This window comes from Zerene cesonia, chromosome Z (assembly GCF_012273895.1).
Source record: "Zerene cesonia ecotype Mississippi chromosome Z, Zerene_cesonia_1.1, whole genome shotgun sequence".
NCBI lineage: Eukaryota > Metazoa > Arthropoda > Insecta > Lepidoptera > Pieridae > Zerene > Zerene cesonia.
This window is the reverse complement of record NC_052122.1, coordinates 3,881,618-3,934,746: the sequence shown is the minus strand read 5'-3', so window position 1 is coordinate 3,934,746 and position 53,129 is coordinate 3,881,618. Positions and strand designations below refer to the sequence as shown.

At 33.4% G+C, this 53,129-nt stretch overlaps 4 protein-coding genes across 4 annotated transcripts; 2 read left to right on the top strand and 2 right to left on the bottom strand.

The window, feature by feature from the left end:
* Positions 1-23,292: 23,292 nt before the first annotated feature.
* On the bottom strand, positions 23,293-24,669 carry LOC119835742 (mitochondrial-processing peptidase subunit beta-like). The gene has a single exon (XM_038360723.1). The coding sequence runs from the start codon at positions 24,667-24,669 to the stop codon at positions 23,293-23,295; it is 1,377 nt and encodes a 458-aa protein (XP_038216651.1).
* Positions 24,670-25,461: 792 nt separating this feature from the next.
* On the top strand, positions 25,462-26,871 carry LOC119835740 (cytochrome b-c1 complex subunit 1, mitochondrial-like). The gene has a single exon (XM_038360722.1). The coding sequence runs from the start codon at positions 25,462-25,464 to the stop codon at positions 26,869-26,871; it is 1,410 nt and encodes a 469-aa protein (XP_038216650.1).
* Positions 26,872-28,290: 1,419 nt separating this feature from the next.
* Positions 28,291-46,865, bottom strand: LOC119835395 (protein abrupt-like). Its single transcript, XM_038360152.1, has 9 exons — positions 46,667-46,865; positions 46,372-46,560; positions 44,257-44,430; positions 43,286-43,467; positions 40,789-40,920; positions 40,413-40,486; positions 39,827-40,064; positions 38,642-38,707; positions 28,291-34,985 (listed from the first exon to the last, which is right to left on the bottom strand). The coding sequence occupies exons 2-9, from the start codon at positions 46,555-46,557 to the stop codon at positions 34,883-34,885; spliced, it is 1,155 nt and encodes a 384-aa protein (XP_038216080.1). The 5' UTR covers positions 46,558-46,560; positions 46,667-46,865; the 3' UTR covers positions 28,291-34,882.
* Positions 46,866-47,181: 316 nt separating this feature from the next.
* On the top strand, positions 47,182-52,623 carry LOC119835717 (UDP-sugar transporter UST74c). The gene has a single exon (XM_038360697.1). It carries the CDS (start codon positions 47,388-47,390, stop codon positions 48,378-48,380), a length of 993 nt encoding a protein of 330 aa, XP_038216625.1. The 5' UTR covers positions 47,182-47,387; the 3' UTR covers positions 48,381-52,623.
* The last annotated feature ends 506 nt before the right edge of the window (positions 52,624-53,129 follow it).

The following is a 53,129-nucleotide window of genomic DNA, read 5'->3' as shown; positions in this document are numbered from 1 at the left end:
AACACATAGGCACTTTTTATACCAATATTCCTACGGGATACGGACTTACGCGGTTTCAACCGCGGGTCACAGCTAGTATGTATAATATGTACCATGGGACAGACATGATTACGTGAATCCATTTTACTATCAGCCTGTCCGTCCGCCTTCGAAGTAATCTCATCTAAGACTTTTTGAGAAATTTGATATATTGCATGCATTCCGGTATATAGTCGAATACGTTTATTACTAGACAAATGAAGCAAGTCTTAGACTTGTAGTAAAACCGTCCAAAACAATTATATTGTAACATTCATTTATATTTAAAATTTCTATTCATTTCCACTAATTAAGACCATCAGCACCGAATCGCGAAACTCGCTCAGATGGAAAAATAATTTAACATTATTTGTTCTACGCCACTCTTTGCCGACTCTGTGGAAATAAAATTGAAAATTGTAGCAAGCATAATAATTGTTGGAAGCTTTGTGCAATCTCATTTTACATTGCATATTTCGCGGCTCAATGCTAACATAAAACTGTTAGTTTACAAACTAGACTATAAAGACAAACTGTGAGTGCGTTAATTTCTATAATTGCTTGAAGATGTTTAGATTTTAATGAGCTAATCATACTTTAATTTTTCCGTGCATTTGAGATTTGGCAAAGGATCTGGTACGTCGCCTGATGTTAATCGACCAGCACCGAAAACAGATAACTTACGCTTCCACAAATGGATTGCCAACTTTAGTGGATAAGGGATAAGAAGAGGATAGATAGAAGAGATGAAAGGTATGTGAATAAAATTATGATTACATTAAAATTGGCATTAATAGACTTATAATAGCTTTGGCTGTATTATGCGGAACATAAAATGAACTCCTAAGATTTCTTACGTTTCATGGTTTTGAATAGAAATAACAGTGTTTAATTAAAATGTATTCCCAAGCAAAAGTAGTAATTCCCAATTTTTCCTGTCAATTAACATCTGGAGTTCTATCCATCTGGAGTTTTATCAATGATCATAGATGAGGATGAAGTAAAAATCTCAAAAAGCTTTGAAAATATATCTGTATTGGCGTCTGTCAAAGGCGTAATTTTCTATACTTACATTCAGCTACTTCTTATTTGTAGCGTCACTGATAAAACGAGGTCGCTCGTTTTATATCACGATCTTATAGACGGGCCGACTATATTACGGTAATGGTGTGAAATGTAACAATTCTCAAAGTTCTCACGAGCCCCCTGGGGCCCTCGTACGGATCCACCCAGAAAATAATGCCTTTTACATGTAAATTCATTACGTCCGCGATTTTATTACGTGACTACTTGTACATATATTATGTATATCTTGCTTTATTATATGAATAATATTTCAGGTGATATTTGGGCAGGTTCATAAGATGTTTTTGAAATCCAATTTAATTTTTACGCACGCATGTTATACAAAATATCATATACCAAATCAAAGATCAAATGTTTTATTTCATTTAACCTATTGAATAGAAAGATTATCTAAGATTCTCCTTTAATTCATCGTGGCCTGCATGTCTGTAGGTTTTCTTATAGACTTCGGTGAATGTCTGCTTGGTAGAGGTTAATAAAAATTTTGATCCAAGACAAGACAATTGGTATAACATTGAAATTATAACTAGATACTAAACTTACTTAGGCTTTTAGGTATTAGAATAATGTATTTTTTATACATCTCATACACCTAAAATAACGCTTACATCTATCTACTTGGCGTTTACAATGTCTTTCCAAACCGAACCAAGCTAAACTTTTCAACACATGAAATAGATTCGATGTCGTTCCAGTGAACGCTGTCCTCAAAACTGCCAGTGGAACCGATAGTCCGATAACGTGAAACGGAATGTAATGTCCACCGCCCGAGTGGAGTGACGGAACGATATACGTCGCTTTATCTCCCGTCGCTTGCAGCTAATTTAGTTAGATACAAGAGCAATGAATTTCACTATTAATACTGCTTCATTTCGGTCATTCAATTTGGCTATTTTCAAGTAGCCGTTTGCGTTTAGTAGTTTCCTATCGATTTTGTAATTATGTGATTATTCTCTCTGTCTATCGGTGTGTCTTCAATCAATCACTCTTGTTGATTTTCAATATTGTTCTCTAGTTGAGCGCTTGACGTAATTCTTCTGTTATTACGAAATTCCTATTCAGATTTGCTAATAATATGTTCACATACCATGAGTTCCACGTGCTCCTTTTCAAGTTAATAAAATAAATAATGTAAATCATATTTAATAGAATAACTATATACCTGATGACATTAAAAAACATACTGTTTATATGGATAACTTATCTATTCTAAAAATACGAAAAATATATTGTTATGTTTACAGCTGTATAAACGTCCAATAACGCCCCATACGAGACAATCTGCTACTGAAGGAATCGTGTCGTAATTACATCGAAGTATTTTTTTAATTTCATAGAAAAGAATCTTCGAGATGACGAAGCCTAATCCCGGCCGTCAGAAGTATGATTAATGGAGGGATTAAAGCCTGGTATAGACCGGGCGTGTCTCGCGCGTGTAAACGCGAAGAGGTGACTTTATATAAATCTACACAGACAATGTAGACGTAATAGTTTAATTATTAAATATATTATACAAATATAGTAGCTAAGTTTATAGGTAGGTACCTATTTCAATGTATATGTATATATACATTATATAACATAATTGAACGTGTTGTGTTATCCATTAATTATCTGTCACATTCATTATTATTTGTAGAAGCTGTGTATCCTACGTATAACCATAATAAATAAGATAATAACATAATTGTACTCGTTAGCACATTAAAATGCAACAGACGTACCTGCCACTTCAAAGTAGCAGGAACTAAGTAAAATAATAAATTATCTGATTTCTATTACATATATAAACTATTTAATTTTTCATGGCAAAAAATAAACATAAATTGTTTCGCTTCTGAAAATAAACCAATCTATCGCGAGAAGCTCGTTAATATTAAAAAAAAAGTTACATTAAAAACAGAGAGCTATTTATTTACACATATTATGATGACATGTCGCCACTAGTGCAGATATAAATAAAACATTATTAAGATAAAGTTCTTCACTAAGTAATATTCGACTTGGCACCTAATGCATTTGCCACTTGTACACCCCTAAAACTAAATGCGCGGCCAATTCAATTTTTTCTGCTAAATTCACCCTCCATTTTTAAAACGTGATCCGTAAATGTCAAATTATATGATTCATATATTCATTTCATTATATCTCAAATTCGTTTAAAAAATGTATAAACACAATTTTCCTTACCATTTCTCATAAGAAGGCTTTTTATGATTGAAGCTACCCCTGAACAAATCATTTTACGGTTACGTTTTGAAAAGAACTGGGTTGAAAACTGGTTATGCCTGTTTTAAATATGCTGTATTTTTACGTGTGAATTTAATTACGAATAATATGTATTGTATTATAATTTCGTGACGATGTTTGCACTGAATTTGTGGGCCTCAATAGCGTAAAACTATAAAATTTAAATTGGGATATATATGAACGAATTTATTTGTTAAGAGTTTTGCTTTTAAAGTAAAAGGCCTGAATTTAGGTTTGAATTTTAAAAGCAGGTTGTTTTAAAAACAAAACTCTTAACAAATAAAATGAATTGAATTTGCTTACATAAAATTAAAAAAAAACAGACGTTTTCTACTTCAAAGTATTTCTCATATTTGCTATATTGAACAGGGATTTGCAGAAATTTTAATCCAGTCCCAATACATATGTATACTAAATACATTGCAACCTTAGCTATAGATATACAAAGGAATACCATATAGACACATCACTCAAGCTTTGCGTATATAGATAGATGCCGAAATTAATTTCCTATTACCCATGTGTGTTACAAGTGACGCTTGATCAATTAGTTAGCAAGGTATGGATTCGGTTTCACCGCTTGCTGATAATGTCCTTGATAGCCTAACTGACACATTTCGACGTAAATATTGAATTTGTTGCTAATTTTATCTGTTAGATAGGATAATCTGAAGATAATAGGAAGATACGAAAATGACTGATAATGGCTTTAATTTCAAATATAGTCAGGAGCGGATGAAACGCTTCCTCTGAGCGAAACCTGCGCCATTCCTTCTTTAATAATTTCACACCAGACTGTCTATTGGTATTAATTTTAATGCTTGTTTAAACAGAGTTTCAAGTGACGGGGATTTAAACTATGGCAATTAAAAAAGTTTATATTCACAGACCATAAGCTGTAAGCTTAGTATGGGCCTTGTATAAGACGAATACAACCATTACAAAGATGTGTTTTTATTATCCGGCATGACATCTTGAAATATTATAATGTAATATTATATGGGTATGTTTTACCCAAGATTGAAATATCAGCCTCCAGGTTACTAGAATTTGATAGTAATCTGTATTACTCGTACATGAAAGTAAATTTTCCGTAAATATTTTCTTCCTTTAGTATACAGTTGTTTGGAGATTTCATTCACTACAACATACTAACATATTAATAATTCCATTAAATACCTTTTACATTTCGAGGCTCGTTGGTTATAACGATTTTAAATATCCGCCATTAAAATCTGCGGCCAAAAATTTTATGAAGCCGAAATTCTCACAAATTAAATGACATTTATGAGACTCAACAGCACTGCAACGGATTTAAAATACGTTTATCACACGTTAAATACATAATTGGCAATTCTCGTGAAACTAAATTAAGCAGAACACGGCGACGAAACCGCTGTATAAATATTAATACTGGTAGACACGCAAATGGTACGCTGCTAACGGTGTCAATGTAGGACAATGTTTCCACATACTTAGCAAGAAATTTGGGAAATTTTCCACCTTCAAACGGATTTTAAAGACGATTTATTTATATCATAGCCTCCTCATGACCAAACACGATATTGGAAACTCAGGCGCTAATTATATGTTTAATGAATCGCGTTTTAAAACTGTTAAAAGTCTCTAATTTCTCAATGTCGCTTACGTAGATTTAAACACAAGAAAAAACTTAATTTTTTTTCTTCATTCTAATATTTAAAAATATATAATTCTGACCCTTAACTCCGATATCGATATATGTGTGGCAACATTTAAGGTTTTCCTACGTGTATTTAAAAAAATTATGACCGTTATTCAAATTTTAAAATACCCAGGTTTTTATTTCTTATTTATCATAATTTAAAGCTTTTACGTGGAAAGTGTATTTTATACAAGAAATCACATAATATTGCACATAAAATTGCTGCAATTATTTGCATGAAACAGCGGTGAGCAGCAACAACAGTAATTATTTGATATAATATATATTTAATATAAATATGGATCTTAATATACCATTGTTATATTACATTAAAGGTATTGCGTTATAAATTAATCAGGTATTCAATCTTAACTATTGCGCCTATTGTAAATTAAACAAAAAATTCCAATCCCCATTAACGGAATGCCACGCGTCTTTTTTTTTATGTTTCCGTCGTACACTAAAGAATCATCAAATCTATACTAATGTTATAAAGCTGAAACGGTTGTTTGTTTGAACGCGCTAATTTCAGGAACTGCTGGTCTGATTTGAAAAATTCTTTCAGTGTTACATAGCCCACTTATAGAGGAAGTCTTTAGACTACTATGTGGGTAAAACCGCGGGGCACAACTAGTATGCTATACACGGACAAAGGGCAATTACATCGTCGATACGAGATATTGTTATTACTAATCTGTATTTTATATTTATTGAACAATTTATTTTTTATAGCATTTAAAGGCTTTATATATGAGATATTTTGAAAGAAGTAATGTAAATAAGATAATAAAGTAAATGTATATAAGGTAAAAGGTAATAGATTGCTGAGGTGGAATCACGGGTGGCCGAGAGGCTAGGCGTTGCTACGGTTTGGCAAAATATGATGGTTCGGTCCCGCCTCGTGATCAATTTTTTTCTATTATTTCTAAATTTCTCATTTATTGAACCATATTTATTTTAACTTACAATTCATACAATCACAAGAATTAAGTATTTATAGACGACCGAAAAATTTTGTGAATTCCTATGACTGGAACTCCTCTATCCGTCTGTCTGTATGGCTATCTAAGTATTTTTTTTAATTTCCGAATGAATTAATCTATTTTTTATTAATTGTATGCCTGCGCTACTGGAGATAAGGGCATATGCATGGTACATGTTTCACCGATGATTTTTCTTTACGGACAAGTGGTTCAGCAGCCAGAGCAAGACATTTTTCTAAGTCCCCACCGAGAATCAAACCCAGGGCCTCTCAAATTCAAACTCAAACATTGATTTATTCAATAAGTCTTCTTAAAGAAGCACTTTTCTATCGTCATTTTATACAGCCTTAACATTAACCACCGTTTCGGAAAGCAGTTACTACGAAGAAAGGTGAGTATAGATACTCACCTTTCTTCACACATTACACGAATAAAGAAATACACAGTAATAACGTAACTTTTATTGACGATGGAATCTTCAAAATAGTTTTCGAGTTCAAACACATTTACTAATAGACTTAGAAACATTCATTAGTCTCATATAATTTGAAATTTAACAATCAATAGTATTAAGACCTCCAGCCAACTATCTAAGACATTTTCATTGTCTATATAAATGATCTCTATTGAGAATATTTCAATTCAACAGCGACTACGCGACGTCGAAATATTTAAACAGAGCTGACATACCGAGCTTAACTGCTATCATCTAGGGTTGCAACAAAGTCGTTATTTCGTCGTCGTATCGGGCGTCAAGATTACATTGTTATGTATAAGAATTCTTCGTAGATCTGTTGCTTTTGTGAAAAATAATATAAAAGGAAATGCTATATTTTTTGTCCTATATACTGAATATACAAAAGAGTTTATAGTAAGAGTACATAGTTTCCTTAATTCAAAAGATTAATAAGATCATTTGATATTACTAGCTATTATTGCTTATAATTATATGCTTCATCCTTGGTACGTTTTTCTCTTCCTACAAACCTTTCTTGTAACTTAACTTCTTAACGGTCGAGCCGATCGCGTGTTTACGTTTAGGTGTTGCTAATATTGTATAATAAAGCTTGTTGATTCATTTGTAATTATATAGATTACCCATAATATTATTAGCTTTTGTAATGTGGGAGTAGACTACGCATTGACACGAACTGAGTCAACTCTCACCGGAGAAGGTACACACTCACAAAAGATCGTAGTGTTTCGTTCGGTGTGTGCGGGAGAGGAAGGCGCAAATCCTTATCCGTACCCTTCTCGTTATGTGATTCCCCTTGTTAATCCTTAAAATATTCCTTACCTTATAAATTCAACCTTTTCTAATTGCTCCGTTCCATATTAATTCATGAAAAGTGACAACCCTATACTTGCATTCTAGAATATTACAGTGCAAAGATCGCTTCAAGAATAGTTATTCAGACATTGCTTGTAGACAGCGTTTTCCGACAAATGACAATAATAAATAACTTAATTAATAAAGAATTTGAGCTCTATTGAGCACAACCAATATTTATTTGTGGAACAAGCACCATTTCTTTACTTTATACCGGTTTGAAGTAATATTGGCATTTTAAATTTCGAATTAGCTTCGAATAATAATGTTACTGTCATGAAAATTTAAATATTCGTTATTAATGTTTGAAAGACCCCTTCAATAAAACGGTTTGTGATATTAATGATTCTCTCTATTTTAGGGAAGCTCAATAACAATTTTTTATTTAAAAATAATGATATTCTATTCTGATAGCAATTAAAATATTTTATAGCGAACTGTATATAACCCGTCTATGTAAAGAAAAAACTTAAAATAAGAGCGAACCCATAAATTTATTACATTAAATAAATTCCTGGCGGGATTACTAAAAGAATCAGGGTTCGAAATTCGAATTTTGTATAATTCCAATTTTGAATAATTAATAAAACTGATACATTCCGATATTTTCTCTCATCGAAAAACCTACAGCTTTATAAATCAGCGCTGCATCATATTTAATTTAAACTACCAGTTCCAATTTATCCTTCTGGGCGATAAAAATCATTTGTAACGGAAAACTGTTGTAATTGTGATAATGTGATACTGAACACTAGAAGTCATTTTACTCTGTGTATCATTATCACCGACAGAAAGTAATCAGTTTTTGAATGTTAAAAAATTTTCTCCTGTCACTTTAAAATAAATTTTATAATGATAGTAAAATGGGGCTACACTTTTCTAAGTGTTTAAAAGTTTAATTTTTATTAAAGACTATTAAACCGATTTAAACGCGATTTTTTCATTATATTATTACCCCCACGTTTTGTCTCCCCGTGACCGCGCTCGCTGTATAGTGTTCGAGACGTCGGGTTAATAATATAATGAATTAATCGCGTTTAAAATCCGTTTAAAAGTTTTAATTTCTAAATGTACAATACTCGCGTAAAATCAAACACTAGAACATACTATGGGGCTACACCTGTTTGTGCTGCTGTGTACAAAAATTAAATATATAATTTAATTTTTGTACACAGCAAAACGCAATCTTTTGTGTTGGAAATATATATTATTGTTCAAAAGAACTAGGTGAAAATACGATTTTATTATTCCATAGATAATATAATTCTAACGTGTAAATAATTACTTTTTTTTATGACCTAAGCTGATTGCTACTTCATTTTCGAAGTGACAGAGTTGCGAGGGTTTGATTGATGGAAATTGCTTGTTTTTGCGCTCTGCAAGCCAAGTACAGATTTCGTTAGTAAAAAATGTTAAATATATATCACGCAAATGTAATTGCGAAAATTACTAGCTTACATAGGTCCTAAGCCAACACCAAAATCAGGTGATAGTGGCTAAACTAAATTATTATGCTATTTGATTCCAATCATATCGGGAGAAGTTGAACCTTCCCCGGTGCGAGCTGTCCCCATTTGCAACAAAGCTTGCCCGACACCCACATAAATTGTACCCCAATTATCCTAAACATCGTTTAATATTTTTAATAACACAACATAACTATAACAACATTGGAGACCCTCGTCTCTGAGTGCTATTGAATGCTATGAGAAAACGGTATTCATAGAGCACGGAGAACTCTCGAGCATCCAGCGAAGCATACCGCTTCAAGAGTTTGAGCGTGGTACGGAGAAAACCTATTTTTCCTACTTGTAAATCGTTGTGACGTCTCTATTATGTCTCCCAGAAATATTGCAGTTCAAATGATATTGTGATATTCCTATTTAACTAGTCGAAAGGATTTTTCGTCTTATATTTTGCAATTGCAGTCCTGTAATTATTGTCGAATATTCTTCATAATACTGAAAAACAAATTTAGAATGTAACAAAAATATAAAACCAGTAGATAAATTGTATTTTGTAAATCATTCCTATTCATCATCATCATCATCCTCATCAGACAATATATGTTGCCACTGCTGGGACACAGGTCCCCTATGAGGGTTCAGGCCCTAATCCACCACGCTGGCCAAGTGCGGGTTAGCAGATGTCACATGTCGTCAAACTTTTATTTTAATTCTTGGATATGCCGGTTTCCTCACGATTATTTCCTTCAACGCTTTAAGCAGTGGTGATGTTATCCTATATATATGCAGATAAATTGAAAAATCTATTTATTTCCTGCACGCTCGCCCGGTTTCGAACCCCTACTTATCGATTTTGAAGTCCGAGGTTCTCACCACTGAGCCACCACTGCTTTACCGTTCCTATTCAGTATCATATCATAGACAAGAAACGACAGTCAATGATTAAGGTTAGTGGTAGGACGATATTGGTTTTACTGTTCAATAAAACTCTATTCTATTGAAAAGCGCGATAGACTGTCCTGTCTGAGAAATACATTGGTAGTAATTAATGTTTATATTATCTTGGTTCAAGGAAAGGAACCAATTCTGTGAGAATGAAGCGAAACTATTAAAAGTGTAATTCATTTACTTCTTTTTACTTACCGTTTCTTGAACAAACACGAATCTCATCTGACAATTTTTATGCCTCCTTGGTACAGTTGATATCGTGTGGGCGTAGAACCTAGGGGTCCTGGGTACGAATCCCAATAAGGACACACAAATGAGATGCATGAAGAAAATTATATTTAAAAACGGGAGGAATAATAGTTTCATAATAATTAATTTAAAAATAATTTTTTTTGCACAGGCAACCCTAATTTTATATTCAAGTGTCAAAAGATCCTTGCATTATCTTGTCAGCAAACGTCCTATGGCTTTCGTGAACTTTATAATTAGGAATAAATTAATTGTGTTTAAGTTTCAATCATTAGATACATATTACGGATGCTCTTTACTCTGGTTAATGCTATTTGAATTCTTAATTGTATCAAAAAATATAAGTTGGATTTGTATTATGTATATTCACACGTTTTATTATTTATTCGAAGTTAATAATATGTAACTTTGTCGCTCAGTAACTCATATCGCATACAAATTAATTCCAGGCGAGTGTAATAATATATCATGTATATGTGGCCGAAATATGTGGATGTTTCGGCTCCATCTTTACAGCATTACCTGACAACAAACCATTTTGACATGCTTACAAATAAATCCAGACTCGTATAATAAGTAGGAAATATTTTCTAACAATATAATAGAAGATATTGTTCTAGCTTTAAGAGCTTATTTCCATAACTTGTCCAGTCTGATCTGCTTGGCATCTAGCCTAAATGGTATTATTATAAATATACTAGCTGACCCGGCAAACATTCTGCTTTACCCTTATCACTTAAGGGTATAGAAAATATTTTACTTGCTCTTACCTACCAAAAAATAAAATTTCATATAAATTGGTCAAGCCGTTTCGACGAGTTTGACAATTCTGTGATACGAGAATTTATACTTTACTTTTTTATACTTCTCAAACATTGAAAAGCACGTCTATACAAATATTGTAAAGCTGAAGAGTTTGTTTGTTTGGTTGAACGCGTTAATCTCTGAAACTACGGATCCGTTTTGGAAAATTCTTCGAGTGTTAGATATTTCATTTATTGAGAAAACTTTAGGCTATATAACGTCAGGTAAAACCGCGGGTAACAGTTAGTATATGTATATTAAACATCATATTACAAATTTCTTATACATATCATATAAAAGTAAAATGATAAGATTACAAAAAGGATTACCGTTTAGAAATCACCTCACCTTTACCTATTCAACAAGAAAACGATGGCCGAAATTTCTCGAAAAACAGCTCATTTGTTGATACCTCACACAAAAATTGATCTGTCTAAATATAGTATTCTTTAACAAAGACTTACCATACCGTGCGAACAATTTTTAAAAAAGTATATAGTTGATCAATCACGTCTCTGAATTATTTCGTATCTCTTAATTTACTTGTTCTATTTTAGGACATCGTTAACAACTACGCCCTGGCGGACTCGTTATAGGCTAGTCTAGATATAAAAGATCAGAATTAGATCTTAACTTTACAGTTAAGCCAAATCATTATGAACAAGCCAAAAGCTGCCACTGTTAACGTTGATTAGAAAAATACTTGGATATAATTAGAAAGAAAGAAATAAAGGGAGAACTTTCTGGAGAAAGGGGAAACTTTCTGGACATAAATAAAAGTGAGTTTTTAGAGACCCCCGTTCAAATTGATATATTTTACTAAAACTTAAATTAATATGTTAATTTGTATGTGGTAGTCGAGCACGCTTCGGCACGAATTGGGTCAGCTCGCACCGGGGAAGTACCACGCCCCCACAGAAGACCGGCGTGAAATAGCATTCTGCTGTGTTTCGTTCGGTGAGTGGGGGAGCAGGAGGCCCAAATCCTTTTCTTTACCCTTCCCAGTCCTTTCCTTTATTCCTATCGCCAATCCTTTCTTAATCCCTTCCCAAAAAGTGGGCTATCCATTTGTAGAGGCGTAAGGTCGGCAATGGACCTTATGCCTATCCAAACGTTCATGGGCGGTGGTAGCGCTTACCCTAAGGCGTCCCACCAGCTCCATTGCCGACGGAAAAAAAAAAATAATAATATCGTTACTTCTTCACTCATAATAGATGACATGGGCATCCTCCAGGATAGCTATTTTGCTACTATTTGCTTAATTTTAACATTTTCAAAAACCGAAATATATTTATGAAAAAGTTACATGTAAAACAAAGGTTGAAATGTATTTTAATGTCTCGTCTTTAAGGGTTAATTTATTTTGTCATACTGGCTGGCCACATTACATACAAAATCCACTGAGCGCAATGTATAAATCCGATTCAATACCTATTTGTTTTGAGAACACGCCCTTGAGGTAATATTGCAATATACAATTCTTTTTCATTAACATCTCATTAAGCTTAGATTCCATATATCCCATTTATATTTATTTAAAGACTATCGCAGTGCTTGATAAATTTATGATTTAACTCACATTCATATAAGTAATTTTTTTTTGTTTTCCATTGGCAATGGTGGGTCGCCTGATGGTAAGTGCTATGAACATTTGGAGAGGCCCAAGGTCATTTACAAGCCTTACGCCTCTACAAATGGATTGCCGACTTCGAATTGGAAAGGGATTAAGAAAGGATAGACAAGAGGCCCGTTTCCTTTTCCTCACCCGTCCCAGTCCATTCCTTCTTTCTAGTCATTAATCCTTTTCTTTTCCCTTACCCCATAAAAGCGGGCAGCGCATTCACGGAGGTACTACCTTTGCGAATGTTTATGGGCGAACATCATCAGGCGAACCACCAGTTCAGCTGCACGCTATGTCATAAAAAAAAGATGAATAAGGAAAAGGAATGGGAACGATAAGGAAAAGGATATGGGTCCCGGCTCCCCCACTCACCGAACGAAACACAGCACTATGCTATTTCACACCGGTCATCTGTGGGGGCGTGGTACTTCCCCGGTGCGAGCTGGCCCAATTCGTGCCGAAGCGCGCTCGGCTACCACAATAAAAAAAGTTAATGGGATATTTAAAAGTCATATCACCTGCCCTGCTCTACCACTTCTGAAATTGCCTCCACAAAGTACTGAACGCAGGGAAATGCCATCTGTACTCCTCCCACACCCTAAAAAGGTACAATTCTCAGTACAAATAGATTATACGTCCGAGAAGGCATACCGCAACCGCCTTTATTTCCTCTCCCATTCAACCGTTGATTGTTCTGAGATAGGTTCAACCACAATGTCATTGTCGAGGCGACAAGCAGGCATTGTGACTAACAATGTTTGATCGGTCGGATTTGACACAACACGGTTAATCCATGCGTGCTCCAAAATACATCACACGCCATTGTCCTATTAATACCATTTCCCTTTCAAGATTGATTAGCTGTTTTATAGGAACGCACGCGCACATTTGGTGTTAAAACACTGATATACGAGTTCGTTATTAAAGTGAAAAACTAAATGAGAGCTCAGCTACTAAATTCTAATAAATCTCTTATATTAACTGTTGTAAGATTTACCCACATATACAATAAGTTCACAGGCATCTCGAAAGACATAGACATCTTTAGTCTATCTTTTACAAAATTTAAATCGTTTATACTTAGTGTCTGTAACTGGTAACAATGTTTTATTGTTTTTTCTATGTAATAATAATAGGTGTTATTTTATATTAATACAATAATTATATATGAATAATTTCCATTATATTTTTACTATATTGACGGATTGTGTGTAATTAATCTATAATAATCAAAGGTACAGCAGACCATGTGTTGCAGTAAGCTATATAAAAAGTATTCTTTCTTAGAAATTGTATCGAATTTCTTATTGAAATGAAAAGGTCATTTCTTATTGAAATAAAAAGTTACTCTAAAGGACTTATCTCTCTAGAATGTCTACTCTAAAATGTGGACTATTATAAAAATATCCCAGGCTATGTTAAATACCTTATGTTAATTTTGAGAAAGTACTAAATAGAATGACAGCTATAACCCTTAAAATTCACTAAAAACTAATCGAAAACGGTGGATTTTACTACTGTATAATAAAATTATTTCTCCGTTAATTTAAACTGTAGTTTCATGGAATACTCGCATGGAAAGCGCCTGCCAAATTGGAAGTTTCATGAATCTGTAAAGGTAATTGCAATTCATATTCCAATAAGCATACTTATTGGTTATTACGAAATGAATTTAAAATACTCAGTTATTGTGTAATGAATGAGCAATTACGATTTTAATACGAATTGAAAGTGTACCTACTCATAATTAAAACGAAAAGGTGGCTGATTGACTGCTCTTTTAATGCCAGTCTAAACTCCTGGACCGATCGGGCTGAAACTAGGCACGATAGCCACTATAATATATTATAATAGGCATCCGTAATACGCCCCTAAATTAGCGGATGTGTATATGTAATAAACTCTACCCCCAAGTATCGTAATATCGAGTTAGTATCTCAGTAGCAGTTGTTAATTCAGTTTCTTTCATTCATTCAGTTAATTCAGTCCAATTTAATTTTTGAAAAATCTCAACATAATTATATCTAGTAATACTGAATCTAAATACCTGTGATTGTTATAGTTTTCTTTATATTGGTTCTTACAATTTTAAATTTGTTTTTTATAGAAATTGTGTATGAAAAAAATCCTACTTGTGACCACAGATATCAACACACTGCTAAAAAATAAACTTCATAACACTTACACCAAAAGAAAATTTTCGTTTATCAGAGTTTCGTCTTTAATTTTTCTTCTTCTTAATTTAACCGGCTTATATTCAGGTGAACTTTCTTACAGTCATTTAAATTATGATGAACGAACCCAATCGATAATATATACCTACAATATATCTATGGAAGGACCTATTCTATGCAATTCAAATAAAAATAAAATTCAGCGCCATTTTGTAGCGCAATATGTTTTAATTCAAACGTACTAGTATTTTAAAGAAAAAATTAACGTTTGTATTGATTGATGTAAGATATAGGCAAAATACAAGTAAACATTTCTTATAGCAATAACCATTTCAAAATAAATCTTTTATTTAAATGTCATTTGGCACGAATTTGACGCACAAAGTTCATTGACATTCCTATGCTTAGATAGACCGTATTAATTCATTAAAATCCTCTCTCCCTGTAATGTCCGGTTCTCCCGGAGGGATATAGTGCAGCTGTTTTCATATCCGTTTATCAAATCGATTTTCCATTCGAGTGTTCCCTTGCTCTCCCAATCTGAGAGGGACCAGCGGATTTGCGACTTTATAAAATTAGCTTCTAATATATTATAAACGTTGTTAAAAAATTGACGAATATTTGTAATAATTAAAAAACACAAATATTTAAAAAATAAAATAAAAAAAGAGACGATATGTAAGTTTTTTTTTAATGTAAGTTGAAATTAAAGTTTAAAATTACATTTACCAAAAAATTATGCATCACTTTTCTTTCGGATGATTGCACATTTACGGAATCTGTGTTACCATAACTGTCATATGTGCAATGTATGTATTTAACGTATTTTCAACCTACTTCAAAAAGGTCATCAATTCGACTGAATTTTTTGTGTGTTGTAGCTGTCTCTCATGTGATCTCATTAAAATATGCTCTAGTTCTAATTATTATACTTCACTAAAAGAAAAAGAAAATTAATAATATTAGGTCCTTTTCTTTATAAACTACTAGCAGTCCGATTCGGCCTTGAGTATATTACATATATAGCCTATAGCCCTTCCCGATGAAGACTTTTTGAAATCAGTCCAGCAGTTTGAGACAAACACGAATGTAGACAGAATGAATTCAGTTACGAAGATTTTTATCTGAATACAGTAACATGGTACGTGATGCAATCAAGAGTTCTTTAAAAGCTACTGAAAGCTGTTCCGGAGAGCAGACGGTGGGTTATGGGTTTATCGACGGTATTACAGACGGTGGGGTATTAACCTCGAACCCCGACTTATCGATTTTGAAGTCCGAGGTCCTCACCACTGAGCCAACACTGCTTTTTAAACACCATGTCTGTGATATAATAATATGCTGATAAATTGTCAGATTTTTTGGTAGTCGATTTCGAAAATTGCAAAATATCTGAATTAGAAAAATTATATTATGTAATAGGACGTACTCAAATGGTAAAATGGGACCTCTATAACTAAGACTTCGCTATGCGTCTGTCTGTCCGTCTATCTGTCACCAGGCTGTATCTCATGTACCGCAATAGATGGGCAGCTAAAATTTTCATAGATGACATATTTCTATTGTCCCTATTACAACAAATTATAACACGTAATGCTGGTTAAGTATATAAAGATTACAGACTGCCTTGCTCAATAGTTACATTCCCAGACACATTTTAACCGACATCCCCAAAACGATACAAGGTTTTCAATTCGTAGCGTGTATTTATTTTCACACCTCCGTTATTCCTATACATAATATAGATATTGAAAGATCATAAAGTTTAATGGGAAACTCACGATAGGAGTAGCTAGCGGAGTTATGTGGATGCCCTCTGCCTCAGCTATAGGACACAGAAGCCAAAATCAAGTAAGTCATAAACTTTCACGAGTAAATTTCTATTCTTGATGTATTATAAAAACAAGTCATAATATGTAAAATGCCAATATTACACTATATATGCGACAGACCATTTCACAATGTAAATCGATTAAATAGAAAAATTTACAGATGCAAAGTAAGCCAAAAAGTAAGCAAATGGAACATGAAAGGACTGTCCTATAAGTAATGGTGACAAAAATTTAATAAGCAGCGAGTTACAGGAGTTATGTCATAAAACGGTTTAAATCTCTACATAAAGTATTTTAGTTTCCCACAATTGTGCTGAGAATCTTGGCGTTGGACCAAAATTCGGTCCATTTTACTGTGTTTCTTCTATCTGATTGATCTACGTTCTACGAATACACAAGCACGCAATATATCGTATACTTGTAAACAGTTTGAGTCATGAAATAATCTATATATATAAAAATGAATCCCTATTTGTCTTGGTCACGCTATCACGCGTGAACGGCTGGACCGATTTGAAAAATTCTTTCACCATTAGAAAGCTGCAATTACACGGAGTGACATAGGCTATATGTACCGCGGGTGAAACCGGGGCGAACGACTAGACTAATTATAATTAAACGTCTACAAAGACGCCTTGAAAAGTACGATGTGACATTAAACTCGAAATGTAACTTTCTTAAATTTTATTGAGCAACGTCTTGAGAAATCGAGGCATTTACTGCTCCATAATATTATTTCAACTGCCGCTTCATTCAAATCAAAAGACACCTGGCAGCTTCGAAAACCGCCTCAGGATCGATCTGTTTCTACTCTTTGTATTTTACAAATACTTTAGAATTACATTTATTCCAATCATAAGACAAAAAAAAATGCGATAAGCGAGCTTTTAAAGTTTCACAACTCATTCAACATAATAGGAGCCATGTAAAACGTTCAAATCCATTTACACAAAATAAACCTAGACTTTAATATCGGTAATGCATCTAGCACTAAGCTGTTTTTTTAATAATACAACTACCTTTATAAAACCTACAACGTCGACGACTTTAGAATTGTCGGTTTGTGCGATTTTTATCTTTCTGTCTCTATAATAAGGGCTGTTTTATTTCGTAGCTATTTTTGCGATAACGCCCCATCTAAGATATATTTAGGAAAGGTCGGCATTTGGCCCCGAATAAAATTTATATTTAGTGGAACTGTTAGGATTTATTTGTTGGGATCTATCTCTATTCCTTGTCAGCTAAATGCGATTATTTCTGCACAAATTCAGCAAAAGCAGGAAATATAAAGTAGGTACCTATTTTTTTTTAATAATATTCAAATATAACTTCATGCTGATATAAAAAAATAATACTTCTAGTTTATGTGTAATGTCATTGAACTCAAACTGAAACTCAAACATTTATTTATTCAATAAAAATTCTTGTTAACACACTTTTGATACGTCATAACACAGTTTTAATATTTATCACCAGTTCGAAAGGCAGTTTCTACAGAGAAGAGCCGGCAAGTACCTACGTAGTTGCTCTTTTCCAATCATGCCAATTTAATATTTTCATACATATGTAACATACACGTTCTGTGAATCAAAGAAAAAAGGAAACATACAAGCCAACACATACACAATAATATATTATCATTTGTATATAATCTTTGATTGTTATTGATGTGTGAGCAAAAATAAATGCGCCATAAAATATTAAAAACGCTGTATAAAGTCGCCTACATCTAAATTCGTGAAACGGATAGTAAGTCTGAACAAATTTATAAGCAAAAAATCCTACACCATTTCGAATTCAATTATGCTACCCCGAAAAAAGACCTTACCAAATGAACTTGACCTTTATCGCATGAACGTGAGAGTTCTACGACGTTTTATTTGTGATGTTAAGCAATTTTGACACGCAATTTTTTCGCGCCATTATATGGAGATTTCGTTTGTTGATAGGTAAGCAGCTTTGCATGGTTAAACGAGTAAAATAGATATAAAATGTGTGAATTTTATTGAATTATATCTAATGATCATTATATCTAAAGATTCGCAACAGACAAATATATCACAAGATTATATGTTATAGTTCTTAAAACTTCTTTTCCTTAAACAGCGACTGCTATTAAAAAATGAATTAGTTAACTAACTTACACTCCAGATGCTAAAGCACAAAACCTATATGCACTATATAGGAAACTTTCCAAATTAGCATATCGTTACATCGCCGTCTTACTTCAAACCCGAAGCAAACTAATTAAGACAATATCTTCTCTATTAAGACTTTGGCTATGTTACTGAATTAATTACTCCAAAAGTGACTCGCAGAGAATGCACTTGAATACGTCAGAACTTTTGAAAATTATTATTTTGTTATCTACGTTTATTCTGAAACATAAGACGAAAAACATGTATAAATGATATTGAGAAAAGCCTGTTTATTCTGGTAGTTATTTCTTTTTCACAGCATTGTGAAGTGACACTCCGTTATAGCTATAATTTGGTATATAAATAGTGTATCTAATAAAAACATGCATCGTTTACAAGCAAATAATTATGCGTAATTAGCAAATATAATATGATTTAAAATATTAAAGTCAATGTAAAACAGCTCTTGCTGTAAAACCATTCGATTTCTGACAGAGAATTACAAAATGCCAATTTCAAAATAACTCGAAAGACTTCGGTTAGATAAGAAACGAGTCGGTTAATGAAACGAATGTTTAAATGTCTCTCACACTTTTCTCTTATCTTACACTGATCATCTTTGAAACTCGTAGGAAACTAAGTTGAATTTAAATTAAACTCGCTAATGTTTCCTTGATAATTGCCGCTTTTAAATAGTTCTACGGAATTGCCATTTCAAAAGAACACTGCTCTCGTAGAGGTATTAAAATTTATAGCATTGGTTATAAAACGAAGAGTGTACTAAGTTTGACTTCGTTGTTTGTTTGTGTGCGCGTCTCTCTGTGACGCCATAGTTCTAAAACGGATGTACTGATTTCAATGTGGTTTTCTTCATCTGAAAAAGTTACCTTGTGATAGTTCTTGACTGTGTTTGATGAATATCAATCAAAATTAGCGTCTAGCACAAAATTGTTGTATTAAATATTTTCACACATACCTCAATAAGGGTATCAAATCATTACAAAAATTAGTTTGACAATGGGAAAAATTGAGTAGAGGAATTTTTTAATTTGAATTATTTTTTTAGTAAAACCCAATAATATTATAAAGATAAAGATTTAATAACCATTAATTGTTTATTTGAAAGCAGTGGTGGCTCGGTGGATTATGGCCAAAACCCTAATAGGAGGCCCGAGTCCCAGCAGTGGGAACATGATGGGCTGATGATGATGATGAATGTTTATTTTGTACAACAAAAGAAATGGTAAGACTCTTCATAGTTCAAGCATTTAATTTTTTATAAAAAAAATTAATATAAGCAATTTAATCACGAAATAAATTAATTAATTTAGAAATTTGTTTCCAAAGTGTTTCCAATAGATATGAAACTTTCCCTCATTTTAGCATAAATCAGATTGATTCATTTTAATTCAAAATGGCCACTCCTCCAGCCTACTACATCAAAATCCAAACAACCAGATAACATATTTAATGAACGTAACTAACATACTAATAAAAAGTACTTCATGCATAAAAACCCTGATTATATTAGATCCGAATTGATTTCCAGTTAATCACCCCGATCAAATTAAATCGGAAGATTGACGATGATAATTTCATTGCCTGCTTCAATCCGGCCATACATTTTACGTGATTAAATTAATCGGTGGGTATAGTGAGCAGCGCTGTAAAAACTATCAAATAACATATATTTTTAGGGTTATTTTTTATTCATGTGGTGTATTTTGGTGTGATGTGTTAAAGAAGTGATTTCTTAGAAGACTGCTACTGAACTAAAACCCATTTTCATTCTACAATTCCAAACATATTTCTTTTAATACCAAATAGTGTTAGTGTGAAGTTAATATTCAATAACCATTTAATATAAATATATGTAGACATATTGATTTGATGAGCTACATAAAAATATATTCTATGCAAGAAAAAATAAATACACACACACACAGATTTAACGAAGATTATTATTCATTAACGTCCTAATATATATTCGATTAAGGTTAGATTTCAAAAATCCTGATGCATCAAAAAACGCCGACATCTAAAGATACATCTGCACCAGTTCTCTCGGTACCAGCTGCACCGCGACTAACGTAAACTTAATTACTCCATCATTTCTTATTAAAAACTTACTTTCAGAACTTTCTAGAATGATAGACGAGAATTGCCCGAGATCTGCATATCAGGTGATTAATGTGTCAACTTCGCTCTAAAATATCTAGAATTGCAATTCACCCGGCGAATATTTTAATGTTCTGCATTTTTCCTTGAAAATATTATTCAGTTTGTCTTTTCTGTCGAACTTGGAGGTGGGAGCGGGAAGTTCGCGAAATATTCGAAGCGATTTTGGATTATATGAATTTTAACTCGGTTTTATGGAAAAGCAATGAGGGAAATATGATAGATTTTTTGTGAATATGCCATGATAAGTATTACCTACGATCGGTTTTGTTAAATGTTATGTAATTGTAATCCAAGCAACGGTGATTTTTTGAGATAAATTTCGCTTAAAACACCAACAGGAAAGTTTTGTCACAAACCCTATAATAAATTACAAAAAAAATAAACTTTATGTTTAAAAATACGAAACTTTCTAAATTGCCGCAGCTTTGAACTGAAATTCGTTTTTCAACTTTTCCGTGTAAAAGACAATCGTCGCATCCTAAAAAAGTTTAAAGTTTGAATAAAAATTATGCAAATATCAAATATAAAACTCGAGCGATCGCCAACTTTTAATTTTGTACCGAGGTACGGGTCGCATCCACCCCAGCGATATAAAATTCATACTTATGCAAATATGATTTTATATTTTGCTACACTTTTAACGTAATATTATATTATTTTACATTGTTACCAAGAATCAGCATAAAAACGCAGTTTGGCTCACCGTTATAGATGAAAATTTATAAGTTAGTTTCTTTATTTTCAATTATGTGGTACATCTTTATTCAAATAAGCAAAGAATAACAAAATTTTTGACTTTTTAATTTAAATACGCTTTATATTCACAGAGACGAATAAATGTTCCGTCTGATTAGAATTTGTTTTAATGTAATGAACTTTTTTGTATAACCGTTGTAACATTATAATTTTTTCAGAATTACATATACATCCCATGATTAGTTATGAGTTATATATGCTGTACCACATTGTGCATTTTCCATATTTTGCATTTCTCCATTAGTCTCCATCGGAGAACGAAGCCAGGTCCTCTCTCTAGATATAAAATCACGCTTTAACTTTTGTCTGTGTGTGTGTGTATTATGTATATATTAATGATCATTAACATCAGCGTAATTTTTATTATGTACCTACATCCAAAAGTTGTCCCGTCTTCGTGCGAACTTTCAACACATGATTATCTCCGATTTGCTTTCCTGCTAACGCCTTTTACTCATATAAGAACCTTATCCTTACAATAAAAACGCAACAAAACGGGAATTCCAGAAATTGAATCAACGTTTATTTAATCTGTATCTATAAATAACTAATACATAAATAATTGAAGCATAAACGTAGCATCCTCTTATTTTAAGTCACGTCAAACTTAAGTCAACATGGCGTCCCTTAGAGGGCATTAGTTAAAAGTTTCTCGAGCGGACATTTTCTGTATAATGTTTTAGTCTTTCAGTATTTTTGTTTATTTTGAAAATGAGAATAACAATTTGGGAATACATTCTGTTCCTATTTCCTACCGGTCCAACTTTAAGTTAAAAAATTACATAAAACAGATTTTTGACTTGTCATTAATTAAAACAACGAAACTAATACATAAACGATATTATACAAAACTGTCCATGAATCCTCTGATGGGGAAAACCGGTTGCTATTCAAACGGTTAATCTTTTTAGATCGGAACGTACAAAGGAGAAAATTGTAAAGAATCACACAGCCTCAGTTCATCCCGGCTCGCTCTAAGCGGGTGGATTGTATGATGCGATATTCAATAGGGATCAGGTTGTTGTGTAGGATTTAAGAGAAACGTTACATTTTAAATAGTTTCATAAAAACGTTTGATGTTCGGAAATCGGTCTCAAATCTACAAGCGATGGTTGCAAAATTTTTGCTAAAATTAGTACAGAGGGGGAGAAAAATGGAAGAATAATAACAGAAAAAACATCTAGTTATACTAGTTATCATATGCAAAATTAATTAATAAACAAGCGTAATGTTAAAATAATCAAATTAATCATTTCAGCAAGTGTTATATATTTCATATGAAAAATTCAACTGAACACTGCAAAACTACATAATTTAACATCGAATAAGTTGCAATGGTTCCACACTCGCTTCCGACGAGATATCCACAATGCAATATTGAGCAAATTCCTCTGCAGAACGCAAAAGTTATGAAAGAACTTTGTCAGTGAAGTTACCGCGCAAACTGAAAACTCCATCACTCTTTCTAACATACTTTGATTTCTCGATAGACTGCAATGTTAAACAGATTGTATATGAAGAATACGTTGAAATTTGCCACGAATTAGGCTTATTTGCCACGGACCTTCTTAGTGCAGTGGTGAAAGCATGGGTGTAGACTGTAGAAGCAAGGAGTAGTGGGTTGGATTCCCAAAGGAGACTTATAAGAACAAAAGAGATCTTTGTCTGATGGATACAGTAGAATGATCAGCTACTTGCCCCATAGCTCACACGGGGAATTAAAATTTATTAAATAATAGTCAGTACTCGCGTTGGTCAACTTTTTAATTATATCAAATTCTCAACCAATAAGTACCAGCTTGTAATCTGTTATAGTCAGGTATGGCTTCCGTTGGTCCGACAGCGCTAACCGCGATGGTTCTGTTATAAATGTAATTGTAGGCAACATCCTTAATGATGCTAGCTGTAAGAGCCGAGAGTTGTTCAAAAGTAGCTGACAAAGATTCTCTCTCATTTTTGAAAAGGACCTGCATGCCGATATCGAAAGATGAGTTAACAACGCCATCTGCTCGTTTCGCTAACTCCAGCTTAGCCGCATTCACAGCTCGCTGTACATCGGCATCCCTCGTCGTGATGCACAAATGCATCCAAGTGCCTTGGACAAGGTAAATACAATCTTCAACAGACATACGAGGGCACACCAGATACGTGCCCCACAAACCAACGTCGCGATAGGCTGTGTAAAAACACTCATAGCTTTCACACGACACACTGGAGGAAGCCTGTGCTTGATAAGGTGCATGGCGCTCAGATCCACCTTGACTCCTGTGATAGGAGCCAATTATATGTTTCGCTACTAAAAGAGGCAAGTAATCAGCGCTCGTGTAACCGGCTGCTTCAAAGGCTAATGAAACGTGAACGAATGGCATTGAATCGTCACGATATAAAGTTTGGGATCCCGTGAAACGACATGGACCGTGATCCAATTGATCATTATCGCTCGGCAAATTGCAAAAACTTTGTCCAGCCCGGGCCATTATGCTTTGATGGGATACCCCACCTGATGAAGCGAGGACTATGCGTAGAGGTGTATAGTTTTTTTGTAGGAAATGATAAGCGCAAGCTCGATTGAATCTTTCCAAATTTCTCGTTGGTCCGGCAACTCGTCGTGACAATGTGGTCCCTTGGAATGCAGTTTCATTTAAATACTCAAACATCACTGTTTTCGGATCTATGTCTAAATCGAGTAATTCAGTTTCAATGTTTAGCCTTTCACATGCCATTTCTTGTTCCGATAATTCTAGATCTGTAAGAATCTTAGCTAATATATCCACAACTTCATTGGAGCATTCGCTGGGACAGATTCCTGAGAAAACTTGATACTCTCTTGATGTTATTGCATCCATTTTGACACCTAGATGGCTTAGCGTATGTTCCAATTTCTGTTTGTTCATGGAATTAAAGCCTTTATATGCCATGTGTTCTATGAAATGACAGATACCATTGGAATCCGAATTTTCGTACCTTGAACCGACTTGTATAAACAGTCTTAGGCAAGCCAATGGGCCGCCGGTTTCTTCAGTAGCCACTCGTACTCCATTTGGTAACTTCGCAACTGTCACAACTCCAGCCTGAGATATGTAACTTTTTGTAGCGTTAAAGAGGTGTTTAGTTTGATTAAAGCCTTTCAATACTTTACACAGAATCATCGTCAAACCAGTCTTATAAATATATATCTAAAATGCACGCAACGACTGATTTGTACATTTGACGTACATTATTTTTATTATGTCATGTTTTATATCAAAAAGTTCAATACATTTTATGCTCGTGGATACTTATTGAGGATAATTCTCGAATTACAGTGTTATTTGCCTGACTAATTAATCGGCTGGGCTTGACTATATGAAATGTTATATGTATATTCAGTAGATCTGAGAATAAGCCGTAAAAAATATTTCATACCGCTAGGCAATTAAGATGTAGGGGTAGTACTATTATTGATGGGTCAGTTAATATATACATACCTCTTAAAATTTTAAGCTTACGAAAATATCTCTACGCGGGCGGAGCCGGGGCGAGCAGGTACTACTTTATAAAGCTGCAAAATCATTTAAGCTACGAATATATATGAACGTGGAAAATAATAAATCGGAATTTACGTATTGTTCGAGGTATTTTATTTCATTGAATTTTTTGTTAAAACAGCTTAAATACTTTGTCCCAGAATATTGTTTTGGTCAAAATAAATGACGATGAATTTTCTCACAGTCTGTTAAAGACTAGTATAGACTATAGCGCAAAATAACAGTCTGGTACGGTAATTTAAGGATTCTACTGCTTTAAAAATAATTTTTAACTGACCAATGTCAATATGACACATTTAACAATATATATGATTTGTATTGGTTTATGTCGTTATCCTCTGCATATTATTAATTCTAAAATTTTTAACTACATATTTTCATTAACAATTCATACTCCGTTTATTATTTGGCGAAATGTGGAAGCGTGTTTTGAAACATAGCTATTTCAGGAAACGATCATTTAAAACATCACAAATTCGCAAATATAACAGCAGTTTCTCGCCTCAATTCGAGCACTTTCTCAACACACAGGCGAACATGAATTGTTCCCACTTGACAACAGGTCTAGTCGTGGCCAATGAGGAAAGGGAGAGCTTCAATTCCTGCGTCGGAATATTTATTAACGCCGGTTCTAGATATGAATTAGCACAGGAAAATGGGGTCGCGCATTTCTTCCAACATATTTGCTTCAAGGGAACTAACAAGAGGCCGAAAAATGTACTCGAAAATGAGATTAGCGGAATTGGGGCAAAGTTGAAATGTTTCACAAATCGCGAGCTAGTCGGTTTCTATGCAGAATGTTTGAACGAGCAGGTACCTCAAGTTGTGGACATTTTGACCGACTGTATTTTTAACAACGCTTATTCCAGTTCCGATATCGAAATTCAGAAATGCGTAGTTTACCAAGAAATGTTAAAATACGATACTGATACATATAAGGTCATAATGGATTACCTCCACACTGGTGCGTTTCAAGGCACATCCTTATCTCAAAGTGTGATGGGGCCCAGTTACAACCTATACAATTTCAGCGAGCAGACAATTAAGTCATACGTGAACAAAATGTTTGTACCATCAAAAATTATCTTAGCCTGTGCGGGGGGAGTGAAACACGACCAACTGTTAGGTTTGGCAAATACATATGTTAACAAATATGACGCCGCTAGATGCCCTAGCTACAGTCCGTACAGATTCACTGACGCCGACATTCGTTACAGGGATGATTCCCTTGAAGTGGGTCATATAGCAATGGCATTCGAAGCACCGCCGTTTCAGCATGAGGATCGTCTTGCTTTGGAATTAGCCTCGGCGGTTGTCGGAGCGTGGGATAGATCTCAAGCTGGTGGGAGTAATCATGCTGGATACCTTGCCCAAGCCGCTGCGTCAGGGTTGGCCAATTCTTTCGAATCTTTTTACACCACTTATAAAGACACGGGTCTCTGGGGAATACATTTCGTATCACCTCGTATGCACATTGACGACATGATAAATTGTATTACTCATGAATGGATGAATTTGTGCAATTGCGTCACGAACGCACAGCTGCTGAAGGCGAAGCTAGCAATGAAGTACAAAATTATTCTACTTAATCAAAAAGCGGAGGACACTTGCAAAGATATAGCTAAATGGGTCCATTTCACGGGATGTGTATCCACAATGCAAGAAAAATTTCGTGCTATTGACAACATCAGTGCTGAGGAAGTGAGGAGAGCGTGTCAAGCGTATATCTATAATAGTTGCCCTGTGGTTGGCGCTTATGGAGCCATTGAGCAGTTATATCTCAGCAGTAGATTAATGGCCGGGACGTACTGGCTAAAAGTGTGAAATATATAAAAACTAAATAAGGCTAGTTGTTATATTGCCTGTTCATTCAATTTAGTCCTTAACTATACTAATATGAGAAAGCTGAAGAGTTTTATTGTTTGTTTGAAGGCACTAATCTCAGGAACTCCTGGTCCGTATTTTAAAATCCTTTCAGTTTTAGATAGCCCATTTGTTGAGGAAGGCTGAAGGCTATATATGTACCATGGGCAAAGCCAGGGCGGACCGCTAGTGAAAAATAATTTGCAACTGAATGAATAAGATTTATGATTTTATTTATTTCAAACATAGCAAAACAGATTATTTTTTATTTCTACAATAGCTTCTTGTAGCATAATGATAGGTATCGTCTTTAATACCAAGTAAAACTTAAATACTTTATACTAATACTTTTTACCTCTAAGCGCAGCGCCTAACGCCATCTAGTTACTATACAAAAAAACAAAAAATATATGGATAATAGCGCAATACAATAGTAATACATAATATGTTTATATAACTAGCTTTTGCCCTCGCCTTTGAACGTTTTAAATTTGGATGTCATTATAGATTTAAACATTTCTCCTGAATCACTCTTTCTAAAAGCATTAGATACACATAGACGTCGGAAAAAGACCTTGTTATATACCTGTTTGGCGCTCACAATTCTCGAACAATTGTGGACGTAAACTTTATAAAAAAATCAACCGTTTCCGAATCATCAGAACTAGACCAAATTTAAATGGGACTACATGGGAGGCACCAGCTTTCATATAAAATAGAATCATAATTCACCAGTTTTGTCTACAACTCACCCCAAGTCACCTATGGGCAGTTCCGTTTCGGTTTTTCCATTTTAAATAAAAATATCCATTTCAATTCATCGCCAATCGGTTGATTACCCTTTGACATTAAAGTAGAGTTGTACAGGCAAACGGAAAGAACCAGTTTCACCGGTTACACGTTTTTAGAACTAGAACAATATTTTGTGTAATTGTGTATAAAAAAATTAACATTCCCTTTTTAAATCACAATGATGCAAAAATCGCTCACGGATATTTACCCATCAAAGACATCAAATTTCATACATGGGACTCCAGCATGAATTGGGCCAGCTCTCACCGGGGAAATTACCACACCCCACCAGAAAACAAATGTTAAATGTAGCAGTATTATAACCTTCTAGCCTGGAAAATTAGCCAATGGACCCGTCATATAAACGAACGTACCTCACCGATCTTGGTCTTGGTCTGAATTTTATGGCGAGTCCATTCCTGTTATATAATTATAAGGTAATGGAAAACAGCTAGGTATTCTAGTAATCATGTAACCTAGTGCCCAGGAATACATAAAATACTTAGCATTTTACAGATTGTCCTACTTTGTTTTCTATTATACACAATGCCAAATTCTCCCCACAGTGGAATATAAATAAAAACAATATTTACAAATTTATAATTTATTGTTTTAAGTAAAGCTAATGTAAAAAATATTAAAACCAATTTTTGAGTATAATCAAGAGTACATCGAGAAATATTTGAGAACATGATCAAATAAAATATCGTTAGAGACACACTTAAAAATGGAATGTAATCGTTACCATTTCCCGCGCTGCGAGAAAACTCTGTGGCCATTTTAAGGTTCGGCTGCATCGTCCTCATAAATAATCCGCATCCATAAAATTGTTCGTACAAAATACAAAAAAAAAAAATGCTAAATATAAACATCACAATGTAGAGAGCATTATTAAACTCAAATGCAAAACATTCGTTGTCAAAATTTCATAAATACAAATTCGAAAGAACATAATATTAGGGAACCAAAGGCAAATCATGATACATAGATGTTTCAACTTATTTTTGTGTGTGTATGTTTGGCTGTTTTTATGTTCGTATTAACAGAAATGTTATCTGATTCCAGTTACTACAAGTAGAGTGTTTTACCACACACACACACACAAAAATTGAAACACCTGACTAATTAAAAAGACCAGTGACGCTGATCAACATTGTAAATAAGCCCGAATTATAACAGAAAAATTCGACACACCCTGCGATCTTTAACAATCGTACGTCCATTCTAATCATTTGCCTTGGGCCTAATGAATTATATTTCGAATTTATCACCTCCTACCCGATAGCATCCAGGATCTATCACGCCTAACTGGACCCACGAATTTATCCTACACCTGTTTACTGATACCATTCTAACGTTTGACACAATAGCAGCCTTTTATTAACGAGATTCTATCTCTTGGGACGAATAATATCACCTCTTTTAATGTCCTATTCGTGAACAATATTGGCCAATTACTCAAAGACACTGGGATGTGATGATGTGACGTTGCAATGTTTTATAATCGGAAGGGTATTTTGATTTCTCATACGTTTCGGGGAATTTCGCACCTAAATTAGGTATATTCGTGTCCTACCATCACATCTCAGCTGTATTGCTAGTCCTTGTACACGTGTATCCAACTGGGTGAAATAAATCATTTGTCTTAATTTTTATTTATAGCTTAATATCATTAAATGGTTTATAAATGAAAAATATTTCAAGGGTAATTTCTTAACCCGCCTCACGATCGATTTTTACTTAATGGAATGTTCAATAAAAATCATAAGGAAAGGGCAATTTCGGTTAATAAGTTTTAGTTTAAGCACCATGAAATATATGGCATGAACACAGCTACAATTTTTTCGCCCACTCACACACACATATACAAGGATCGATTACGGATATCAAAGGACAGTGCATAGTTGCAACCATCTAAAATTAAATTTTAGAAGAGCAAATTATACACAAACAAATCGCTGTAGAAGCAATAAATAACCCTGAATGAAAGTTACATTGTATGTTCTAATCGATACTAATGATGAAATACATAGAAATACTATACTAGCGTTTGCCAGTAGACTTATACACATTATAATATGGCGACAGGGAAATTGACAGACATCGACTTTATAAGTATATTGATTATTGCGACGAAACCACGAATACACGTTTTAAATGCATGAAAATACAAATGCTGAAAATGCAAATCGCTTCGACAAAAACCTTCTAAATGCAATCGCACACGATCGATTCACGCTATATCTGATGGTCGATACAGTATATAATTTTATACGCAATTTATATTCAAATATGAAGTTTTCCGGAATAATTCCAGAATTAACTTTGCTATTAAGCTCCAACATTCACCCGACCGTGTTTCGTAGCAACGCTACGTACACACAAAACGATAATCAAGGGAGAGTTCGATGTAAGACTCGCGCATTTGATCAACCGATCAAAAAAGACCGAGCAACGGCCGCACAAGGTATCGAATGCACGGGTCCTACACAGAACGGCGCATCGGTGTGTACACAGCGTGGGAACCCGTATTCGTGATTTCACCATACAAGAGATACTTCATTATAAACACCAAGAATTTAAACATACCGAAGTATCTCCAGACTTACTTACTATGAGATTATTCTAATTTGTCATGGTTAAAGACCAGCTAGATATACGTATAGACGAGTAAATATTTGAGCACTATGTTAAAATGTTTTCAAAAATTAAATAACAATTATTAAATTGTCCTCGTAAAGAACCGTCTATCCGGGTACTATAATACAACCTAAATATTTGGTTATACTGTATAAACAATAGATGGCTGACTTTGGGCGAAGCTGGAAATACATTTGTATTGAAAAATGTAAGGAATGCACATAAGGGATATTATGCCCCATATATGACGATCGATGAAGTTTTCTTAAGATCATTCCCAAACAACTTTAACTGCGTAAAAGATTAAATTACATTTTATGTTTATAATACTGTGGTGTACTATGAGCGATTTGTGTGTCAATTTATATTTTAGGAGTTAAATTAAACCCTAAATGTTATACACAGATTAATTTTAAACAAACATACCCAAAGTCAGCTATAAAAAAATCTACAATACCTTCCACATTTGAAAAAAAAATCTTTATATACTTGCAATAAAATCATATAACATCGACTTTATCCAATGAAAAATAACCGCATCGTTTCAAGTACATCAATTAAGACGCGTTGAGTATTAAAACACACAAAATCTTAGACTATTGACACACAGTTGCAAAACTGAGATTGCCCCGGAGACCCGAGTGTAATGCAGAGCGGTTTTATTAGAGTCGAGAACAAATCTAAACTTATGAGAACCGACTTTTGACATATTTTACGAGAAGACATGCAATATAAATCTCATTTTATATCATGTTTTACGTGAAAAACGGATATAAATGTCTGTAATTATGGAAATGTCTTATCTTTTTAGACAAATTTATTAGACGGGCACAAAATTTATTGCCTTGCATGCAAAAGCTAAGAAACAAATCGATACGAAGTATTATATTTAGATATATCATACTTTTTCAGTTGATCCCGTGTGAAATTTATTTCATTGCTCTAATGCAGTTTCAATATTTATTACTGCTTAATAAATTTTGTCATTTATTTACACGGAATAGCTACATCTATTTAGATGAGGCTTGTTCTCGACCCTATAGAACTCCACGTATCCACACATTAAAGTAAACAGCATTGGTATATAAAAAATTTGGTAAAAAACATTCATAAATGCTAAAAACTATAATACAGCTACCAAAGTACGGAATGTTGCTTACATATCAATCTCATTGGATTACAGATCCAAAAAATATAATAATAAAATGACAACTTACTCTAAGAGTACTCTATAAATATAATGTTAAAACTTACTTATACCATATCAGGTTGATTATGCAGATCTTACAGCTAATGGAATGTATAGAGATATAATTTTTTTTAATCTTGACAAAAAAAACATGTTAGTTCTTATACCCCTTATAATTAATGGTTAGAAATACCCAAACCTTTATAAAATATATAAAATTTTGAAAAAAAAATATAAAAAATCGAACGCAAACTACACCGATTTAGTTACACTAACATAAAATCTCCGCTGTACATATAATTCGTGACCGTGGCCTTCACGGCGCCGGAGTCAATTACAAGTACTTAAGACAGTCACAACATCATCATTGAGCTCTTAGATTTTTTTTTTATTCGTAAAGAAAGTAGACCTAAATAAAGGCGGCAATTACAGAAAGCTTTAACTTATTTGTGAGGTGAGAAAAGGACGGTATATGTCGTGACGCAGACGTAGATGGGTTCCGCTATCCGCATCGTATATAACCCGCGTTATTTTTTAATAGAATCGGAAATTGTGGCTTACATTGCCGTCTCGTTCGCACAAGGGCGGCGAATAGCGCGATATCTCGCTTGCACATTACAAAATAGACACCACGGAGCCACCATTTGTGATACGATTCCATAACGTCTCGAGTTTTAGCTACCTCTAACCGATTCACCTCAATTAATAGATCTAACGTCTCGAACATTCGATTTGTCGACTTTATAAACGATGGGATGATTAAGAAATTAAAGCTTCGAGTCGTGGTAAAGTATAACTTGAAATAAATACCGAGAAAACTATACCAGACCGTGTAAAATTGTACTCAAATATAATGGCAAATTCAATGTATTCATATAAAATAAAACAATGGAATGTATCTGTTTAAATCGCTAATCATAACTTAACTGTTAAAATTTTGTGTAATATAAACGCGGTAAATGTTTCGAAATATTAAAAAAAAAAAGATATAACTTAACAGTCGTTTATGAGGTACATATTAAATTTCCTTACCTATCAATCATGATTTGTTCTTATTACGCATAATAAAATGTAAAAAAAAATGTATACATCCACAGACTAAACAATAATTGTACGTAAAAGATTGTCATATCGAAAACTATGTGATCCTAAAGTAAAATTAAAACTAAGTAAAGCATACGTTTATAAAATGAATATTATACACAATATAATATTTTGTACTGTGAGGTTATGCTTTTTTCTGCCCTCAACCACGTTTTAGCATAATCTAATTTCGACTGACACATTTTGTACACTGCATGGCATCTTTGTTTAGCCTACGTTTAAAAGCTGCCCTGTCAATAAATTGTACTTTAGTAAACAATATAAAATCGCTTGTAAATCCATATTATAGCAAACCTTGTGATCGATATATATATAAAGTAATAACAGAGAGCCGATACAATATTTCGCGTTATATAAATTAAAAAAATACGAGACATACAGGATTATTTCTTAAAATTAAAATGGTATTCCGTGTACAGACCATGGTTACAACTAAGTAAGTCACTAACAAACGATACATCCTGTATACATATATATAAAATAAAACTGATAAGTATATATTCTATATTACTTTTGTTCAAATCAGTCTTTGGAACGTATGTGGTGGAATGTATATTGAAAACAAAAAAATTATATTACTCAACAGTGCCTTTGGTAAACCAATATGCCCATTTACATAAAAATAAAACACGATTCCACATTGACGACGTATACATTAAAGAAAAAGGTACCGTGAACTATCGAATGCATTAAACTGGTTCGGAAAACTTTCTATAATATTACATTCTATGTAAATTCGTCTTTTACAAAAAAAAAAAAAAAATAATAATAATAACAACTTTATAAGATACGTTGACTTCTAGGCAGATAGATGATTGCAAATGTTAAGTTATACCAAACATACAACTTTTCTGGTAAGGTCTATCGCATAAGTATAAAAAAAAATTATCAAAAATATTCGATAGTGAGAAAATGTGATACAAGATTTAATTCGTTATAATAGGCGGAAGAGTGTAATCGTAGTTTAAAATCGAGTGTTTTTTTTTTCGAGAATAATGTCGTATTTCCCTTACCACGAAAGTTAATCACCTTCCAAGCAGAAGTCAACGCCCGAAATTGTAAACATTGAATACAATTAGCGAGAATAAAACTACAAATGTAAAGAGGTCTCGAGATGAAATTTACATTGTATAGAAATAATGTACGACGCAACTTAATTGTAAATAAAAATTTGTCAATTTCTGTCGCTAAATAACTGTAAGCTGTGATTTCAATATCAACGAAAAATTATATCGAAACTTCTTTACAGTTGGTGAGAAATTCAAAATCATTATGCAATAAAATCTTCGATTGTGCAAATTTATAAATAGAACGTCATTTACGTAATTGTCATAGATATTAATTGTCAATAGACAAACTATATAGAAGATACAGATACAAAAACTTATCTATTTCAAGAGACAGCCTTTCCGCGTTACCCTTAATTACCTTTGAACCTTTCAATTTGAACTTTTATTTTTATTAATTTATTGTATATATCGAATATCGAATGTTAACTTTAAAAATGTCACTTGTGTTTTTTCACAATTGATCGCATGCAAATAGATTTCTATTAGAAAGAAATATTTAAATCAATCAATCAATAATTGATTTAACACTTGATTCAAAAATAAGAATATAATCCCTTGTACGGACTTGCAATACGTTAAATTTAACAAAACGACTAGTATTATTAATAATAACTTGACAAATGAATCGATGTATAAATAAATGTAACCAATTATATAATAAACGAGAGCAAGAATCTTGTCGTACGTTTATACAGCATTACTAAGACTATACTGTCTTATACAAAAAGCACTATAAGACTTAGAACCATACAGAATTAATATCTAGCATAGAAATTGGCAAATAATTGGATATATCGCTAGCCGATATAAAACGCAGGCAGTTAAATTCGTAATAATTCGATAAGAAAGATAGAGTTCCAGTACACACAGAAGGAGAAAAACACGTCTCACGCCTACAGAGAGAGTAAAAGACAGCGCAGCGTATTGTGCTGCACCAAGAAACACGACAACCTCAAATTGAGCGCTCGAAAGACTTATCTAGCATATATAAATATTTCAGAATTAGCAGAATACAAAGACGGTTCCGAAAAACTTGCGATTTCATACATTTCGGATGGTGGAACGTTTACTTGAAGGAGAATACCATATTTTTCCAAGTGCACTGTTGAGTGAACAATCGGGCTAATTCAATGGGGTCGATAAGATCGTCGTCGTTTCTCGGCCGGCGAGGTTTGGATCATACAGCCTCCGCGCTAGCTTCGCTCTTCGGCTCCGGCTGCTCGGCGCCCTCGACCGGCGCGTACTGGTTCACCTCAGCCGCCGTTGTGGTTGCCGTGTAGCTGGAATGCCATGTAGAAAATTAGCACGCTATTTTATTTACCTAGGCACCTTAAAGCTGAACACACAATAAATAGTTCCGTACACCAAATATATAGTGTGTATGTGTGTACTATTGCCTAAATATTGTCTTATTCTGGGATAACAATAAATATTGGTCTCTGTGTGTAATTATAATAAAAATTCTTTATTGCGCACAAAGGCACACACACAAAGAAAATAAAGATTAAGGAATGCACGGAATATAGTATAGATTTTCGCAAATATTGTCGACTGTTTGTGGAAAAAAAAATTACATTTACATTCGCTTTGCTGACATTTCGTATCATAATTATTATAAGTTAGTTAACATCACCGAAAGGAGATGTTTTGTGAATAAATAATAAATAGAACAAGAAATTATAAATCCGATCATATATTTTATTGATTTTAGAAGTATTAGTGCAATAATAACGTGATCAGTATTAAAATCATGGGTCGATATGTTTAATGTTATTATAGGGTCAATACAGAAAGTAGAAAGTAGATACACCCATTTTTTGTATTTAAATGTACCTAAGAATTAAAAGAAAATAAAACATCTTCTACCACGCCTATATTGTGCTTATATCGACCTGTTAGTCTGTTGTAATATATACATTGTAAGCATAAGCTTAATTTCCATAAAAATGTAATAAGTCAAAGTAAATTTTATTCGCTTGCGCAATAAATTACAATGTATTGACAATTAATATTCGCTATACAATTGTCATATATATATCTTATGATATTGAAGTTACTTTGTTGTAATAATTTTAACTCCGAGCTAACAATAAACGAAATCGTAGTATAATTCAAATATCTATGCAAAGGACGTTATATTTATAAGTGAGTATAAAACCTGTCTTCGGTGAGTCAAGAAAAATAAAAATACCTTACTGTTGTGATACACGAGGACATTTGTATCGAAATCAAACAGGAAAACGTAGAACAAAGTTTCAAATCAACAGGTTTAGAAGCGATGAGCCAATGATAACAGAGGGCTTAAATCAGGCGCGAACCGAGCAATGTTCAAACACAATATCAAAGTAGAAAGGGAATTAATTAACGTCGCCACTAACATGTAAATATTAAACAAAAATATCGAATCGTTATTTAAAAACACGCTGTCCGATAGTTATTTTGTCAATGAACAGAGAATACAGAATAATTTAATTTAATGCATAATAAATAACAGCGAAGAGCGGAAATTAGACCCCCATATACGAGCACAATGTGACCTTAATACAATTAAAAAGACCTCGTGTAATGTTCTGATACAAAAACTAGATAATAATATAATGCAGTATACGCACGCATATAGAATATGTACATCGTTTATTTCAGCAAACATCTCTCCGCCAACAATGTACACAGGCTTAAAATATTACACGCGTTAGTTTAGAACCAACCACGTGACTCTCAAACTATGGACTAAGCAGCTAAGCCGGGAGACGCATATCAACTGCGCGGATCAATAATGCATCTAACTTATCTCACTGTGCACGCAGTTAACAACTGTATTCGTAGCGAGTTAAAGGTGGAAATTGGTAGGTGTAAAAAAAACAGGTCTAGATTTTGGATGCTAGACATCTCACTGACGCAACATCGCGCGCAGATCAATAATCGTTAATAACACATAAATACGTGACATGTCTGTGTACTCCGCGTGCATTTAGGTACTGCGTTTCGTTATTGGGGGGTTGCCTAGCAACCGTGCCATCCTTTTCGGCATTGTAATTGAGTTTCAGGTGTTATGTTTCGAGTGTACCCTTTACAACCGGCGATCGAGATATGAATACATTCGAAATTGAATTTTACGAGAACGAACTATTGTTTTCGTCCTATACGCATTAATATTACATCTCCCCTGTATTTTGGCCGAGCTTGCATGTTTCATTATTAAGCACGGATATAAAATGACTAATTAGATCAATCAATTAAACAAGAGAAAACTCAAACTCATTGATTTTAATACAGAATATTATGTATACTATACATTGTAATTTTATCTTTACATACAAATACACAGAAATAAATAAAATTCGGTGTCTATATAATGTAATATTAAAAAAACATGCCAAACTATTATATTAAAATGACAACCTCCTTTACGAGGTTGAAACTTCGGGACTTAAATTCAATAAATCAAAAGCTTGCGGTTCCTACAATGTTAGATTCGAACCTAAAAACATCTATAGAAATACTCCAGGGGGATAATTTACAGGTCGGATATAACGGCAAATAGCGTAGACGGTAAAGAATTTAATAAAAGTCGTCGCGAACTAATGCAATATTATAACACCTCCACCGGGGGTGAAGGTGTGCTCCTTTACAGAGGGAAATGAAAGGTTATGAGCTATCGCCGGCGAGAAACATTCAATAAATTCGCATTTATATTAACATCGCCGCTGCAAATATATACATATTTTATGATATTCATAAAGCATACATTAATATATATATAATACATACTCGATTTTAAATTCATCGAGACAACTTGGTAAAAATCCGACTACTAGCGGCCCGGCCCGGCTTCGCCCGTGGTACATATATAGTCTATAGCACTAAGGATCACGTGACGAACGACGAAAGAGTTTTTGATATCGCTCCAGTAATTCCTGAGATTAATTTAAACAAACAAACTCTTTAGCCTTATTATTAACAAACTCTTGGTCCCAGCACTGCCCAGGCTGACCCGGGATAAAAACAAAATAAATTATCCCATGGCACTCACAGATTATTGGTTTTCTAACGAAAATTTTTTTTTTATTAAACCGGTTCAATACATTCAGAGATTTAAAATGAAACACAGTCGAAACAACAAAGACACTAAACAATAGTTAAATATAGTTTAAACAAATTTATACATAGAATACAATATATTGAAAAAATTATTCACTTGGCACTCATAATCAAATAATCAGATTAATTCGTGATCTGCCCACAATCATCAAACATCAGCAATAGTATCTTAAAATTTCATTCACAGTTCAATAATCGACAATTTGCAATAATGCCATAATCGTCCATCAAAAACGGCCTAACACCAAGAAACGGTATCATGAAATCATCGAATCAGACACATAAAACCACCCCAAAACGCATTCCACCCAAAAACAGCATAATATCAATAACAAATCAGAACGCATCGTTCGCAGACGCAACACATTCGCACGCTGCACGCACGCACACACAAAACAAGGTTCGCATTCAATTACGTCCAATTTATAGGTATCAATTTGTCTAAGGGCTCCGGGGGTCGTTTATTAACGTTCCCCTATTTTCGCGTGATGTAAACTCAATCAGTTCATCAGACGGGAAATTATTTTCGCGACTCGATTGCACACGGACATATACGTAATTAGACGCGTCTGGCAAATATGAAATCGCATAGCCAAATTTAATGTGTACACATTAAAGGAATATATTAGTATGGTATTTGCTAAATGTAGGTGTGAGAAATGTTGTAAAAATAGAAAAAATTTGATCACGAGGCGGGATTCGAAACCGCGCTTTTTGCCAAACCGTAGCAACCGCCTGGATACATTTTTTTCTATTCTTTCAAAATTTCTCATTAATAAAGCATTTCAATGCTATAAAACTAAAAATTAAATGTTGATGTTTTATGGATACTCACTTATCGATGTCTCGATAGTCGTTTAAGTTGTCCGGACGCCACTTATTGCCGACCATGTTGTGAACGCTAGAATCGGTCACGATATTTAAATAAAACATACATTATAATTTCGTTACAAATGTATACTATGTATGGTGTTGCATGCTTTGATAGTGGCATTTGAAATTGCTAGATAATATTTTGTAAAGTATAAAATTATCATATTATGAATAACACGGAAATTTAGTTGTCTGTTTGTTGAAATCTATGTTTGCAGGGATAAACTATTATTTTATTATGAATAAAATGCCTCTTTATATCAACGGTAGTGGACAGTATATAAACACCTATAAAAGGTACATAGGTTCGGTTCTTACATATGAAACGGCATTCGCTATTACAGCTGTGCGAGCAAATATCTTAAATATGATGGTTAGAAACAAAATACTGGTATTTATAAATTCTTTAAAAAGACCTTAGGCATCCTTATTCATGAAATGTAAATAAGAAATATATTATAAACTTAGATCAAGGTGCATGAAAATAATATGAATAAACAATAATATATTAACAAAACTTAGACGAAATAATAAAAAAAGAAGCAAGCTATATTATGAGCGCGATACAATGGCTCTTATGATGAGTAAAATAAAGATTTTTATTGAATGACATTTGGTGATCATAAGAACCATTATATTAATTGGTGACATTTGATGTGATAAAAACAGACACCTATCGTTTTACGAAGTCCATTTCATATTTTACCAAGTATATTATAGTAAAAAATGTAAAAAAGTAGTATTAAGCAATATCCGTTTATTAAGAGTAAATCCTTTTTTTTCTGAGTTTAATGTCAAAGAGAATAAATTAAAACCGACTGACTCCACGTTTACAAAAAATACTATACCAATAAGTTTTTTTTTTTCAAAAAGCTTCTAATATTCAATTATTACATGAAATAAAATACATATTTATCCACGAAAAAAGCCTTTTGAAGTCAATTACTTATTTTTGGGTGTACGTAACGGTTACGTAACGCGTTACTTCGCCAGTCTATCTAGCTTCCCACACTACCTTAGGTTATCACGACATTTTGGGCATCCCAAAACGCACACTTTTTTTAAATCCTTTTCTATCACACCAAACGCCACTCCACTCCACTCCCCTCTCCTCAAAGAGGACACCTCCCCTCCCCTCCCCACTCACACGTGCATCTGATCGCCCTGCGCGCTCAGCTGCGCCAGGTACGCCGCCTGCTTGCGATGATGGTACATGTGCACGCGCAGGCACGACGGGTTGCGCATGCGCTTCTGGCATATCTCGCACTGGAGCGTGCCCTCGCGCGTGTCGTGCTTGTCGCGTATGTGCACCTTCAGGTTGTACCGGTTCGCGAAGAACCGATGACACGACGGACACTTGACGCCGCCGGTCTTGCAGTTCCACCCTTGTTGCGATACCGCCGCGGTTAGTAAGCCGGTGGCTAGCGGGGTTGTGCCGCCGTTCGATTGTGTTGGGGCGAAATTGTCAGCGTGTGTGCATTTTTTTTTTTTTTGTATGCATCAAGTATAGAGAATAGTTATCGTTTGCAAAGTATGTTGGGGCAATATGCAAGTGGGATTAATTCAACTTAATGATTGTGAAATTGATTCGAATTAAAATAAAACAAAAAGTATTAGAGTTGTATAACTATAGATCAGACAAGAATTTAGAATGAAAATAACACAAGAGAAAAGTTATCCAAAAAAAATACCGACAATTTTGCCCCAATTGGCTACATAATTAATATACATACCAGTTTCCTTAGCCGAGTCGGGGACAACCAATATATTATGAAACATGTCGCTGTCGAAGTCAATCAGGGGTTCGCTGAAATGTTTATGTTAAAATAAAAAGAAATAAAAAGAAAACGTCAACTAATTACATAGGCGAATGTGAAGGCAACCAATTGTTATTAGAACTACAGACGGTCTTTGCATTATTGAATGCAAACGCATTCATTAAAATGTATTTAAGCGAAAGAACAAGAACACAGATGACATAATTCGAGCCGAAACAAAGACGATCTGTGAAAAAAAATAGTCTGTACTAAAACTGAACGAAATAAAAGGTGCTCGTGTGCGTACAAAACTAGCTCAAATTGCAAGGTGGCAAGGTACAAAATCGCTCACCCGGCACCGTCGCTGAAAGCGCCTTCGGATCCGTACTCGCTGTTCTCGGCGTGCGACGGGCTGTCGTTGTTAACCGGCCGCGGCTTCTTCTTTGTGTTGCTACTTGTCTTGTTCGGCGTGTTCTTCATTAATCTATTGTATGATAGTACATGTTAAAACTTTACGAAAAAAACATATTTATGAAAATTTCGTGCTCGAAGGACCATATTTAGTTATACACATATTAGTTTTACAAGGGTAGTACATGATGTTATATAGCCTAAAGCCTTCCTAATTAAGGAGGGAGGGTGGTGGAAGAGGTGGTCCATCTAACACTGAAAGAATTTGACGAATCGGACCAGTACTTTTTGAGATTAGCGCGTTCAACCAAACAAACAAACTCTTCAGCCTTATAATATTAGTATAGATGTAAAGGTGGAGTGCAGAATGTTAATTTTTTTTTTTTTAACGATGCGTAACTAATTATTATTGTTGAAAAACTGAACCGTCTTCAAATTGACGCAACTATAAATGGGACGAGGCAGACACCAGCTTTCAAATAAAGAAGTCTTTCAAAACAAATAAAAAAATATTATGAGCTAGCAAACGAACCTAGCTTTCTTTCTATCAAGTCGTTTGAAAATACATTTAATCCATAAAAAAAACGTTACCCACACGACCATGTATTTGGAACACAAACGCTTATACTATTTTGTTTATTTGTTGGTTTGTAGCGAATTTCTACCACTGGACGATCCCTAGTCTATATTTATAATGTGCATTAAATTTAATACATTTCATACCGATTTACATTATTTTTAAATTATTTGCAATTTGCATTAAAAGTGACAGAGTTGATAATCCTACTAATATTGTGAATGTGAAAATATGTGTGTCTGTCCATTCTATGACATGGACATGTCTGTCCATTCTATGACAACTATGCGGGAAAAACCTCGTCTAATTGTTTCGTTATCGCAGGTGAAGCCGCAGGCGGAAAGGTAGTTTGTAAAATGTTAATAATTTTTTCTTTACGTACGTTGATATTGAAACTTATTAGATGACAGGCGGCTCCGAATCGACAGTACTTTCAAGTATATAGATAGTTGAGTTTTATTTTTTGGAAAATGTTCTAACTCAACACGTAAACGGTAAGCTTTCCCGTTTTCCCCCACGCAAAGTGCACTAACCATAACATGTACAAACATACACATCAACCCGCGTCTATCCATCGAGGGATTTGTTTACATGCGTAATATTGTAACGGGATTACATTACGCCATTAGCCTGTGGGGTGGATGGTGGAAAGGTGGGGTAGGTAAGCTCGCGTTTAAATCATATTCAACGCTATTCGCTTTTACATTCGCCGCGTGCTAATATTATGATGAAGCCGACGAGATTTTTTGTTTGTTTGCTTGAACGCGCTAATCTCAAGAACTACGATTTGAAAAGTTCTTTCAGTGATAGATAGCCCATTTATTGAGGAAGGCTTTAGGTTATATAACATGAGGTACGACGTGGGTAAACCCGCGGGGCACAGCTAGTTCGGATATAAATATATATACACTAGCTGCGCCCCACAGATTCACCCGCGTAAATCTGTATCCCGTAGGAATATCGGGATAATTGGTTGCCCATGTGTTATTCTAGTTGTCCAGCTATGTATGTACCATATTTCATTGCATGGTTCAGTAGATTTTGCGTGAAAGAATAAAAAACAAACATACACATACACATACATCCATCCTCACAAACTTTCGGATTTATAATTTTATTAGGATATGTAGATGATACGAGTGAAAAGGCAATCAGATATAAATGTCAATAACTAAAAATTCGTTTTCAAGTAGGATAATAATTGTCATTACATATTTTGAAGTTGCAAGGATGTATTTGAATATTATTTATTTGTAAGACATAATGTACAATGGAAGACATAACATTATCTTAGTATAACCTAGAAATAAATAAAAAGTAAGTGGTAATGTTATGTTTAGAGAAATTCAAATCTTCAAAAGCTTGAATTTCCCTCAGATAAAAACAATAATGAATAAATAATGCTTTATTGAACACCATTAACACAATACAAATATAACCATACAGACCTACCTATCTATATCTATACTAATATGTAAAGTTGAAGAGTTTGTTTGCTCGAACGCGCTAATCTCAGTAACTTCTGCGTTGATTTGGATGAAACTTGGCACAGAGATAGTTTGAGACATGAGAAGTGACTACTCATATTTTATAGAAACCCAATGTGAACAGACACAATGCAATAAAAACCCCGGTCAGTCGTCTTTTCTTTTGACTATGCGGGTGGAAAGCTAGTACATATAGCATACAGAACATATGTTGTCAATACTATATATGTATACTATATGTATGCACATATATTGTCAATACTATATAGTAATGTTATACGACAATAACAAAGTTCTCATCGTGATAACAACAATCACACACACAAGCAAACTAACAAACAAAATGCTATAGTCTTAACCGAAAAACATCTCACCGTTTCAGTGGGCTTCTGGTAGCTTCCTCTTTAGGTATCAGAGCTGGCACTTCGGGAGGGACCTCAGTGGTCGGTGTATCCTCAGGCTGGACCCATTCAGGCAAGCTATCATTGGCCGGTTCGTTTGGCTGCGATCGAGGTGTGAAAGAGTCTTCGGAAGCGGGCGGTGGTGATTCGCTCTTCTGGAAGTAATTAATACATTTGAATAAACATAGTAAATTTTCTTGTAAATACTTCGGCACTACAAAAATATGAGTATAACCTATATAGATCATAATTTATTTGTAATGCTGGTGTGTATTTGTAATACACACCATCATTTGTTAATCACAGTTCATCTTAATATACTTAGACTTACAATTTTTTATGTATTTTGTATGTAACTAAACATGTAGTAAGCAATACTAAGAACATACAGGTTATACTAAAACTAACTTCAATTACATCATATCAATATTGAGTCATGACTGGTACGATTCTAAATTTATATTTAATAAATAAAACCCCACATACAATATAAACCGTGACGGCAGATACAATCTATAACCCTTTTAAAAATATCTATATCTTGATAAAACTAGTTAATCTTCAAAACTAATAAAAATTAAACTTCTGACACACAAAACAATTCAGTCAAAGCCTGTATCCATCTCAATATATACTTGCATAATATTCAATGTCCTCAATGAGCTTTAATTTTGATGAGCTTAAGTTAAAAGTTAAGTAGAAGGATCTCATAGATACATATGATAAACACATACAAATATAAAACTCATATATATTATATCTAGTTGACACAACGTTGCATGCCGTCAAAACTAATATTCTTGTTGCTGTGTATATGCTGATCCTCTCCTATTGATGATATTATATTTAACTATCAAACACAAATATTTCATTCATTTGAACCCGTAGTACCTAAAATTAGATGTTCAAACTATATCTTAAAATTATATTATAGATATACCAACCTCTCTCCCACTAGTGAGGCCCTTGACCTGTAGCAGTTCAGCTGTATGCAAGAAGCCTGACAGCTCCTGCTGCCGCACATGCACCTCCCCTCTGTACATGAACTGCAGCAGTTGCTTCAACTCCTGATGAGCTACATCCTTCAGAATCACTATTGGATGTTCACATGGATTCATCTGTGAATGAGGCATAATGTTAGCTTACATTGTAACATAACATAACATTACATTGTAACTATGTCTCCGATTTAATTTCCTTGTCACAGTTGATAGTTATTTTGCATCATTCTTTTTACTTGTATAAAATAGTCCATAATAATGGATGTCATGATCACTTTTTACATGTCTAATCAATCTCTGAAATATAGGTATCTTATGAAGTTAATGCTAATTGCATAGAATATATCAAAATCAATCCAGTTCATAAAAATTACCATAACATTTTAAATGTTATTTATTTTTATTATAAAAATTACACACAATTCTATTTTGCATTTTTTACAAATTATTGAGCAAAAATATATTATAAAGCATTGGCAGAAACATAATTTTAATGAGATTGTATCATACTTTATAGTCATATTTTTATAGTGGCATGACATCAAATTTAAGTACTTAATAATTTTAGATAAATATTTTATACATTTTTTGTAGTTAGTCAGTTGAGAGTATAGGGTTTTGATGAATTCTCAATACATTTTGAGGGACAATTATTGTAACTGTGACTTGTCACTAAACAAACATGTTTATGTTAACTGCTCTAAATGCAGTCATTTTATGCTTGACAAGACTATGACATAACATTTCCTCGTGTGCTTTCCTTTCAAGCGTTTCTGTTGTGAATCATGAGCAGATAAATTTAAAAATCAATCTATTTCTTGCATGCCCAACACACTTTTCGCTTTAAGTACAAGGTCCTAACCACTAAGCCATCATTTCTCTTATTACAGTAATTGATTTATTAGCAAAGTATTGCTCACCGTTAATTGTAATTATTATATTAAACATAACATATCTTTGATGGTAGCAGGTAGTTTCATTCAGAAAGTAAAGACTTTTTAATGGATTTTAAACGCAATTTAATCATTATATTATTAACCCAACATTTCAAACACTATACAGCGAGCGTGGTAACGGGGAGACTATCTAAATATCACATCATTAACTAAACTACTGTTTTACCCTGCATACAAAGAATTTATCTCTGTTTTCTGTCTGCATTAAATTTTGGATGTAAACAACATGGTAAGATGTCTGCACCAAAAATTTTGAGAGCATGCACATGCATAAAATTCACAAGATTTTTGATGTATCCTTCCAAGTTATGCAAACTTGAAAACATGTGTCGTGCTTACATAATGGCTGTGTCATTGCCTTCATAACAAACTTTTACTAGGTATATACAGTAAATTGTTTGCTGTGTGGGATTTTTACTTTTTATACTATGGACTGGTTATTTTTATCAAAAGTTATACTTTATTTATGATGTAAATACTAAATGGGAGTTACATTCACCATATTTGTCATTAAAATTGAAATTAAAGTGGATTTGCTTACGAATAATCAGTATGAATTAATCTGTGAGAGCCGAGAAGACGATATTATTTTGAATAATAATTTAGCAAAAACACAAATGCAGTTTGATGCATGTTTAGAAATTTCAAAATATACAAACATTTTACATTTGAAGATATATTAAGTCAAATTTTAAACTTTATGTTATATCTATTAAAAAAGGTTACAAAATAAAAATACAGACAGGTCTTGTAAGAATAATAATTATTATACTTCCTTGTATTTGTTATAAATATGGATGAAAGTTATGATATTTCAAATAATCTGTAAATGAATGCTAGCAAGTAATTAATATTGACACCCAGTCCATACTGAAATCTACAAATATTAATAACAAAGGGTGATTAATTGGATTTATGTACATAGAGATAAGGCATTGAGTAAATTAACAAGTACTTCAAGTTACTTATGCATTTAATATTCACATACCAATTAACCACCATCTATTGATCTATATGAAAAATGTCTGCTCGAGATATATAGATACATATACTTGGAGGAAAACATATGAAACTAACAAAGGTGAAGAATAATGAGTCATACCTTAAAGAGTTCCTTGAAGTAAGGACTGCAGACGGACAAGATGAGTTTATGTGCATGGACGTACTGACCGCCAGCCGCCAACGTCACGTCTACTAGATCTTCGCCATCAAGTAAAGCTTGAAAAGACTGCGCCAAATTTGCGTGGAAATCATTCCACCTCAATGAAAACTGTTCAGGCACCGCCATTGCCTGAAAAACACCACCGCCGAATAAAAAAACGACGCCTGTAATTTTCAACTGAGTGTACAATCCGCACTACGGGCTACGCGTCCACACAATGAAAACTAACACTTACTGAAAAACAATCATAAACACAAATAACTGCCCACGTACGCGCCTTGCTACACACAGGGAAGGTATATGTTGTGAATATACATATTAACGAATATAAATACTTAAAACAACGATCTATGTATAATAAATATTGCTGTCTGGCATTGCAATCAATAGGTACACCGTACACGGAAAATATCAAAATGTCGCTTGTAGTAGTAGCACAGTAGTAGTAATTGTAGACTACGTTAAATGGTAATACTGATGAATCGAGTATTTGTTTGCCTATTTCGCAATTACTAATAATAAAAAAACATATGAAAGAAAAATATCGGATAATTTATTCTTCATCCGTATTTGTTTTATTTAGTTACTAACTAAATGAGATTATGGAATAACATACTTTACCTATATAAATTATGCAAATATGATGCAATTGACTTGAAAAGTGGTAACATCATTTTTGTCTATGTATCGGATCCGTCATTGTCATCAATTGTCAATGTTTTAAATCAATATCTTGTCAAACCAATCAACGAAGTGGTACGTTGGCATGCCAGATATCAAGGTTTTTTGTTTTATTTACGTATAAATTGTGGCTTTTAACTTGACCATGAGAGTAATTTGTTCGTGATTCTAACGACCCCTCATATATGAGGCGTGTCGGTAAGCTTTTTTAAAAGTGTACTTACCGCATTTGAGTCATCTTTTAAATGTCGAAGTAAACACAACAATAATTCGCGATGTTAGGATTTAACACGAAAGAAGAGGCTGATGCCGACAAGGCTCTACTAGCGAAGAAAGTACTTAGTGCCGCATTTTACGCATTTGCTTCATTTATGATAACTGTTGTGAATAAAACCGTGCTGACCTCATACGCGTTCCCGTCTTATCAAGTTTTGGGACTAGGACAGATGCTAGCGATAATATTAGTTCTATGGTTCAGTCGTGCTATGAAAATAGTTGAATTTCCTGCATTGGATCGTGGAGTAACACAGAGGATATGGCCCTTACCTGTTATATATTTAGGTAACATGGCTACAGGGCTGGGAGGAACGAAGGAGCTTAGTCTCCCTATGTTCACGGCATTGAGGAGGTTCAGTATACTAATGACAATGATTTTGGAGAGATTTGTACTCGGCATCAAAGCTTCCTGGCCTGTTAAAGCCAGTGTAATGGCAATGGTTGGCGGAGCCCTTCTAGCTGCTGCAGATGACGTCACCTTCTCTTGGTCAGGATATACGCTCGTTCTACTCAATGATGGCTTCACTGCAGCGAATGGTGTGTACATGAAAAAGAAGCTTGATTCAAAGGAGCTTGGTAAATATGGATTAATGTTTTACAATGCCCTTTTCATGATTGTGCCAGCCACAATCGTAGCCTGGGGTATGGGAGATTTGCAGCGCTCAGCTGACTATGAGCACTGGTCGGACACACTATTTGTAATACAGTTCCTTATGTCTTGTGTTATGGGCTTTGTTCTATCATACAGTGTAATGTTATGCACCCAGTATAATAGTGCATTAACAACAACTATCATTGGTTGTTTAAAAAATATCCTGGTTACTTATTTAGGTATGATTATAGGTGGTGATTATGTTTACTCCTGGCTGAACTTTGTTGGTTTGAACATAAGCGTTCTGGCTAGCTTATGGTACACATATGTTACATTCAAACGAAAACCTTCTTCATATAAACTTCTGAATGAAGCTAATAGCAAGATAGACACGGTTTAGATGTCCAATTGAAGGTTCTATATTGAAAAGTATTTCTGGTTGATGCCAAAGATGTTAGGGAAAAGTATTTAGAGAACTTATCAACCATTTTGAATATTGTGGCCATTGTACACTATGCTTTTACAACTATATTTACTTATATTGATATGTATCTTAAATGAATTAGTATTAATGTTAATGTCAGTACGGATTGCATTAAGTGTGTATACCACACAAAAATTTAAGCTTAGATTCAACTATCAGCAATATTTAATAACATATCACACTCAAAGTTTACATGATTATACATATTTAAAACAATTTCTTCAACATCATAGTTTTGTTACATTGTATACAATTACTTAACAACTGATGTAAGTTATTATGTAATCTGACTCGATTATAAATCAGTAAAGTTCCCTAACCATAAGTTGTCTGAAGTGCCTATAGTATCCACTCTTAGAAATTACCCATATATAAAAATGTTATATTTCTTAGTTGCAATTGCATATTGCTGGATTAACTACCACACATTTTTCATTATTTAGAACTTAGTGGACATCATAATCAGACTAAAATATATATGTTATTATTTTGACAATTATCTTACCATGTGAGAGATCATTTGTCATACCTAACAAGTTTTATAGCATTTTTGCCACTAATTAAATCACTATCCCATTGAGTCATAGAGATATTTTGTTTTATATAGGATTAAGTTCTTTATACATCTAATAGAATTAGATTATTGCCATTATTAATTTATATATTAAATGTTTATTTTATAGGATATAGAATTACTTTGTTATAGATATTAAACATTGTCCATTTGTTTCACAAAAATCTATATTTTTTTAAAAGTTCAATAAGTGTATTGTTGCGTATCTAATTTGTGATAAATATTGTACATTATAATTACATTTAAAATAAATGAAGAATGTGTAAAACCTAATGTTATCAGCATCATAACAGTTTTATAACTACCTTGATAGTAGTTGTATTAGTTACTAAATTGTTCCTATGTATTATTGGTTTATTATCGAAATTTTTAATCATTTATATTTATGAATTTTAACAATCTCAATTGCATTTGTGCAATGATAAAGGAGTTTTATGTTACTATAAAGCATTTCAGAGTACTTCTCATGTTTATAGTTATCATAAAAGTATATTTCAACAATGATAATGATGTTTTTGTTGCAAAGTTTTTGTTAAAATTTTTGTAATGTTTACAATTTCACCGTCATATTTTCAGTATTATGAAAGACCTTAAAGCTAAAGACTTATTAACATTTGCCATGCATTACACTTTTTTCATATCAATTAATTTTATCTCACACTTATTTGCTTTTACCATAAAACATGTGTATTTTTGCTCCATTCGAACAAATGATAAGATAGCCATCAGGCTATAGCCTTGTTTCCTGTTAAATTTACGTTTAGTGTGTCTTGAAATAATATTTATTTCGTTGATAATTTTTATATCTAAATAGTAAAATTGAAGCATAGCTTACGATCAAGTAGACGTACAATAGTGTGATGTATCTCACTCTATTATATATAGTTTATTTATTGATTTGAATTAGAAACAATATATTTTGAAACTTGTATTGATATTACTTGGCGTTTACAAGGAACATGGCGGTTTCTGTCTATACTATAGGACATTTTCAGCTAAGGTTGCCTTCTGTCGGATTTTATCGTCTTTATTGCCAGTTCTTAATTTCGTTATTTGTGCTATAATATTAATGTTATAGTGCATATACACAATCGTGAATAGCGAAGCGGAATAACGCACGAATACGCACTTGTAAACCGTGCACTCTTATTCGTCTTGATATCCGCGAATATGCGTTGTGATCAAATATTTCGTACGTTATCTAAGGGCGCGAATTGTGAACACGAACGAAATACGAATGTGTGAACGGTGGCCGACGACACTCGTATACAAAATATGTACCGTCGAGTGCCAAGGCGAATGTGTAAATGCATTATAATGATCAAACAACACTACGTCACGCATATTGGATGATAAACTTGATCGTGTGCGGCAAACATAAGTGTTTTAAGCGGAAATTGTAATAAAGTAATATTACTTTACATATGTATTTATGTGATTATCTTAGTTGATATTGTTGTTTTAAGTAACAGTTCACAAATGTTTTACTTTATCTGTGTTTTATTAATCAAATTCTAAATTACGTAATTGCATGTTAGAAAATATTGAAAGTTACTAAATAAAAAATTATGTGTTAAATCATAAATTAAAACAATTCCAATGCTTATTTTTTTAAATGCATTAATTTCATTGAATATGTGTGTTCCTTAATAAATGATAAATTTCATAACATAAATTCGATGTTTACTTTGTCGGTTTAATTCGTGCCGGTAAAGAAAATAGTCGGTGTGCAAACAGCGCTAAGTAGACATTTCTGACCTCTAACAATGAACAGATGAGCCGTCAAATATAGTCGAACTATTTTCATGAAATCATGTGTCAATTGTTTGTATAAATTACATAAAACAAAAGAGCATTAGCGTAAGCAAATATTCGATAAAACACATTATTCCAATGATATTCCGTTATTGTAGGTTCAGATTTCTTTGAGACCATGTAGGTAGGGTAGGTAGGTAGTGATTTTCTAAATTGTCAATATGTAAAATGTTAACCTAGTCGCAAAGTTTGGTAATAGGTACTCGACTGTATAAATATTTTTAAGTACAAGTGTAAAAACCCTGATTCGAAAACCAGTGAAGTCTAAATGTCTACATAACTGGCGTATAATGTAAACCATTTTAAAATACGATAAGATTTTATTATTCTCATTTTACGACTAACTATCGTTTATAAGTGTTAAATGTTCCTTCAAACTTTGTATTAAATTATTCACATGTATTCGGTGGTAGCTTAAAACTCATGTTCATAATACGACAATGTACTAAAATAGGGGGAAATCATTTTTTATATAGACTTTTTAGCAATATTAGCTGTAAGTAAATTAAGCTGTAAGCAGTTTGAATAATTTCACAGTTTTTTATTTAGCTTCCGAAGTTGATTTTTTTATTAATTCGTAGCGTTGACTCTCCATAAAATTTTAAGATTTTTTTTTCGGTTTTGTACTCCTTTATAAATAATCGTCATTATGTATGTAAACTTAGTATCTACTTAAAGAAGTTTTATAAATTGCACTATTAATGACTGATTTGTAAACATTTCATTATATTTGGATTTTCCGAATTCTTTGTCTGACAGCCCTATGTGAACAACCACCAAACCACCGAGTAACATTCGATCCTTCGTGATCATAAATTGTTTGGATTATCATATGTGTAATGGTTAATGAGTTATGATGTTTATCAGGTTGGTTGCAATTCAATAATTTGCATTTTGTCATCGAACAAAATCAATAATTTGCATAATGTAAATAGAAGTACGGTCATAATATAACTCTTATTTATATGCAGATTCGATCTTAACACAATTTGCGAAATATTTTATTGTTATTACTTTTATATGAATTTTCCTGTACAAGTATATTTGTATGTATATAATATAAATATACTTGTAGAGGAAAATTTATCTCACTGTTACAATTTACACTTAATTTACCTATGTTTAGATCAATCGTGTATGTGTGTTACATTAACGATGTAAGTAGTGTTAGAACTTTTGTAAAAATTGTATCGAATAGGAAATAATTGAACAATTTAAAGCACAAAATTTTAATTATAATTACTCTTGTATTGAATATACCCCGGTCAAAAGCTAAATGCTGACGTAGCAGGCAGCCATACTTGGCTCTAAGCACTCATGAAAGCTTCCAGTAAGGGCTAAATACTTGTTTTTTTGCACTCTTGCCTTCTTTCATTTTGTCACACAATACACGAGCGCTTTCGGCCGGCGGTGTATAATCAACATAATTTTATATAGCCTTTAATGCAAATTCAAATGGTTTCCCCAATGAACCCTAATAATAATGTAAAAATTGTAACCAAATATATGCTTTTTTACGCAGTAACAAGTATTAATTGACGCGTATAACGCGCTCATGTGTAAGGTCTCTTTCCGCGAACTGGTGTAAAACATGGTGGGGACTGGGGTCTAATGAGGGATATTTTAACAATTTCGAATGGTAACATTTTATCAATGTCCTCTTACGAATATATTGGTAAGATGTTACAGTGCTGTGAATAATGCATAAATGACGTAATCATTTAGCTAGTAGATTTATAAGATTTTATATGCAATAAAATTTAAATGTCGAACATGGTTTTTTTTTCAATGCCTTTCTAATTTGTATGGTAATTCTTGTGTTCATTATTCAATATAATTTAATGAATTCATCTTTTAGTCGGCATTATTTTCTTTATGATTTAATGCCTGTGCTAAAACGCAACAACCGTATTCAACCAACTCAACGATTATTGAGGAAATCGATAAGGTTTCATGCTCGTAATTTATTTACGAGTTATTATGAGCTGGCTATCATAGTAACTTGATTATATGTTTATTTAAAATAAATAATATAAGCAATTTTAAATCTGAGTCAGGAAGGTGGGATGGTGCCTCAGAGAGCTAGCAATGCTTGACTTGTGTCAGCTCGTACTGAGAAAGTTACCAAATCCCCACAGAAAAGCGGCGTGAATTAGTAGAATATGTATGCTACAAGCTCATCGTACGAAACAGTAGCGTTTTGATTAGTAGAGGAGCTGAAGGGCTTTATTTTTTCCGCACTCTATATCTATTCTCCTACAAGAGGACAATACTCA

Coding starts and splice junctions, on each gene's coding strand:
- LOC119835742 (XM_038360723.1), bottom strand. CDS start 24,669: ATGATTCTGTGTAAAGTATTGAAAGGCTTTAATCAAACTAAACACCTC.
- LOC119835740 (XM_038360722.1), top strand. CDS start 25,462: ATGTGGAAGCGTGTTTTGAAACATAGCTATTTCAGGAAACGATCATTT.
- LOC119835395 (XM_038360152.1), bottom strand. CDS start 46,557: ATGGCGGTGCCTGAACAGTTTTCATTGAGGTGGAATGATTTCCACGCA. Junction 40,065..40,412: donor CGACTCGGCTAAGGAAACTG/GTATGTATATTA, acceptor TATCGCAACAAG/GGTGGAACTGCAAGACCGGC. Junction 34,986..38,641: donor GACTATCGAGACATCGATAA/GTGAGTATCCAT, acceptor ATGGCATTCCAG/CTACACGGCAACCACAACGG.
- LOC119835717 (XM_038360697.1), top strand. CDS start 47,388: ATGTTAGGATTTAACACGAAAGAAGAGGCTGATGCCGACAAGGCTCTA.